This window comes from Schistocerca americana, unplaced genomic scaffold (genome assembly GCF_021461395.2).
Source record: "Schistocerca americana isolate TAMUIC-IGC-003095 unplaced genomic scaffold, iqSchAmer2.1 HiC_scaffold_23, whole genome shotgun sequence".
Taxonomy (NCBI): Eukaryota; Metazoa; Arthropoda; class Insecta; order Orthoptera; family Acrididae; genus Schistocerca; species Schistocerca americana.
Genome location: NW_025725939.1, coordinates 5,508,084 through 5,580,172, shown reverse-complemented (window position 1 = coordinate 5,580,172; position 72,089 = coordinate 5,508,084).

Genomic DNA, 72,089 nt, shown 5'->3' with positions numbered 1-72,089 from the left:
TTCATCGTCAATAAGAAGGTGCAAGGTATACAGTAAACCTGAAGTGAAGCATCGTAATCCAAAACTGGACTCACAGGAGGGGTTCAAATCATAGATAGTTAGAGTGTCAGTCCTCTTATACCTAAGTCGGCATTGTGTCGTCTGAATTTAATTCCGAAGCAGTCTCTTTGTTTCATCTTCAATAAGAAGGTGCAAGGCGTACAGTAAACCTGAAGTGAAGCATCGGAATCTATAACTGGACTCACGGAAGAGGTTCAAATCATAGAAAGAGAGGGTGTCAGTCCTCTTTTACTTAAGTCGGCATTGTGCCTTATGTAATAAATTCGGATGCAATTTCTGTATTTCATCGTCAATAGGAAGGTCCTAGGTATAGAGTAAACCTGAAGTGAAGCATCGGAATCTAAAACTGCACTCACAGGAGAAGTTCAAATCATAGAAAGGGAGAGTGTCAGTCCTCTTGTACTTAAGTCGGAATAGTGCCTTTTGCATTAAATTCGGATGCAATTTCTGTGTTGCATCGTCAATAAGAAGGTCCAAGGGATACAGTAAACCTGAATTGAAGCATCGGAATCTAAAACTGGACTCACAGGAGAGGTTCAAATCATAGAAAGCGAGAGTGTCAGTCCTCTTGTACTTAGGTCGGCATTGTGCCTTTTGTATTAAATTCGGATGCAAATTCTGTGTTTCATCGTGATCAAGAAGGTGCAAGGTATACAGTAAGCCTGACGTGAAGCATCGGAATCTAAAACTGGACTCACAGGAGAGGTTCAAATCATAGATAGTTAGAATGTCAGTCCTCTTTTACTTAAATTGGCATTGTGCCTTTTCTATTAAATTCCGATGCAATTTCTGTGTCTCATCGTCAATAAGAAGGTTTAAGGTATACAGTAAACCAGAAGTGAAGCATCGGAATCTAAAACTGGACTCACAGGAGGGGTTCAAATTGAAGAGGGTTAGAGTGTCAGTGCCCTTGTACTTACGTCGGCATTGTGCCTTTTGAATTTAATTCCGATGCAATTTCTGTGTTTCATCGTCAACAAGAAGGTGCAAGGTATACAGTATACCTGAAGTGAAGCATCGGAATCTAAAACTGGTCTCACAGGAGTGGTTAAAATCATAGATAGTTTGAGTGTCAGTCCTCTTATACTTAAGTCGGCATTATGTCGTTTGAATTTAATTCCGATGCAATTTCTGTGTTTCATCGTCAATAAGAAGGTGCACGGTGTACAGTAAACCTGAAGTGAAGCATCGGAATCTAAAACTGGACTCACAGAAGAGGTTCAAATCGTAGAAAGAGGGAGTGTCAGTCCTCTTGTACTTAAGTCGGCATTGTGATATTTGTATTAAATTCGGATGCAATTTCAGTGTTTCATCGTCAATAAGAAGGTGCAAGGTATACAGTAAACCTGAAGTGAAGCATCGGAATCCAAAACTGGACTCACAGGAGAGGTTCAACTCATAGAGAGTTAGAGTGTCAGTCCCTTTTGTACTTAAGTCGGCATTGTGTCTTTTGAATTTAATTCCGATGCAATTTCTGTGTTTCATCGTCAATAAGGAGATGCAAGGTATACAGAAAAATCTTACGTGAAGCATCGGAATCCAAAACTGGACTCACAGGAGAGGTTCAAATCATAGAGAGTTAGAGTGTCAGTCCTCTTGTACCGAAGTCGGCATTGTGCCTTTTGAATTTAATTCCGATGCAATTTCTGTGTTTCTTCGTCAATAAGAAGGTGCAAGGTATACAGTAAACCTGAAGTGAAGCATCGGAATCTAAAACTGGACTCACAGGAGAGGTTCAAATCATAGAAAGAAGTAGTGCCGTCCTCTTTTACTTAAGTCGGCATTGTGCTTTTTCAATTTAATTCCGATGCAATATCTGTGTTTCATCGTCAGTAAGACGGTGCAAGGTATACAGTAAACTTGAAGTGTAGCTCCGGAATCTAAAACTGGACTTACAGGAGAGGTTTAAATCATTTAAAGTTAGAGTGTCAGTCCTCTTGTACTTAAGTCGGCATTGTGCCTTTTGAACTTGAGTCCGATGCAATTTTTGTGTTTCATCGTCAATAAGACGGTGCAAGGTATACAGTAAACCTGACGTGAAGCATCGGAATCTAAAACTGGAATCACAGGAGAGGTTCAAATCATAGAAAGTTAGAGTGTCAGTCCTCTTGTACTTAAGTCGGCATTGTGCTTTTTGTATTAAATTCCGATGCAATTCCTGTGTTTCATCGTCAATAAGAAGGTGCAAGTTATACAGTACACCTGAAGTGAAGCATCGGAATCTAAAACTAGACTCACAGGAGAGGTTTAAATCATAGAAAGAGAGAGTGACAGTCCTCTTTTACTTAAGTCGGCATTGTGCCTCTTGTATTAAATTCCGATCATATTACTGTTTTTCATCGTCAAAAAGAAGGTCCAAGGGATACAGTAAACCTGACGTGAAGCATCGGAATCTAAAACTGGACTCACAGGAGAGGTTCAAATCGTAGATAGTTAGAGTGTCAGTCCTCTTGTACTCTAGTCGGCATTGTGTGTTTGAATTTAAATCCGATGCAATTTCTGTGTTTCATCGTCAACAAGATGGTGCAAGGTATACAGTAAACCTGAAGCGAAGCATCGGAATCCAAAACTGGACTCACAGGAGAGGTTCAAATCATAGAGAGTTAGAGTGTCAGACCTCTTGTACTTAAGTCCGCATTGTGACTTTTGAATACAATTCCGATGCAATTTCTGTGTTTCATCGTCAATAAGAAGGTGCAAGGTATACAGTAAACCTGAAGTGAAGCATCGGAATCTAAAACTGGGGTCACAGGAGAGGTTCAAATCATAGAAAGAGAGAGTGTCAATCCTCTTTTAATTAAGTCTGCATTGTGCCTTTTGTATTAAATTCGGATGCAATTTCTGTATTTCATCGTCACTAAGAAGGTCCAAGGGATACAGTACACCCGAAGTGAAGCATCGGAAACTAAAACTGGACTCACAGGAGAGGTTCAAATAATAGATAGCTAGAGTGTCAGTCCTCTTGTACTTAAGTCGGAATAGTGTCTGTTGTATTTAATTCCGATGCAATTTCTGTGTTTCATCGTCAATAATAAGGTGCAAGGTATACAGTAAACCTGAAGTAAAGCATCGGAATCCAAAACTGGACTCACAGGAGAGGTTCAAATCATAGAGGGTTAGAGTGTCAGTCCTCTTGTACTTAAGTCGGCATTGTGCCTTCTGAATTTAATTCCGATGCAATTTTTGTGTTTCATCGTCAATAAGACGGTGCAAGGTATACAGTAAACCTGAAGTGAAGCTTCGGAATCTAAAACAGGACTCACAGGAGAGGTTCAAATTGTAGAGAGTTAGAGTGCCAGTCCTCTTGTACTTAAGTCGGCATTCTGTCTCTTGATTTTTAATTCCGATGCAATTTCTGTGTCTCATCGTCAATAAGAAGGTGCAAGGTTACAGTAAACCAGAAGTAAAGCATCGGAATTCAAACCAGAACTCACAGGAGAGTTTCAAATTGTAGAGAGTTAGAGTGTCAGTCTTCTTGTACTTAAGTCTGCATTGTGTCTTTTGAATTTAATGCCGATGCAATTTCTGTGTTTCATCGTCAATAAGAAGGTGCAAGGTATACAGCAAACCTGAAGTGAAGGATCGGAATCTAAAAGTGGACTCATAGGTGAGGTTCAAATCATAGAAAGAGAGAGTATCAGTCCCCTTTACTTAAGTCGGCACCGTGCCTTTTGTATTAAATTCGGATGCAATTTGTGTATTTCATCGTCAATGAGAAGGTCCAAGGGATACAGTAAACCTGAAGTGAAGCATCGGAATCTAAAACTGGACTCACAGGAGAGGTTCAAATCATAGAAAGTGAGAGTGTCAGTCCTCTTTTACTTAAGTCGGCATTCTGCCTTTTGTATTAAATTCGGATGCAATTTCTGTGTTTCATCGTCAATAAGAATGTCCAATGGATACAGTAAACCTGAAGTGAACCATCGGAATCTAAAACTGGACACACAGGAGAGGTCAAATCATAGATAGTTAGAGTGTCAGTCCCCTTGTACTTAAGTCGGCATTGTGTCTTTTCATATTATTTCCGATGCAATTTCTGTGTTTCATCGTCAATAAGAAGGTCCTAGGGATACAGTAAACCTGAAATGAAGCATCGGAATCTAAAACTGGACTCACAGGAGAGGTTCAAATCATAGAAAGTTAGAGTGTCTGCCCTCTTGTACTTCAGTCGGCATTGTGCCTATTGTATTAAATTCGGATGCAATCTCTGTGTTTCATCGTCAATAAGAAGGTCCAAGGGATACAGTAAACCTGAAGTGAAGCACCGGAATTTAAAACTGGACTCACAGGAGAGGTTCAAATCATAGTTAGTGAGAGTGTCAGTCCTCTTTTACTTAAGTCGGCATTGTGCCTTTTGTATTAAATTCGGATGCAATTTCTGTGTTTCATCGTCAATAAGAAGGTGCAAGGTATACAGTAAACCTGAAGTGAAGCATCGGAATCTAAAAGTGGACTCACAGGAGAGGTTCAAATCGTAGAGAGTTACAGTGTCAGTCCTCTTGTACTTAAGTCGGCATTGTGCCCTTTGAATTTAATACCGATGCAATTTCTGTGTTTCATCATCAATAAGAAGGTGCAAGGTATACCGTAAACTTGAAGTGAAGCATCGGAATCTAAAACTGGACTCACAGGAGAGGTTCAAATCATAGAAAGGGAGAGCGTCAGTTCTCTTTTACTTAAGTCGGCATTGTGCATTTTGTATCAAATTCGGATGCAATTTCTGTATTTCATCGTCAATAAGAAGGTCCAAGGAATACAGTAAACCTGATGTGAAGCATCGGAATCTAAAAATGGACTCACAGGAGAGGTTCTAATCGTAGATAGTTAGAGTGTCAGTCCTCTTGTACTTAAATCGGCATTGTGTGTTTTGAATTTAATTCCGATGCAATTTCTGTGTTTCATCGTCAATTAGAAGGTGCAAGGTATACAGTAAACTTGAAGCGAAGCAGCGGAATCCAAAACTGGACTCACAGGAGAGGTTCAAATCATAGAGAGTTAGAGTGTCAGTCCTCTTGTACTTAACTCGGCATTGTGACTCATGAATTTAATTCCGATGCAATTTCTGTGTTTCATCGTCAAGAAGAGGGTGCAAGGTATTCAGTAAACCTGAAGTGTAGCATCGGAATCTAAAACTGGGGTCACAGGAGAGGTTCAAATCATAGAAAGAGAGAGTGTCAGTCCTCTTTTACTTAAGTCAGCATTGTGCCTTTTGTATTAAATTCGGATGCAATTTCTGTATTTCATCGGCAATAAGAAGGTCCAAGGGATACAGTAAACCTGAAGTGAAGCATCGGAATCTAAAACTGGACTCACAGGAGAGGTTCAAATCATAGGCAGGGAGAGTGTCAGTCCTCTTGTACTTAAGTCGGCCTTGTGCCTTTTGTACTAAATTGGGATGCAATTTCTGTGTTTCATCGTCAATAAGAAGGCGCAAAGTATACTGTAAACCTGAAGTGAAGCATCGGAATCTAAAACTGGACTCTCAGGAGAGGTCAAATCATAGATAGTTAGAGTTTCAGTCCTTTTGTACTTAAGTCGGCATTGTGCCTTTTGTATTAATTTCCGATGCAAATTCTGTGTTTCGTCGTCACTAAGAAGGTGCAAGGTATACAGTAAACCAGAAGTGAAGCTTCGGAATCTAAAACTGGACTCACAGAAGAGGTTCAAATTGTAGAGAGTTAGTGTGTCAGTCGTCTTGTACTTAAGTCGGCATTGTGCCTTTTGAATTTAATTCCGATGCAATTTCTGTGTTTCAACGTCAATAAGAAGGTCCAAGGGATACAGTAATCCTGAAGTGAAGCATTGGAATCTAAACTGGAACCACAGGAGAGGTTCAAATTGTAGAGAGTTAGAGTGTCAGTCCTCTTGTACTTAAGTCGGCATTGTGCCTTTTGAATTTAATTCCGATGCAATTTCTGTGTTTCATCGTCAATAAGAAGGTGCAAGGTATACAGTAAAGCTGAAGTGAAGCATCGGAATCTAAAACTGAACTCACAGGAGAGGTTCAATTCATAGAAAGGAGAACGTCAGTCCTCTTGTACTTCAGACGGCAATGTGCCTTTTGTTTTAAATTCGGATGCTATTTCTGTATTTCATCGTCAATAAGAAGGTCCAAGGTACACAGAAAACCTGAAGTGAAGCATCGGAATCTAAAACTGGACTCGCAGGAGAGGTTCAAGTCATAGATATTTAGAGTGTCAGTCCTCTTGTACTTATGTTGGCATAGTGTCTTTTGTATTTAATTCCGATGCAATTTCTGTGTTTCATCGTCAATAAGAAGGTCCAAGGGATACAGTAAACCTGTAGTGAAGAAACGTAATCTACAACTGGACTCACAGGAGAGGTTCAAATCATAGAAAGGGAGAGTGTCAGTCCTCTTGTACTAAAGTCGGCCTTGTGCTTTTTGTACTAAATTCGGATGCAATTTCTGTGTTTCATCGTCAATAAGAAAGTGCAAGGTATACAGTAAACCTGAAAAGAAGCATCGGAATCTAAAACTGCACTCACAGGTGAAGTTCAAATCATAGAAAGTGAGAGTGTCAATCCTCGTTTACTTAAGTCGGCATTGTGCCTATTGTATTAAATTCGGATGCAATTTCTGTGTTTCATCGTCAATAAGCAGGTCCAAGGAATACAGTAAACCTGAAATGAAGCATCGGAATCTTAAACTGGACTCTCAGGAGAGGTTCAAATAATAGATAGTTAGAGTTTCAGTCTTTTTGTACTTAAGTCGGCATTGTGCCTTTTGTATTAAATTCCGATGCAATTTCTGTGTTTCGTCGTCAATAAGAAGGTGCAAGGTATACAGTAAACCTGTAGTGAAGAAACGGAATCTAAAACTATACTCACAGGAGAGGTTCAAATCATAGAAAGGGAGAGTATCAGTCATCTTGTACTTAAGTCGGCATTGTGCCTTTTGAATTTAATTCCGATGCAATTTCTGTGGTTCATCATCAATACGAGGGTGCAAGGGATACAGTAAACCTGAAGTGAAGCATTGGAATCTAAACTGGACTCACAGGAGAGAATCCAATTGTAGAGAGAGTGTCAGTCCTCTTGTACTTAAGTCGGCATTGTGCCCTTTGAATTTAATACCGATTCAATTTCTGTGTTTCATCGTCATTAAGAAGGTGCAAGGTATACCGTAAACTTGAAGTGAAGCATCGGAATCTAAAACTGGACTCACAGGAGAGGTTCAAATCATTGAAAGAGAGAGTGTCAGTCCTCTTTTACTTAAGACGGCATTGTGCATTTTTTATTAAATTCGGATGCAATTTCTGTATTTCATTGTCAATAAGAAGGTCCAAGGGATACAGTAAACCTGACGTGAAGCATCGGAATCTATAACTGGACTCACAGGAGAGGTTCAAATCATAGATAGTTAGAGTGTCAGTCCTCTTGTACTTATGTCGGCATTGTGTGTTTTGAAATTAATTCCGATGCAATTTCCGTGTTTCATCGTCAATAAGAAGGTGCAAGGTATACAGTACACCTCAAGCGAAGCATCGGAATCCAAAACTGGACTCACAGGAGAGGTCCAAATCATAGAGAGTAAGAGTGTCAGTCCTCTCGTACTTAAGTCGGCATTGTGTCTCTTGAATTTAATTCCGATGCAATTTCTGTGTTTCATCGTCAATAAGAAGGTCCAAGGGATACAGTAAACCTGAAGTGAAGCATCGGAATATAAAACTAGGGTCACAGGAGAGGTTCAAATCATAGAAAGAGAGAGAGTCAGTCCTCTTGTACTTAAGTCGGCATTGCGCCTTTTGTATTAATTTCGGATGCAATTTCTGTATTTCATCGTCAATAAGAAGGTCCAAGGGATACAGTAAACCTGAAGTGAAGCATCGGAATCTAAAACTGGACTCACAGGAGAGGTTCAAATCATAGATAGTTAGAGTGTCATTCCTCTTGTACTTAAGTTGGCATAGTGTCTTTTGTATTTAATTCCGATGCAATTTCAGTGTTTCATCGTCAATAATAAGGTGCAAGATATACAGTAAACCTGAAGTGAAGCATCGGAATCAAAAACTGGACTCACAGGACAGGTTCAAATCATAGAGGGTTAGAGTGTCACTCCTTTTGTACTTAAGTCGGCATTATGCCCTTTGAATTTAATTCCGATGCAATTTCTGTGTTTCATCGTCAATAAGAAGGTCCAAGGGATACAGTAAACCTGAAGTGAAGCATCGGAATCTAAAACTGGACTCACAGAAGAGGTTTAAATCATAGAAAGAGAGAGTGTCAGTCCCCTTTTACTTAAGTCGGCATTATGCCTTTGTATTAAATTCGGATGCTATATCTGCATTTCATCGTCAAAAAGAAGGTCCAAGGGATACAGTAAATCTGAAGGGAAGCATCGGAATCCAAAACTGGACTCACAGGAGAGGTTCAAATCATAGATAGGGAGAGTGTCAGTCCTCTTGTACTTAAGTCGGCATTGTGCCTTTTGTATTAAATTCGGATGCAATTCCTGTGTTACATCGTCAATAAGAAGGTGCAAGTTATACAGTAAACCTGAAGTGAAGCGTCGGTATCTAAAACTGGACTCACAGGAGAGGTTCAAATCATAGAGAGAGAGAGAGTGACAGTCCTCTTTTACTTAAGTCGGCATTGTGCTTTTTGTATTAAATTCCGATGAAATTTCTGTGTTTCATCGTCAATAAGTAGGTCCAAGGGATACAGTAAACCTTAAGTGAAGCATCGGAATCTAAAACTGGACTCACAGGAGAGGTTCAAATCATTGAAAAGGGAGAGTGTCAGTCCTCTTGTACTTAAGTCGGCCTTGTGCCTTTTGTACAAATTTCGGATGCAATTTCTGTGTTTCATCGTCAATAAGAAGGTGCAAGGTATACAGTAAACCAGAAGTGAAGCATCGGAATCTAAAACTGGAATCACAGGAGAGGTTCAAATCATAGAAAGTTAGAGTGTCAGTCCTCTTGTACTTAAGTCGGCATTGTGCTTTTTGTATTAAATTCCGATGCAATTCCTGTGTTTTATCGTCAATAAGAAGGTGCAAGTTATACAGTACACCTGAAGTGAAGCATCGGAATCTAAAACTGGACTCACAGGAGAGGTTCAAATCAAAGAAGATGAGAGTGTCAATCCTCTTGTACTTAAGTCGGCATTGTGCCTTTTGTATTATATTCGAATGCAATTTCTGTGTTTCATCGTCAATACGAAGGTCCAAGGGATACAGAAAAAATGAAGTGAAGCACCGGAATCTAAAACTGGAATCACAGGACTGGTTCAGATCATAGAAAGAGGGCGTGACAGTCCTCTTTTACTTAAGTCGGCATTGTGCCTTTTGTTTTAGATTCGGATGCAATCTCTGTGTTACATCGTCAATAAGAAGGTGCAAGGTATACAGTAAACCTGACGTGAAGCATCGGAATCTAAAACTGGAATCACAGGAGAGGTTCAAATCATAGAAAATTAGAGTGTCAGTCCTCTTTTACTTAAGTCGGCATTGTGCCTTTTGTATTAAATTCGGATGCAATTTCTGTATTTCATCGTCAATAAGAAGTTCCTAGGTATAGAGTAAACCTGAAGTGAAGCATCGGAATCTAAAACTGGACTCACAGGAGAGGTTCAAATCATAGAAAGGGAGACTGTCAGTCCACTTGTACTTAAGTCGGCATTGTGCCTTTTGCATTAAATTCGGATGCAATTTCTGTATTTCATCGTCACTAAGAAGGTCCAAGGGATACAGTACACCTGAAGTGAAGCATCGGAAACTAAAACTGGACTCACAGGAGAGGTTCAAATAATAGATAGCTAGAGTGTCAGTCCTCTTGTACTTAAGTCGGCATTGTGCCTTTTGTATTAAATTCGGATGCAATTTCTGTGTTTCATCGTGAACAAGAAGGTGCAAGGTATACAGTTAGCCTGACGTGAGACATCGGAATCTAAGACTGGACTTACAGGAGAGGTTCAAATTGTAGAGGGTTAGAGTGTCAGTCCTCTTGTACTTACGTCGGCATTGTGCCTTTTGAATTTAATTCCGATGCAATTTCTGTGTTTCATCGTCAACAAGAAGGTGCAAGGTATACAGTAAACCTGAAGTGAATCATCGGAATCTAAAACTGGTCTCACAGGAGTGGTTCAAATCATAGATAGTTTGAGTGTCAGTCCTCTTATACTTAAGTCGGCATTGTGTCGTTTGAATTTAATTCCGATGCAATTTCTGTGTTTCATCGTCAATAAGAAGGTGCAAGGTATACAGTAAACCTGAAGTGAAGCATCGGAATCTAAATCTGGACTCACAGGAGAGGTTCACATCATAGAGAGATACAGTGTCAGTCCTCTTGTACTTAAGTCGGCATTGTGCCCTTTGAATTTTATACCGATGCAATTTCTGTGTTTCATCGTCAATAAGAAGGTGCAAGGTATACCGTAAACTTGAAGTGAAGCATCGGAATCTAAAACTGGACTCACAGGAGAGGTTCAAATCATAGAAAGAGAGAGTGTCAGTCCTCTTTTAATTAAGTCGGCATTGTTCATTTTGTACTAAATTCGGATGCAATTTCTGTAGTTCATCGTCAATAAGAACGTCCAAGGGATACAGTAAACCTGACGTGAAGCATCGGAATCTAAAACTGGACTCACAGGAGAGGTTCAAATCGTAGATAGTTAGAGTGTCAGTCCTCTTGTACTCTAGTCGGCATTGTGTGTTTTGAATTTAAATCCGATGCAATTTCTGTGTTTCATCGTCAACAAGATGGTGCAAGGTATACAGTAAACCTGAAGCAAAGCATCGGAATCCAAAACTGGACTCACAGGAGAGGTTCAAATCATAGAGAGTTAGAGTGTCAGTCCTCTTGTACTTAAGTCGGCATTGTGACTTTTGAAAACAATTCCGATGCAATTTCTGTGTTTCATCGTCAATAAGAAGGTGCAAGGTATACAGTAAACCTGAAGTGAAGCATCGGAATCTAAAACTGGGGTCACAGGAGAGGTTCAAATCATAGAAAGAGAGAGTGTCAGTCCTCTTTTAATTAAGTCTGCATTGTGCCTTTTGTATTAAATTCGGATGCAATTTCTGTATTTCATCGTCACTAAGAAGGTCCAAGGGATACAGTACACCTGAAGTGAAGCATCGGAAACTAAAACTGGACTCACAGGAGAGGTTCAAATAATAGATAGCTAGAGTGTCAGTCCTCTTGTACTTAAGTCGGAATAGTGTCTGTTGTATTTAATTCCGATGCAATTTCTGTGTTTCATCGTCAATAATAAGGTGCAAGGTATACAGTAAACCTGAAGTAAAGCATCGGAATCCAAAACTGGACTCACAGGAGAGGTTCAAATCATAGAGGGTTAGAGTGTCAGTCCTCTTGTACTTAAGTCGGCATTATGCCTTGTGAATTTAATTCCGATGCAATTTCTGTGTTTCATCGTCAATAAGTAGGTGCAAGGTATACAGAACACCTGAAGTGAAGCATCGGAATCTAAAACTGGAATCACAGGAGAGGTCAAGCCATAGATAGTTAGAGTGTCAGTCCCCTTGTACTTAAGTCGGCATTGTGACTTTTCATATTAATTTCGATGCAATTTCTGTGTTTCATCGTCAATAAGAAGGTGCAAGGAATACTGTAAACCTGAAGTGAAGCATCGGAATCCAAAACTGGACTCACAGGAGAGGTTCAAATCATAGAGAGTTAGAGTGCCAATCCTGTTGTACTTCAGTCGGCATTGTGCCTTTTGAATATTTCTCCGATGCAATTTCTGTGTTTCATCGTCAATAAGAAGGTGCAAGGTATACAGTAATCCTGAAGTGAAGCATCAGAATCTAAAACTGGACTCACAGGAGAGGTTCAAATCATAGAAAGTTAGAGTGTCTGCCCTCTTGTACTTCAGTCGGCATTGTGCCTTTTGTATTAAATTCGGATGCAATCTCTGTGTTTCATCGTCAATAAGAAGGTCCAAGGGATACGGTAAACCTGAAGTGAAGCACCGGAATCTAAAACTGGACTCACAGGAGAGGTTCAAATCATAGATAGTGAGAGTGTCAGTCCTCTTTTACTTAAGTCGGCATTGTGCCTTTTGTATTAAATTCGGATGCAATTTCTGTGTTTCATCGTCAATAAGAAGGTGCAAGGTATACAGTAAACCTGAAGTGAAGCATCGGAATCTAAAAGTGGACTCACAGGAGAGGTTCAAATCATAGAGAGTTACAGTGTCAGTCCTCTTGTACTTAAGTCGGCATTGTGCCCTTTGAATTTAATACCGATGCAATTTCTGTGTTTCATCATCAATAAGAAGGTGCAAGGTATACCGTAAACTTGAAGTGAAGCATCGGAATCTAAAACTGGACTCACAGGAGAGGTTCAAATCATAGAAAGGGAGAGCGTCAGTTCTCTTATACTTAAGTCGGCATTGTGCATTTTGTATCAAATTCGGATGCAATTTCTGTATTTCATCGTCAATAAGAAGGTCCAAGGAATACAGTAAACCTGAAGTGAAGCATCGGAATCTAAAACTGGACTCACAGGAGAGGTTCTAATCGTAGATAGTTAGAGTGTCAGTCCTCTTGTACTTAAATCGGCATTGTGTGTTTTGAATTTAATTCCGATGCAATTTCTGTGTTTCATCGTCAATTAGAAGGTGCAAGGTATACAGTAAACCTGAAGCGAAGCAGCGGAATCCAAAACTGGACTCACAGGAGAGGTTCAAATCATAGAGAGTTAGAGTGTCAGTCCTCTTGTACTTAACTCGGCATTGTGACTCATGAATTTAATTCCGATGCAATTTCTGTGTTTCATCGTCAAGAAGAGGGTGCAAGGTATACAGTAAACCTGAAGTGAAGCATCGGAATCTAAAACTGGGGTCACAGGAGAGGTTCAAATCATAGAAAGAGAGAGTGTCAGTCCTCTTTTACTTAAGTCAGCATTGTGCCTTTTGTATTAAATTCGGATGCAATTTTTGTATTTCATCGGCAATAAGAAGGTCCAAGGGATACAGTAAACCTGAAGTGAAGCATCGGAATCTAAAACTGGACTTACAGGAGAGGTTCAAATCATAGGAAGGGAGAGTGTCAGTCCTCTTGTACTTAAGTCGGCCTTGTGCCTTTTGTACTAAATTGGGATGCAATTTCTGTGTTTCATCGTCAATAAGAAGGTGCAAAGTATACTGTAAACCTGAAGTGAAGCATCGGAATCTAAAACTGGACTCTCAGGAGAGGTTCAAATCATAGATAGTTAGAGTTTCAGTCCTTTTGTACTTAAGTCGGCATTGTGTTTTTTGTATTAAATTCCGATGCAAATTCTGTGTTTCGTCGTCAATAAGAAGGTGCAAGGTATACAGTAAACCAGAAGTGGAGCTTCGGTATCTAAAACTGGACTCACAGGAGAGGTTCAAATTGTAGAGAGTTAGTGTGTCAGTCCTCTTGTACTTAAGTCGGCATTGTGCCTTCTGAATTTAATTCCGATGCAATTTTTGTGTTTCATCGTCAATAAGACGGTGCAAGATATACAGTAAACCTGAAGTGAAGCTTCGGAATCTAAAACAGTACTCACAGGAGAGGTTCAAATTGTAGAGAGTTAGAGTGCCAGTCCTCTTGTACTTAAGTCGGCATTCTGTCTCTTGATTTTTAATTCCGATGCAATTTCTGTGTCTCATCGTCAATAAGAAGGTGCAAGGTTACAGTAAACCAGAAGTAAAGCATCGGAATTCAGACCAGAACTCACAGGAGAGTTTCAAATTGTAGACAGTTAGAGTGTCAGTCTTCTTGTACTTAAGTCTGCATTGGGTCTTTTGAATTTAATGCCGATGCAATTTCTGTGTTTCATCGTCAATAAGAAGGTGCAAGGTATACAGTAAACCTGAAGTGAAGCATCGGAATCTAAAAGTGGACTCATAGGTGAGGTTCAAATCATAGAAAGAGAGAGTATCAGTCCCCTTGACTTAAGTCGGCACTGTGCCTTTTGTATTAAATTCGGATGCAATTTGTGTATTTCATCGTCAATGAGAAGGTCCAAGGGATACAGTAAACCTGAAGTGAAGCATCGGAATCTAAAACTGGACTCACAGGAGAGGTTCAAATCATAGAAAGTGAGAGTGTCAGTCCTCTTTTACTTAAGTCGGCATTCTGCCTTTTGTATTAAATTCGGATGCAATTTCTGTGTTTCATCGTCAATAAGAATGTCCAATGGATACAGTAAACCTGAAGTGAACCAACGGAATCTAAAACTGGACACACAGGAGAGGTCAAATCGTAGATAGTTAGAGTGTCAGTCCCCTTGTACTTAAGTCGGCATTGTGTCTTTTCATATTATTTCCGATGCGATTTCTGTGTTTCATCGTCAATAAGAAGGTCCTAGGGATACAGTAAACCTGAAATGAAGCATCGGAATCTAAAACTGGACTCACAGGAGAGGTTCAAATCATAGAAAGTTAGAGTGTCTGCCCTCTTGTACTTCAGTCGGCATTGTGCCTTTTGTATTAAATTCGGATGCAATCTCTGTGTTTCATCGTCAATAAGAAGGTCCAAGGGATACGGTAAACCTGAAGTGAAGCACCGGAATCTAAAACTGGACTCACAGGAGAGGTTCAAATCATAGATAGTGAGAGTGTCAGTCCTCTTTTACTTAAGTCGGCATTGTGCCTTTTGTATTAAATTCGGATGCAATTTCTGTGTTTCATCGTCAATAAGAAGGTGCAAGGTATACAGTAAACCTGAAGTGAAGCATCGGAATCTAAAAGTGGACTCACAGGAGAGGTTCAAATCATAGAGAGTTACAGTGTCAGTCCTCTTGTACTTAAGTCGGCATTGTGCCCTTTGAATTTAATACCGATGCAATTTCTGTGTTTCATCATCAATAAGAAGGTGCAAGGTATACCGTAAACTTGAAGTGAAGCATCGGAATCTAAAACTGGACTCACAGGAGAGGTTCAAATCATAGAAAGGGAGAGCGTCAGTTCTCTTATACTTAAGTCGGCATTGTGCATTTTGTATCAAATTGGGATGCAATTTCTGTATTTCATCGTCAATAAGAAGGTCCAAGGAATACAGTAAACCTGAAGTGAAGCATCGGAATCTAAAACTGGACTCACAGGAGAGGTTCTAATCGTAGATAGTTAGAGTGTCAGTCCTCTTGTACTTAAATCGGCATTGTGTGTTTTGAATTTAATTCCGATGCAATTTCTGTGTTTCATCGTCAATTAGAAGGTGCAAGGTATACAGTAAACCTGAAGCGAAGCAGCGGAATCCAAAACTGGACTCACAGGAGAGGTTCAAATCATAGAGAGTTAGAGTGTCAGTCCTCTTGTACTTAACTCGGCATTGTGACTCATGAATTTAATTCCGATGCAATTTCTGTGTTTCATCGTCAAGAAGAGGGTGCAAGGTATACAGTAAACCTGAAGTGAAGCATCGGAATCTAAAACTGGGGTCACAGGAGAGGTTCAAATCATAGAAAGAGAGAGTGTCAGTCCTCTTTTACTTAAGTCAGCATTGTGCCTTTTGTATTAAATTCGGATGCAATTTTTGTATTTCATCGGCAATAAGAAGGTCCAAGGGATACAGTAAACCTGAAGTGAAGCATCGGAATCTAAAACTGGACCACAGGAGAGGTTCAAATCATAGGAAGGGAGAGTGTCAGTCCTCTTGTACTTAAGTCGGCCTTGTGCCTTTTGTACTAAATTGGGATGCAATTTCTGTGTTTCATCGTCAATAAGAAGGTGTAAAGTATACTGTAAACCTGAAGTGAAGCATCGGAATCTAAAACTGGACTCTCAGGAGAGGTTCAAATCATAGATAGTTAGAGTTTCAGTCCTTTTGTACTTAAGTCGGCATTGTGTTTTTTGTATTAAATTCCGATGCAAATTCTGTGTTTCGTCGTCAATAAGAAGGTGCAAGGTATACAGTAAACCAGAAGTGAAGCTTCGGTATCTAAAACTGGACTCACAGGAGAGGTTCAAATTGTAGAGAGTTAGTGTGTCAGTCGTCTTGTACTTAAGTCGGCATTGTGCCTTTTGAATTTAATTCCGATGCAATTTCTGTGTTTCAACGTCAATAAGAAGGTCCAAGGGATACAGTAATCCTGAAGTGAAGCATTGGAATCTAAACTGGAACCACAGGAGAGGTTCAAATTGTAGAGAGTTAGAGTGTCAGTCCTCTTGTACTTAAGTCGGCATTGTGCCTTTTGAATTTAATTCCGATGCAATTTCTGTGTTTCATCGTCAATAAGAAGGTGCAAGGTATACAGTAAAGCTGAAGTGAAGCATCGGAATCTGAAACTAACCTCACAGGAGAGGTTCAAATTGTAGAGAGTTAGAGTGTCAGTCCACTTGTACTTAGTCGTCATTGTGCCTTTTGAATTTAATTCCGATGCAATTTCTGTGTTTCAACGTCAATAAGAAGGTCCAAGGGATACAGTGATCCTGAAGTGAAGCATCGGAATCTAAAACTGAACTCACAGGAGAGGTTCAATTCATAGAAAGGAGAACGTCAGTCCTCTTGTACTTAAGACGGCATTGTGCCTTTTGTTTTAAATTCGGATGCTATTTCTGTATTTCATCGTCAATAAGAAGGTCCAAGGTACACAGAAAACCTGAAGTGAAGCATCGGAATCTAAAACTGGACTCGCAGGAGAGGTTCAAGTTATAGATAGTTAGAGTGTCAGTCCTCTTGTACTTATGTTGGCATAGTGTCTTTTGTATTTAATTCCGATGCAATTTCTGTGTTTCACCGTCAATAAGAAGGTCCAAGGGATACAGTAAACCTGTAGTGAAGAAACGGAATCTACAACTGGACTCACAGGAGATGTTCAAATCATAGAAAGGGAGAGTGTCAGTCCTCTTGTACTTAAGTCGGCCTTGTGCTTTTTGTACTAAATTCGGATGCAATTTCTGTGTTTCATCGTCAATAAGAAAGTGCAAGGTATACAGTAAACCTGAAAAGAAGCATCGGAATCTAAAACTGCACTCACAGGTGAGGTTCAAATCATAGAAAGTGAGAGTGTCAATCCTCGTTTACTTAAGTCGGCATTGTGCCTATTGTATTAAATTCGGATGCAATTTCTGTGTTTCATCGTCAATAAGCAGGTCCAAGGAATACAGTAAACCTGAAATGAAGCATCGGAATCTTAAACTGGACTCTCAGGAGAGGTTCAAATAATAGATTGTTAGAGTTTCAGTCTTTTTGTACTTAAGTCGGCATTGTGCCTTTTGAATTTAATTCCGATGCAATTTCTGTGGTTCATCGTCAATACGAGGGTGCAAGGGATACGGTAAACCTGAAGTGAAGCATTGGAATCTAAACTGGACTCACAGGAGAGAATCCAATTGTAGAGAGAGTGTCAGTCCTCTTGTACTTAAGTCGGCATTGTGCCTTTTGAATTTAATTCCGATGCAATTTCTCTGTTTCATCGTCATGAAGAAGGTGCAAGGTATTCAGTAAACCTGAAGTGAAGCATCGGAATCTAAAACTGGACTTACAGGAGAGGTTCAAATCATAGAAAGAGAAAGTGTCAGTCCTATTTTACTTATGTCGGCATTGTGCCCTTTGTATTGAATTCGGATGCTATTTCTGTATTTCATCGTCAATAAGAAGGTCCAAGGGATACAGTAAACATGAAGTGAAGCATCGGAATCTAAAACTGGACTCACAGGAGAGGTTCAAATCATGGAAAGTGAGAGTGTCAGTCCTCTTTTACTTAAGTAGGCATTCTGCCTTTTGTACTAAATTCGGATGCAATTTCTGCGTTTCATCTTCAATAAGAAGGTCCAATGTTTACAGTAAACCTGAAGTGAAGCATCGGAATCTAAAACTGGACTCACAGGAGAGGTTCAAATCATAGAAAGTGAGAGTGTCAGTCCTCATGTACTTAAGTCGGCATTGTGCCTATTGTATTAAATTCGGATGCAATTTCTGTGTTTCATCGTCAATAAGAAGGTCCTAGGGATACAGTAAACCTGAAATGAAGCATCGGAAACTAAAACTGGACTCTTAGGAGAGGTTCAAATCATAGAAAATTAGAGTGCCTGCCCTCTTGTACTTCAACGGCATTGTGCCTTTTGTATTAAATTCGGATGCAAACTCTGTGTTTCATCGCCAATAAGAAGGTCCAAGGGATACAGTAAACCTGAAGTGAAGCATCGGAATCTAAAACTGGACTCACAGGAGAGGTTCAAATCATAGAAGGTGAGAGTGTCAGTCCTCTTGTACTTAAGACGGCATTGTGCCTTTTGAATTTAATTCCGATGCAATTACTGTGTTTCATCGTCAATAAGAAGGTGCAAGGAATACAGTAAACCTGAAGTGAATCTTCGGAATCCAAAACTGGACCCACAGGACAGGTTCAAATCATAGAAACTTAGAGTGTCAGTCCTCTTGTACTTAAGTCGGCATTGTGACTCTTGAATTTAATTCCGTTGCAATTTCTGTGTTTCATCGTCAATAAGAAGGTGCCAATTATACAGTAACCCTGAAGTGAAGCATCGGAATCTAAAACTGGACTCACAGGAGAGGTTCAAATCATAGAGTGTTACAGTGTCAGTCCTCTTGTACTTAAGTCGGCATTGTGCCCTTTGAATTTAATACCGATTCAATTTCTGTGTTTCATCGTCATTAAGAAGGTGCAAGGTATACCGTAAACTTGAAGTGAAGCATCGGAATCTAAAACTGGACTCACAGGAGAGGTTCAAATCATTGAAAGAGAGAGTGTCAGTCCTCTTTTACTTAAGACGGCATTGTGCATTTTTTATTGAATTCGGATGCAATTTCTGTATTTCATTGTCAATAAGAAGGTCCAAGGGATACAGTAAACCTGACGTGAAGCATCGGAATCTATAACCGGACTCACAGGAGAGGTTCAAATCATAGATAGTTAGAGTGTCAGTCCTCTTGTACTTATGTCGGCATTGTGTGTTTTGAAATTAATTCCGATGCAATTTCCGTGTTTCATCGTCAATAAGAAGGTGCAAGGTATACAGTAAACCTCAAGCGAAGCATCGGAATCCAAAACTGGACTCACAGGAGAGGTCCAAATCATAGAGAGTAAGAGTGTCAGTCCTCTCGTACTTAAGTCGGCATTGTGTCTCTTGAATTTAATTCCGATGCAATTTCTGTGTTTCATCGTCAATAAGAAGGTGCAAGGTATACAGTAAACCTGAAGTGAAGCATCGGAATATAAAACTGGGGTCACAGGAGAGGTTCAAATCATAGAAAGAGAGAGAGTCAGTCCTCTTGTACTAAAGTCGGCATTGCGCCTTTTGTATTAATTTCGGATGCAATTTCTGTATTTCATCGTCAATAAGAAGGTCCAAGGGATACAGTAAACCTGAAGTGAAGCATCGGAATCTAAAACTGGACTCACAGGAGAGGTTCAAATCATAGATAGTTAGAGTGTCAGTCCTCTTGTACATAAGTTGGCATAGTGTCTTTTGTATTTAATTCCGATGCAATTTCAATGTTTCATCGTCAATAATAAGGTGCAAGGTAAACAGTAAACCTGAAGTGAAGCATCGGAATCAAAAACTGGACTCACAGGACAGGTTCAAATCATAGAGGGTTAGAGTGTCACTCCTTTTGTACTTAAGTCGGCATTATGCCCTTTGAATTTAATTCCGATGCAATTTCTGTGTTTCATCGTCAATAAGAAGGTCCAAGGGATACAGTAAACCTGAAGTGAAGCATCGGAATCTAAAACTGGACACACAGAAGAGGTTTAAATCATAGAAAGAGAGAGTGTCAGTCCACTTTTACTTAAGTCGGCATTATGCCTTTGTATTAAATTCGGATGCTATTTCTGCATTTCATCGTCAAAAAGAAGGTCCAAGGGATACAGAAAATCTGAAGGGAAGCATCGGAATCCAAAACTGGACTCACAGGAGAGGTTCAAATCATAGATAGGCAGAGTGTCAGTCCTCTTGTACTTAAGTCGGCATTGTGCCTTTTGTATTAAATTCGGATGCAATTCCTGTGTTACATCGTCAATAAGAAGGTGCAAGTTATACAGTAAACCTGAAGTGAAGCGTCGGTATCTAAAACTGGACTCACAGGAGAGGTTCAAATCATAGAGAGAGAGAGTGACAGTCCTCTTTTACTTAAGTCGGCATTGTGCTTTTTGTATTAAATTCCGATGAAATTTCTGTGTTTCATCGTCAATAAGAAGGTCCATGGGATACAGTAAACCTTAAGTGAAGCATCGGAATCTAAAACTGGACTCACTGGAGAGGTTCAAATCATTGAAAAGGGAGAGTGTCAGTCCTCTTGTACTTAAGTCGGCCTTGTGCCTTTTGTACAAATTTCGGATGCAATTTCTGTGTTTCATCGTCAATAAGAAGGTGCAAGGTATACAGTAAACCAGAAGTGAAGCATCGGAATCCAAAACTGGACTCACAGGAGGGGTTCAAATTGTAGAGTGTTAGAGTGTCAGTCATCTTGTACTTAAGTCGGCATTGTGCCTTTTGAATTTAATTCCGATGCAACTTCTGTTCGTCATCGTCAATAAGAAGGTGCAAGGGATACAGTAAACTTGAAGTGAAGCTTTGGAATCTAAACTGGACCCACAGGAGAGGTTCAAATTGTAGAGAGTTAGAGTGTCAGTCCTCTTGTACTTGAGTCGGCATTGTGCCTTTTGAATTTAATTCCGATGCAATTTCTGTGTTTCATCGTCAATAAGAAGGTGCAAGGTATACAGTAAACCTGAAGTGAAGCATCGGAATCCAAAACCGTTGTCACAGGAGAGGTTCAGATCATAGGAAGAGAGAGAGTCAGTCCTCTTTTACTTCAGTCGGCATTGCGCCTTTTGTATTAATTTCGGATGCAATTTCTATATTTCATCGTCAATAAGAAGGTCCAAGGGATACAGTAAACCTGAAGTGAAGCATCGGAATCTAAAACTGGACTCACAGGAGAGGTTCAAATCATAGAAAGTGAGAGTGTCAATCCTCTTGTACATTAGTCGGCAATGTGCCTTTTGTATTAAATTCGGAAGCAATTTCTGTGTTTCATCGTCAACAAGAAGGTGCGAGGTGTACAGTAAACCTGAAGTGAAGCATCGGAATCTAAAACTGGACTCACAGTTGAGGTTCAAATCATAGAAAGTGAGAGTGTCAAACCTCGTTTACTTAAGTCGGCATTGTGCCTTTTGTATTAAATTCCGATGCAATTTCTGTGTTTCATCGTCAATAAGAAGGTGCAAGGTATACAGTAAACCAGAAGTGAAGCATCGGAATCCAAAACTGGACTCACAGGAGGGGTTCAAATTGTAGAGTGTTAGAGTGTCAGTCATCTTGTACTTAAGTCGGCATTGTGCCTTTTGAATTTAATTCCGATGCAACTTCTGTTCGTCATCGTCAATAAGAAGGTGCAAGGGATACAGTAAACCTGAAGTGAAGCTTTGGAATCTAAATTGGACCCACAGAAGAGGTTCAAATTGTAGAGAGTTAGAGTGTCAGTCCTCTTGTACTTGAGTCGGCATTGTGCCTTTTGAATTTAATTCCGATGCAATTTCTATGTTTCATCGTCAATAAGAAGGTGCAAGGTATACAGTAAACCTGAAGTGAAGCATCGGAATCTAAAACCGTTGTCACAGGAGAGGTTCAGATCATAGGAAGAGAGAGAGTCAGTCCTCTTTTACTTCAGTCGGCATTGCGCCTTTTGTATTAATTTCGGATGCAATTTCTATATTTCATCGTCAATAAGAAGGTGCAAGGTATACAGTAAACCTGAAGTGAAGCATCGGAATCTAAAACTGGACTCACAGAAGAGGTTTAAATCATAGAAAGAGAGAGTGTCAGTATACTTTTACTTAAGTCGGGATTGTGCCTTTTGTATTAAATTCGGATGCTATTTCTGTATTTCATCGTCAATAAGAAGGTCCAAGGGATACAGTAAACCTGAAAGGAAGCATCGGAATCGAAACCTGGACTCACAGGAGAGTTCAAATCATAGATAGTTAGAGTGTCAGTCCCCTTGTATTTAAGTCGGCATTGTGTCTTTTGAATTTAATTCCGATGCAATTTCTGTGTTTCATCGTCAATAAGAAGGTGCAAGGTATACTGTAAACCTGAAGTGAAGCATCGGAATCCAAAACTGGACTCACAGGAGAGGTTCAAATCATAGAGAGTTAGAGTGTCAATCCTCTTGTACTTAAGTCGGCATTGTGCCTTTTGAATTTAATTCCGATGCAATTTCTGTGTTTCTTCGTCAATAGGAAGGTGCAAGGTATACAGTAATCCTGAAATGAAGCATCAGAATCTAAATCTGGACTCACAGGAGAGGTTCAAATCATAGAAAGTGAGAGTGTCAATCCTCGTTTACTCAAGTCGGCATTGTGCCTTTTGTATTAAATTCCGATGCAATTTCTGTCTTTCATCGTCAATAAGAAAGTCCAAGGGATACAGTAAACCAGAAGTGAAGCATCGGAATCTAAAACTGGACTCACAGGAGAGGTTCAAATTGTAGAGAGTTAGAGTGTCAGTCCTCTTGTACTTAAGTCTGCATTGTGTCTTTTGAATTTAATTCCGATGCAATTTCTGTGTTTCATCGTCAATAAGAAGGTCCTAGGGATACAGTAAACCTGAAATGAAGCATCGGAATCGAAAACTGGACCCACAGGAGGGGTTCAAATCATGGAAAGAGAGAGAGTCAGTCCTCTTTTACTTAAGTCGGCATTGCGCCTTTTGTATTAATTTCGGATGCAATTTCTATATTTCATCGTCAATAAGAAGGTCCAAGGGATACAGTAAGCCTGAAGTGAAGCATCGGAAACCAAAACTGGACTCACAGGTGATGTTCACATCATAGAGGGTTAGAGTGTCAGTCCTCTTGTACTTAAGTCGGCATTATGCCTTTTGAATTTAATTCCGATGCAATTTCTGTGTTTCATCGTCAATAAGAAGGTGCAAGGTATACAGTAAACCTGAAGTGAAGCATCGGAATCTAAAACTGGACTCACAGAAGAGGTTTAAATCATAGAAAGAGAGAGTGTCAGTATACTTTTACTTAAGTCGGGATTGTGCCTTTTGTATTAAATTCGGATGCTATTTCTGTATTTCATCGTCAATAGGAAGGTCCAAGGGATACAGTAAACCTGAAGGGAAGCATCGGAATCTAGAACTGGAATCACAGGAGAGGTTCAAATCATAGATAGGGTGAGTGTCAGTCCTCTTGTACTTAAGTCGGCATTCTGTCTTTTGAATTTAATACCGATGCAATTTCTGTGTCCCATCGTCAATAAGAAGGTGCAAGGTATACAGTAAACCAGAAGTAAAGCATCGGAATCTAATCCTGGACTCACAGGAGAGGTTCTATTTCTAGAGAGTTTGAGTGTCAGTCCTCTTGTACTTAAGTCTGCATTGTGTCTTTTGAATTTAATTCCGACGCAATTTCTGAGTTTCATCGTCAATAAGAAGGTCCTAGGGATACAGTAAACCTGAAATGAAGCATCGGAATATAAAACTGGACTCACAGGAGGGGTTCAAATCATAGAAAGAGAGAGTGTCAGTCCTCTTTTACTTAAGTCGGCATTGTGCCTTTTGTATTAAATTCGTATGCAATTTCTGTGTTTCATCGTCAATAAAAAGGTGCAAGGTATACAGTAAACCTGAAGTGAAGCATCGGAATCTAAAACTGGACTAACAGGAGACGTTCAAATCATAGAAAGTGAGAGTGTCAGTCCTCTTGTACTTAAGTCGGCATTGTGTCTTTTGAATTACTTCCGATGCAATTTCTGTGTTTCATCGTCAATAATAAGGTGCAAGGTATACAGTAAACCTGAAGTGAAGCATCGGAATCCGAAACTGGACACACAGGAGAGGTTCAAATCATAGAGAGTTAGAGTGTCAGTCCTGTTGTACTTAAGTCGGCATTGTGCCTTTGAATTTAATTCCGATGCTATTTCTGTGTTTCATCGTCAATAAGACGGTGTAAGGTATACAGTGAACCTGAAGCGAAGCATCGGAATCTAAAATTGGACTCACAGGAGAGGTTCAAATCATAGAAAGAGAGAGTGCCAGTCCTCTTTTACTTAAGTCGGCATTGTGCCTTTTGTATTAAATTCGGATGAAATTTCTGTGTTTCATCGTCAATAAGAAGGTCCAACGTATACAGTAAACCTGAAGTGAAGCATCGGAATCTGAAACTGGACTCACAGGAGAGGATTAAATCATAGAATGGGAGAGTGTCAGTCCTCTTGTGCTTCAGTCGGCATTGTGCCACTTGTATTAAATTCGAAGGCAATTTCTGTGTTTCATCGTCAATAAGAAGGTGCAAGGTAAACAGTAACCCTGAAGTGAAGCATCGGAATATAAAACTGGACTCACAGGAGAGGTTCAAATTGTAGAGAGTTAGAGTGTCAGTCCTCTTGTACTTAAGTCTGCATTGTGTCTCTTGAATTTAATACCGATGCAATTTCTGTGTTTCATCGTCAATAAGAAGGTCCTAGGGATACAGTAAACCTGAAATGAAGCATCGGAATCTAAAACTGGACTCACAGGAGGGGTTCAAATCATAGAAAGAGAGAGTTTCGGTCCTCTTTCACTTAAGTCGGCATTGTGCCTTTTGTATTAAATTCAGATGCAATTTCTGTATCTCATAGTCAATAAGAAGGTCCAAGGGATACAGTAAACCTGAAGTGAAGCATCGGAATCTAAAACTGGACTCACTGGAGAGGTTCAAATCATAGAAGGTGAGAGTGTCAGTCCACTTGTACTGAAGTCGGCATCGTGCCTTTTGTATTTAATTCCGATGCAATTTCTGTGCTTCATCGTCAATAAGAAGGTGCAAGGTATACAGTAAACCTGAAGAGAAGCATCGGAATCTAAAACTCGACTCACAGGAAAGGTTCAAATCATAGAAAGAGAGAGTGTCAGTCCTCTTTTACTTAAGTCGGATTTTTGTATTAAATTCGGATGCAATTTCTGTGTTTCATCGTCAATAAGAAGGCCTAAGGGATACAGTAAACCTGAAGTGAAGCATCGGAATCTTGAACAGGACTCACAGGAGAGGTTCAAATCATAGAAAGGGAGAGTATCAGTCCTCTTCTACATAAGTCGGCATTGTACATTTTGTATTTAATTCGGATGCAACTTCTGTGTTTCATCGTCAAGAAGAAGGTACAAGGTATAGAGTAAACCTGAAGTGCACTATCGGAATCTAAAACTGGACTCACTGGAGAGGTTCGAATCATAGAAAGTGAGAGTGTCAGTCCTCTTGTACTTAAGTCGGCATTGTGCCTTTAGTATTAGATTGCGATGCAATTTCTGTGTTTCATCGTCAATAAGAAGGTGCAAGATATACAGTAAACCTGAAGTGAAGCAACGGAATCTAAAACTGGACTCACAGGAGAGGTTCAAATCATAGAAAGTGGGATTGACAGTCCTCTTTTACTTAAGTCGGCATTGTGCCTTTTGTATTAAATTCGTATGCAATTTCTGTGTTTCATCGTCAATAAGAAGGTGCAAGGTATACAGTAAACCTGAAGTGAAGCATCGGAATCTAAAACTGGACTAACAGGAGACGTTCAAATCATAGAAAGTGAGAGTGTCAGTCCTCTTGTACTTAAGTCGGCATTGTGTCTTTTGAATTACTTCCGATGCAATTTCTGTGTTTCATCGTCATTAATAAGGTGCAAGGTATACAGTAAACCTGAAGTGAAGCATCGGAATCCGAAACTGGACACACAGGAGAGGTTCAAATCATAGAAAGTTAGAGTGTCAGTCCTCTTGTACATAAGTCGGCATTGTGCCACTTGTATTAAATTCGAAGGCAATTTCTGTGTTTCATTGTCAATAAGAAGGTGCAAGGTAAACAGTAAACCTGAAGTCAAGCTTCGGAATATAAAACTGGACTCACAGGAGAGGTTCACATCAATGAAAGTGAGAGTGTCAGTGCTCTTGTACTTAAATCGGCATCGTGCCTTTTGTATTAAATTCGGATGCAATTTCAGTGTTTCATCGTCAATAAGAAGATCCAAGGGATACAGTAAACCTGAAGTGAAGCATCGGAAACTAAATCTGGACTCACAGGAGAGGTTCAAATCATCGACAGTTAGAGTGTCAGTCCTCTTGTCCTTAAGTCGCCATTGTGCCTTTTGAATTTAATTCCGATGCAATTTGTGTGTCTCATGGTCAATAAGAAGGTGCAAGGTATACAGTAAATCTGAAGAGAAGAATCGGAATCTAAAACTGGACTCACAGGAGAGGTTCAAATCATAGATATAGAGAGTGTCAGTAATCTTTTACTTAAGTCGGCCTTTTGTATTAAATTCGGATGCAATTTCTGTGTTTCATCGTCAATAAGAAGGCCTAAGGGATACAGTAAACCTAAAGTGAAGCATCGGAATCTAAAACGGGACTCACAGGAGAGGTTAAAATCATAGAAAGTTAGAGTGTCAGTCCTCTTGTACATAAGTCGGCATTGTGCCTTTTGTATTAAATTCGGATGCAATTTCTGTGTAAATCGTCAATAAGAAGGTGCAAGGAATACAGTAAACCTGAAGTGAAGCATCGGAATCTAAAACTGGACTCACAGGAGAGGTTCAAATCATAGAAAGAGAGAGTGTCAGTCCTCTTTTACTTAAGTCGGACTTTTGTATTAAATTCGGATGCAATTTCTGTGTTTCATCGTCAATAAGAAGGCCTAAGGGATACAGTAAACCTGAAGTGAAGCATCTGAATCTTGAACTGGACTCACAGGAGAGGTTCAAATCATTGAAAGGGAGAGTGTCAGTCCTCTTGTACATAAGTCGGCATTTTGCATTTTGTATTAAATTCGGATGCAATTTCTGTGTTTCATCGTCAATAAGAAGGGACAAGGTATACAGTAAACCTGAAGTGCACTATCCGAATCTAAAACTGGACTCACTGGAGAGGTTCAAATCATAGAAAGTGAGAATGTCAGTCCTCTTGTACTTAAGTCGGCATTGTGCCTTTAGTATTAGATTCCGATGCAGTTTCTGTGTTTCATCGTCAATAAGAAGGTGCAAGATATACAGTAAACCTGAAGTGAAGCTGCGGAATCTAAAACTGGACTCACAGGAGAGGTTCAAATCATAGAAAGAGGGAGTGAAAGTCCTCTTTTACTTAGGTCGGCATTGTGCCTTTTGTATTAAATTCGTATGAACTTTCTGTGTTTCATCGTCAATAAGAAGGTCCAAGGTATACAGTAGACCTGAAGTGAGGCATCGGAATCTGAAACTGGACTCACAGGAGATGATCAAATCATAGAATGGGAGAGTGTCTGTCCTCTTGTACTTAAGTCGGCATTGTTCCTTTTGTATTAAATTCGGATGCAATTTCTGTGTTTCATCGTCAATAAGAAGGTGCAAGGTATACAGTAAACCTGAAGTGAAGCATCGGAATCTAAAACTGGATTCACAGTAGAGGTTCAAATCATAGAGAGTTAGAGTGTCAGTTCTCTTGTACTTAAGTCGGCATTGTGCCTTCTGAATTTAATTCCGATTCAATTTCTGTGTTTCATCGTCAATAAGAAGGTGCAAGGTATACAGTAAACCTAAAGTGAGGCATCGGAATCTACAACTGGACTCACAGGAAAGGTTCAAATCATAGAAAGAGAGAGTTTCGGTCCTCTTTTACTTAAGTCGGCGTTGTGCCTTTTGTATTAAATTCAGATGCAATTTCTGTATCTCATCGTCAATAGGAAAGTCCAAGGGATACAGTAAACCTGAAGTGAAGCATCGGAATCTAAAACTGGACTCACTGGAGAGGTTCAAATCATCGAAAGTGAGAGTGTCAGTCCTCTTGTTCTTATGTCGGCATTGTGACTTTTGTATTAAATTCCGATGCAATTTCAGTGTTTCATCGTCAATAAGAAGGTGCTAGGTATACAGTAAACCTGAAGTGAAGCATCGGAACCTTGAACAGGACTCACAGGAGAGGTTCAAATCATAGAAAGGGAGAGTATCAGTCCTCTTCTACATAAGTCGGCATTGTACATTTTGTATTTAATTCGGATGCAACTTCTGTGTTTCATCGTCAATAAGAAGGTACAAGGTATAGAGTAAACCTGAAGTGCACTATCGGAATCTAAAACTGGACTCACTGGAGAGGTTCGAATCATAGAAAGTGAGAGTGTCAGTCCTCTTGTACTTAAGTCGGCATTGTGCCTTTAGTATCAGATTGCGATGCAATTTCTGCGTTTCATCGTCAATAAGAAGGTGCAAGATATACAGTAAACCTGAAGTGAAGCAACGGAATCTAAAACTGGACTCACAGGAGAGGTTCAAATCATAGAAAGAGGGATTGACAGTCCTCTTTTACTTAAGTCGGCATTGTGCCTTTTGTATTAAATTCGTATGCAATTTCTGTGTTTCATCGTCAATAAGAAGGTGCAAGGTATACAGTAAACCTGAAGTGAAGCATCGGAATCTAAAACTGGACTAACAGGAGACGTTCAAATCATAGAAAGTGAGAGTGTCAGTCCTCTTGTACTTAAGTCGGCATTGTGTCTTTTGAACTACTTCCGATGCAATTTCTGTGTTTCATCGTCATTAATAAGGTGCAAGGTATACAGTAAACCTGAAGTGAAGCATCGGAATCCGAAACTGGACACACAGGAGAGGTTCAAATCATAGAAAGTTAGAGTGTCAGTCCTCTTGTACATAAGTCGGCATTGTGCCACTTGTATTAAATTCGAAGGCAATTTCTGTGTTTCATCGTCAATAAGAAGGTGCAAGGTAAACAGTAAACCTGAAGTCAAGCTTCGGAATATAAAACTGGACTCACAGGAGAGGTTCACATCATTGAAAGTGAGAGTGTCAGTCCTCTTGTACTTAAGTCGGCATCGTGCCTTTTGTATTAAATTCGGATGCAATTTCAGTGTTTCATCGTCAATAAGAAGATCCAAGGGATACAGTAAACCTGAAGTGAAGCATCGGAAACTAAATCTGGACTCACAGGAGAGGTTCAAATCATCGACAGTTAGAGTGTCAGTCCTCTTGTCCTTAAGTCGCCATTGTGCCTTTTGAATTTAATTCCGATGCAATTTCTCTGTTTCATGGTCAATAAGAAGGTGCAAGGTATACAGTAAATCTGAAGAGAAGCATCGGAATCTAAAACTGGACTCACAGGAGAGGTTCAAATCATAGATATAGAGAGTGTCAGTAATCTTTTACTTAAGTCGGCCTTTTGTATTAAATTCGGATGCAATTTCTGTATTTCATCGTCAATAAGAAGGCCTAAGGGATACAGTAAACCTAAAGTGAAGCATCGGAATCTAAAACGGGACTCACAGGAGAGGTTAAAATCATAGAAAGTTAGAGTGTCAGTCCTCTTGTACATAAGTCGGCATTGTGCCTTTTGTATTAAATTCGGATGCAATTTCTGTGTAAATCGTCAATAAGAAGGTGCAAGGAATACAGTAAACCTGAAGTGAAGCATCGGAATCTAAAACTGGACTCACAGGAGAGGTTCAAATCATAGAAAGAGAGAGTGTCAGTCCTCTTTTACTTAAGTCGGACTTTTGTATTAAATTCGGATGCAATTTCTGTGTTTCATCGTCAATAAGAAGGCCTAAGGGATACAGTAAACCTGAAGTGAAGCATCGGAATCTTGAACTGGACTCACAGGAGAGGTTCAAATCATTGAAAGGGAGAGTGTCAGTCCACTTGTACATAAGTCGGCATTTTGCATTTTGTATTAAATTCGGATGCAATTTCTGTGTTTCATCGTCAATAAGAAGGTACAAGGTATACAGTAAACCTGAAGTGCACTATCCGAATCTAAAACTGGACTCACTGGAGAGGTTCAAATCATAGAAAGTGAGAGTGTCAGTCCTCTTGTACTTAAGTCGGCATTGTGCCTTTAGTATTAGATTCCGATGCAGTTTCTGTGTTTCATCGTCAATAAGAAGGTGCAAGATATACAGTAAACCTGAAGTGAAGCTGCGGAATCTAAAACTGGACTCACAGGAGAGGTTCAAATCATAGAAAGAGGGAGTGAAAGTCCTCTTTTACTTAGGTCGGCATTGTGCCTTTTGTATTAAATTCGTATGAACTTTCTGTGTTTCATCGTCAATAAGAAGGTCCAAGGTATACAGTAGACCTGAAGTGAGGCATCGGAATCTGAAACTGGACTCACAGGAGATGATCAAATCATAGAATGGGAGAGTGTCTGTCCTCTTGTACTTAAGTCGGCATTGTTCCTTTTGTATTAAATTCGGATGCAATTTCTGTGTTTCATCGTCAATAAGAAGGTGCAAGGTATACAGTAAACCTGAAGTGAAGCATCGGAATCTAAAACTGGATTCACAGTAGAGGTTCAAATCATAGAGAGTTAGAGTGTCAGTTCTCTTGTACTTAAGTCGGCATTGTGCCTTCTGAATTTAATTCCGATTCAATTTCTGTGTTTCATCGTCAATAAGAAGGTGCAAGGTATACAGTAAACCTGAAGTGAGGCATCGGAATCTACAACTGGACTCACAGGAAAGGTTCAAATCATAGAAAGAGAGAGTTTCGGTCCTCTTTTACTTAAGTCGGCGTTGTGCCTTTTGTATTAAATTCAGATGCAATTTCTGTATCTCATCGTCAATAGGAAAGTCCAAGGGATACAGTAAACCTGAAGTGAAGCATCGGAATCTAAAACTGGACTCACTGGAGAGGTTCAAATCATCGAAAGTGAGAGTGTCAGTCCTCTTGTTCTTATGTCGGCATTGTGACTTTTGTATTAAATTCCGATGCAATTTCAGTGTTTCATCGTCAATTAGAAGGTGCTAGGTATACAGTAAACCTGAAGTGAAGCATCGGAACCTATAACTGGACTCACAGGAGAGGTTCAAATCATAGATAGTTAGAGTGTCAGTCCTCTTGTACATAAGTTGGCATTGTGTCTGTTGAATTCAATTCCGATGCAATTTCTGTGTTTCATCGTCAATAAGAAGGTGCTAGGTACACAGTAAACCTGAAGTGAAGCATCGGAATACAAAACTAAACTCACAGGAGAGGTTCAAATCATAGAAAGAGAGAAAGTCGTTCCTCTTTTACTTAAGTCGGCATTGTGCCTTTTGTATTAAATTCGGATGCAATTTCTGTGTTTCATCGTTAATTAGAAGGTCCAAGGGATACAGTAAACCTGAAGTGAAGCATCGGAATCTAAAACTGGACTCACAGGAGAGGTTCAAAACATAGATAGTTAGAGTGTCAGTCCTCTTGTATTTAAGTCGGCATTGTGTCTTTTGAATTTAATTCCGATGCACGTTCTGTGTTTCATCGTCAATAAGAAGGTGCAAGATATACAGTAAACCTGAAGTGAAGCATCGGAATCTAAAACTGGATTCACAGGAGAGGTTCAAATCATAGAGAGTTAGAGTGTCAGTCCTCTTGTACTTAAGTCGGCATTGTGAGTTCTGAATTTAATTCCGATGCAATTTCTGTGTTTCATCGTCTATAAGAAGGTGCAAGGTATACAGTAATCCTGAAGTGAAGCATCGGAATCTAAAACTGGACTCACAGGAGAGGTTCAAATCATAGAGAGTTCGAGTGTCAGTTCTCTTGTACTTAAATCGGCATTGTGCCTTTTGTATTTAATTCCGATGCAATTTCTGTGTTTCATCGTCAATAAGAAGGTGCAAGGTATACAGTAAACCTGAACTGAAGCATCAGAATCTAAAACTGGACTCACAGGAGAGGTTCAAATCATAGAAAGTGAGAGTGTCGGTCCTCTTTTACATAAGTCGGCAATGTGCCTTTTGTATTAAATTTGGATGCAATTTCTGTATTTCATCGTCAATAAGAAGGCCAAGGGATACAGTAAACCTCAAGTGAAGCATCGGAACCTAAAACTGTACTCACAGGAGGGGTTCAAATCGTAGATAGTTAGAGTGTCAGTCCTCTTGTACTTAAGGCGGCATTGTGAATTCTGAATTTAATTCCGATGCAATTTCTGTGTTTCATCGTCAATAAGAAGGTGCAAGGTATACAGTAATCCTGAAGTGAAGCATCGGAATCTAAAACTGGACTCACAGGAGAGGTTCAAATCATAGAAAGAGGGAGTGTCGGTCCTCTTTTACTTAAGTCGGCATTGTGCCTTTTGTATTAAATTCGGATGCAATTTCTGTATTTCATCGTCAATAAGAAGGTCCAAGGGATACAGTAAACCTGAAGTAAAGCACCGGAATCTAAAACTAGACTCACAGGATAGGTTCTAATCATAGAAAGTGAGAGTGTCAGTCCTCTTTTAGCTAAGTCATCCTTTTATATTAAATTCGGATGCAATTTCTGTGTTTCATCGTCAATAAGAAGGTCTAAGGGATACAGTAAACCTGAAGTTAAGCATCGGATTCTAGAACTGGACTCACAGGAGAGGTTCAAATCATAGAAAGGGAGAGTGTCAGTCCTCTTGTACTTAAGTCGGCATTGTGCCTTTTGTATTAAATTCGGATGCAATTTCTGTGTTTCATCGTCAACAAGAAGGTGCAAGGTATACAGTAAACCTGAAGTGATGCATCGGAATCCAAAACTGGACTCACAGGAAAGGTTCAAATCATAGAGAGTTCGAGTGTCAGTTCTCTTGTACTTAAGTCGGCATTGTGCCTTTTGTATTTAATTCCGATGCAATTTCTGTGTTTCATCGTCAATAAGAAGGTGCAAGGTATACAGTAAACCTGAACTGAAGCATCGGAATCTAAAACTGGACTCACAGGAGAGGTCCAAATCATAAAAAATGAGAGTGTCGGTCCTCTTTTACATAAGTCGGCAATGTGCCTTTTGTATTAAATTCGGATGCAATTTCTGTATTTCATCATCAATAGGAAGGCCAAGGGATACAGTAAATCTGAAGTGAAGCATCGGAACCAAAAACTGGACTCACAGGAGAGGTTCAAATCGTAGATAGTTAGAGTGTCAGTCCTCTTGTACTTAAGTCGGCATTGTGCCTTCTGAATTTAATTCCGATGCATATTCTGTGTTTCATCGTCAAAAAGAAGGTGCAAGGTATACAGTAATCCTGAACTGAAGCACCGGAATCTAAAACTGGAGTCACAGGAGTTCAAATCATAGAAAGTGAGAGTGTCGGTCCTCTTTTACTTAAGTCGGCATTGTGCCTTTTGTATGAAATTCGGATGCAATTTCTGTATTTCATCGTCAATAAGAAGGTCCAAGGGATACAGTAAACCTGAAGTGAAGCATCGGAATCCGAAACTGGACACACAGGAGAGGTTCAAATCATAGAAAGTTAGAGTGTCAGTCCTCTTGTACATAAGTCGGCATTGTGCCACTTGTATTAAATTCGAAGGCAATTTCTGTGTTTCATCGTCAATAAGAAGGTGCAAGGTAAACAGTAAACCTGAAGTCAAGCTTCGGAATATAAAACTGGACTCACAGGAGAGGTTCACATCATTGAAAGTGAGAGTGTCAGTCCTCTTGTACTTAAGTCGGCATCGTGCCTTTTGTATTAAATTCGGATGCAATTTCAGTGTTTCATCGTCAATAAGAAGATCCAAGGGATACAGTAAACCTGAAGTGAAGCATCGGAAACTAAATCTGGACTCACAGGAGAGGTTCAAATCATCGACAGTTAGAGTGTCAGTCCTCTTGTCCTTAAGTCGGCATTGTGCCTTTTGAATTTAATTCCGATGCAATTTGTGTGTTTCATGGTCAATAAGAAGGTGCAAGGTATACAGTAAATCTGAAAAGAAGCATCGGAATCTAAAACTGGACTCACAGGAGAGGTTCAAATCATAGAAAGAGGGAGTGAAAGTCCTCTTTTACTTAGGTCGGCATTGTGCCTTTTGTATTAAATTCGTATGAACTTTCTGTGTTTCATCGTCAATAAGAAGGTCCAAGGTATACAGTAGACCTGAAGTGAGGCATCGGAATCTGAAACTGGACTCACAGGAGATGATCAAATCATAGAATGGGAGAGTGTCTGTCCTCTTGTACTTAAGTCGGCATTGTTCCTTTTGTATTAAATTCGGATGCAATTTCTGTGTTTCATCGTCAATAAGAAGGTGCAAGGTATACAGTAAACCTGAAGTGAAGCATCGGAATCTAAAACTGGATTCACAGTAGAGGTTCAAATCATAGAGAGTTAGAGTGTCAGTCCTCTTGTACTTAAGTCGGCATTGTGTCTTTTGAACTACTTCCGATGCAATTTCTGTGTTTCATCGTCATTAATAAGGTGCAAGGTATACAGTAAACCTGAAGTGAAGCATCGGAATCCGAAACTGGACACACAGGAGAGGTTCAAATCATAGAAAGTTAGAGTGTCAGTCCTCTTGTACATAAGTCGGCATTGTGCCACTTGTATTAAATTCGAAGGCAATTTCTGTGTTTCATCGTCAATAAGAAGGTGCAAGGTAAACAGTAAACATGAAGTCAAGCTTCGGAATATAAAACTGGACTCACAGGAGAGGTTCACATCATTGAAAGTGAGAGTGTCAGTCCTCTTGTACTTAAGTCGGCATCGTGCCTTTTGTATTAAATTCGGATGCAATTTCAGTGTTTCATCGTCAATAAGAAGATCCAAGGGATACAGTAAACCTGAAGTGAATCATCGGAAACTAAATCTGGACTCACAGGAGAGGTTCAAATCATCGACAGTTAGAGTGTCAGTCCTCTTGTCCTTAAGTCGGCATTGTGCCTTTTGAATTTAATTCCGATGCAATTTCTCTGTTTCATGGTCAATAAGAAGGTGCAAGGTATACAGTAAATCTGAAGAGAAGCATCGGAATCTAAAACTGGACTCACAGGAGAGGTTCAAATCATAGATATAGAGAGTGTCAGTAATCTTTTACTTAAGTCGGCCTTTTGTATTAAATTCGGATGCAATTTCTGTGTTTCATCGTCAATAAGAAGGCCTAAGGGATACAGTAAACCTAAAGTGAAGCATCGGAATCTAAAACGGGACTCACAGGAGAGGTTAAAATCATAGAAAGTTAGAGTGTCAGTCCTCTTGTACATAAGTCGGCATTGTGCCTTTTGTATTAAATTCGGATGCAATTTCTGTGTAAATCGTCAATAAGAAGGTGCAAGGAATACAGTAAACCTGAAGTGAAGCATCGGAATCTAAAACTGGACTCACAGGAGAGGTTCAAATCATAGAAAGAGAGAGTGTCAGTCCTCTTTTACTTAAGTCGGACTTTTGTATTAAATTCGGATGCAATTTCTGTGTTTCATCGTCAATAAGAAGGCCTAAGGTATACAGTAAACCTGAAGTGAAGCATCGGAATCTTGAACTGGACTCACAGGAGAGGTTCAAATCATTGAAAGGGAGAGTGTCAGTCCACTTGTACATAAGTCGGCATTTTGCATTTTGTATTAAATTCGGATGCAATTTCTGTGTTTCATCGTCAATAAGAAGGTACAAGGTATACAGTAAACCTGAAGTGCACTATCCGAATCTAAAACTGGACTCACTGGAGAGGTTCAAATCATAGAAAGTGAGAGTGTCAGTCCTCTTGTACTTAAGTCGGCATTGTGCCTTTAGTATTAGATTCCGATGCAGTTTCTGTGTTTCATCGTCAATAAGAAGGTGCAAGATATACAGTAAACCTGAAGTGAAGCGGCGGAATCTAAAACTGGACTCACAGGAGAGGTTCAAATCATAGAAAGAGGGAGTGAAAGTCCTCTTTTACTTAGGTCGGCATTGTGCCTTTTGTATTAAATTCGTATGAACTTTCTGTGTTTCATCGTCAATAAGAAGGTCCAAGGTATACAGTAGACCTGAAGTGAGGCATCGGAATCTGAAACTGGACTCACAGGAGATGATCAAATCATAGAATGGGAGAGTGTCTGTCCTCTTGTACTTAAGTCGGCATTGTTCCTTTGGTATTAAATTCGGATGCAATTTCTGTGTTTCATCGTCAATAAGAAGGTGCAAGGTATACAGTAAACCTGAAGTGAGGCATCGGAATCTACAACTGGACTCACAGGAAAGGTTCAAATCATAGAAAGAGAGAGTTTCGGTCCTCTTTTACTTAAGTCGGCGTTGTGCCTTTTGTATTAAATTCAGATGCAATTTCTGTATCTCATCGTCAATAGGAAAGTCCAAGGGATACAGTAAACCTGAAGTGAAGCATCGGAATCTAAAACTGGACTCACTGGAGAGGTTCAAATCATCGAAAGTGAGAGTGTCAGTCCTCTTGTTCTTATGTCGGCATTGTGACTTTTGTATTAAATTCCGATGCAATTTCAGTGTTTCATCGTCAATTAGAAGGTGCTAGGTATACAGTAAACCTGAAGTGAAGCATCGGAACCTATAACTGGACTCACAGGAGAGGTTCAAATCATAGATAGTTAGAGTGTCAGTCCTCTTGTACATAAGTTGGCATTGTGTCTGTTGAATTCAATTCCGATGCAATTTCTGTGTTTCATCGTCAATAAGAAGGTGCTAGGTACACAGTAAACCTGAAGTGAAGCATCGGAATACAAAACTAAACTCACAGGAGAGGTTCAAATCATAGAAAGGGAGAAAGTCGTTCCTCTTTTACTTAAGTCGGCATTGTGATTTTTGTATTAAATTCGGATGCAATTTCTGTGTTTCATCGTTAATTAGAAGGTCCAAGGGATACAGTAAACCTGAAGTGAAGCATCGGAATCTAAAACTGGACTCACAGGAGAGGTTCAAAACATAGATAGTTAGAGTGTCAGTCCTCTTGTATTTAAGTCGGCATTGTGTCTTTTGAATTTAATTCCGATGCACGTTCTGTGTTTCATCGTCAATAAGAAGGTGCAAGGTATACAGTAAACCTGAACTGAAGCATCAGAATCTAAAACTGGACTCACAGGAGGGGTTCAAATCATAGAAAGTGAGAGTGTCGGTCCTCTTTTACATAAGTCGGCAATGTGCCTTTTGTATTAAATTTGGATGCAATTTCTGTATTTCATCGTCAATAAGAAGGCCAAGGGATACAGTAAACCTCAAGTGAAGCATCGGAACCTAAAACTGTACTCACAGGAGAGGTTCAAATCGTAGATAGTTAGAGTGTCAGTCCTCTTGTACTTAAGTCGGCATTGTGAATTCTGAATTTAATTCCGATGCAATTTCTGTGTTTCATCGTCAATAAGAAGGTGCAAGGTATACAGTAATCCTGAAGTGAAGCATCGGAATCTAAAACTGGACTCACAGGAGAGGTTCAAATCATAGAAAGAGGGAGTGTCGGTCCTCTTTTACTTAAGTCGGCATTGTGCCTTTTGTATTAAATTCGGATGCAATTTCTGTATTTCATCGTCAATAAGAAGGTCCAAGGGATACAGTAAACCTGAAGTAAAGCACCGGAATCTAAAACTAGACTCACAGGATAGGTTCTAATCATAGAAAGTGAGAGTGTCAGTCCTCTTTTAGCTAAGTCATCCTTTTATATTAAATTCGGATGCAATTTCTGTGTTTCATCGTCAATAAGAAGGTCTAAGGGATACAGTAAACCTGAAGTTAAGCATCGGATTCTAGAACTGGACTCACAGGAGAGGTTCAAATCATAGAAAGGGAGAGTGTCAGTCCTCTTGTACTTAAGTCGGCATTGTGCCTTTTGTATTAAATTCGGATGCAATTTCTGTGTTTCATCGTCAACAAGAAGGTGCAAGGTATACAGTAAACCTGAAGTGATGCATCGGAATCCAAAACTGGACTCACAGGAAAGGTTCAAATCATAGAGAGTTCGAGTGTCAGTTCTATTGTACTTAAGTCGGCATTGTGCCTTTTGTATTTAATTCCGATGCAATTTCTGTGTTTCATCGTCAATAAGAAGGTGCAAGGTATACAGTAAACCTGAACTGAAGCATCGGAATCTAAAACTGGACTCACAGGAGAGGTCCAAATCATAGAAAGTGAGAGTGTCGGTCCTCTTTTACATAAGTCGGCAATGTGCCTTTTGTATTAAATTCGGATGCAATTTCTGTATTTCATCATCAATAGGAAGGCCAAGGGATACAGTAAATCTGAAGTAAAGCATCGGAACCAAAAACTGGACTCACAGGAGAGGTTCAAATCGTAGATAGTTAGAGTGTCAGTCCTCTTGTACTTAAGTCGGCATTGTGCCTTCTGAATTTAATTCCGATGCATATTCTGTGTTTCATCGTCAAAAAGAAGGTGCAAGGTATACAGTAAACCTGAACTGAAGCACCAGATTCTAAAACTGGAGTCACAGGAGTTCAAATCATAGAAAGTGAGAGTGTCGGTCCTCTTTTACTTAAGTCGGCATTGTGCCTTTTGTATGAAATTCGGATGCAATTTCTGTATTTCATCGTCAATAAGAAGGTCCAAGGGATACAGTAAACCTGAAGTGAAGCATCGGAATCTAAAACTGGACTCACTGGAGAGGTTCAAATCATAGAAAGTGAGAGTGTCAGTCCACTTGTACTGAAGTCGGCATCGTGCCTTTTGTATTTAATTCCGATGCAATTTCTGTGCTTCATCGTCAATAAGAAGGTGCAAGGTATACAGTAAACCTGAAGAGAAGCATCGGAATCTAAAACTCGACTCACAGGAGAGGTTCAAATCATAGAAAGAGAGAGTGTCAGTCCTCTTTTACTTAAGTCGGATTTTTGTATTAAATTCGGATGCAATTTCTGTGTTTCATCGTCAATAAGAAGGCCTAAGGGATACAGTAAACCTGAAGTGAAGCATCGGAATCTTGAACAGGACTCACAGGAGAGGTTCAAATCATAGAAAGGGAGAGTATCAGTCCTCTTCTACATAAGTCGGCATTGTACATTTTGTATTTAATTCGGATGCAACTTCTGTGTTTCATCCTCAATAAGAAGGTACAACGTATACAGTAAACCTGAAGTGCACTATCGAAATCTAAAACTGGACTCACTGGAGAGGTTCGAATCATAGAAAGTGAGAGTGTCAGTCCTCTTGTACTTAAGTCGGCATTGTGCCTTTAGTATTAGATTCCGATGCAATTTCTGTGTTTCATCGTCAATAAGAAGGTGCAAGATATACAGTAAACCTGAAGTGAAGCAACGGAATCTAAAACTGGACTCACAGGAGAGGTTCAAATCATAGAAAGAGGGATTGACAGTCCTCTTTTACTTAAGTCGGCATTGTGCCTTTTGTATTAAATTCGTATGCAATTTCTGTGTTTCATCGTCAATAAGAAGGTGCAAGGTATACAGTAAACCTGAAGTGAAGCATCGGAATCTAAAACTGGACTAACAGGAGACGTTCAAATCATAGAAAGTGAGAGTGTCAGTCCTCTTGTACTTAAGTCGGCATCGTGCCTTTTGTATTAAATTCGGATGCAATTTCAGTGTGTCATCGTCAATAAGAAGATCCAAGGGATACAGTAAACCTGAAGTGAAGCATCGGAAACTAAATCTGGACTCACAGGAGAGGTTCAAATCATCGATAGTTAGAGTGTCAGTCCTCTTGTCCTTAAGTCGGCATTGTGCCTTTTGAATTTAATTCCGATGCAATTTCTGTGTTTCATGGTCAATAAGAAGGTGCAAGGTATACAGTAAATCTGAAGAGAAGCATCGGAATCTAAAACTGGACTCACAGGAGCAGTTCAAATCATAGATATAGAGAGTGTCAGTAATCTTTTACTTAAGTCGGCCTTTTGTATTAAATTCGGATGCAATTTCTGTGTTTCATCGTCAATAAGAAGGCCTAAGGGATACAGTAAACCTGAAGTGAAGCATCGGAATCTAAAACTGGACTCACAGGAGAGGTTAAAATCATAGAAAGTTAGAGTGTCAGTCCTCTTGTACATAAGTCGGCATTGTGCCTTTTGTATTAAATTCGGATGCAATTTCTGTGTTCATCGTCAATAAGAAGGTGCAAGGTATACAGTAAACCTGAAGTGAAGCATCGGAATCTAAAACTGGACTCACAGGAGAGGTTCAAATCATAGAAAGAGAGAGTGTCAGTCCTCTTTTACTTAAGTCGGACTTTTGTATTAAATTCGGATGCAATTTCTGTGTTTCATCGTCAATAAGAAGGCCTAAGGGATACAGTAAACCTGAAGTGAAGCATCGGAATCTTGAACTGGACTCACAGGAGAGGTTCAAATCATTGAAAGGGAGAGTGTCAGTCCTCTTGTACATAAGTCGGCATTTTGCATTTTGTATTAAATTCGGATGCAATTTCTGTGTTTCATCGTCAATAAGAAGGTACAAGGTATACAGTAAACCTGAAGTGCACTATCCGAATCTAAAACTGGACTCACTGGAGAGGTTCAAATCATAGAAGGTGAGAGTGTCAGTCCTCTTGTACTTAAGTCGGCATTGTGCCTTTAGTATTAGATTCCGATGCAATTTCTATGTTTCATCGTCAATAAGAAGGTGCAAGATATACAGTAAACCTGAAGTGAAGCAGCGGAATCTAAAACTGGACTCACAGGAGAGGTTCAAATCATAGAAAGAGGGAGTGAAAGTCCTCTTTTACTTAGGTCGGCATTGTGCCTTTTGTATTAAATTCGTATGAACTTTCTGTGTTTCATCGTCAATAAGAACGTCCAAGGTATACAGTAGACCTGAAGTGAGGCATCGGAATCTGAAACTGGACTCACAGGAGATGATCAAATCGTAGAATGGGAGAGTGTCTGTCCTCTTGTACTTAAGTCGGCATTGTTCCTTTTGTATTAAATTCGGATGCAATTTCTGTGTTTCATCGTCAATACGAATGTGCAAGGTATACAGTAAACCTGAAGTGAAGCATCAGGAATCTAAAACTGGACTCACAGGAGACGTTCAAATCATAGAAAGTGAGAGTGTCAGTCCTCTTGTACTTAAGTCGGCATTGTGTCTTTTGAATTACTTCCGATGCAATTTCTGTGTTTCATCGTCAATAAGAAGGTGCAAGGTATACAGTAAACCTGAAGTGAAGCATCGGAATCTAAAACTGGATTCACAGTAGAGGTTCAAATCATAGAGAGTTAGAGTGTCAGTCCTCTTGTACTTAAGTCGGCATTGTGCCTTCTGAATTTAATTCCGATTCAATTTCTGTGTTTCATCGTCAATAAGAAGGTGCAAGGTATACAGTAAACCTGAAGTGAGGCATCGGAATCTACAACTGGACTCACAGGAAAGCTTCAAATCATAGAAAGAGAGAGTTTCGGTCCTCTTTTACTTAAGTCGGCGTTGTGCCTTTTGTATTAAATTCAGATGCAATTTCTGTATCTCATCGTCAATAGGAAAGTCCAAGGGATACAGTAAACCTGAAGTGAAGCATCGGAATCTAAAACTGGTCTCACTGGAGAGGTTCAAATCATCGAAAGTGAGAGTGTCAGTCCTCTTGTTCTTATGTCGGCATTGTGACTTTTGAATTTAATTCCGATGCACGTTCTGTGTTTCATCGTCAATAAGAAGGTGCAAGATATACATTAAACCTGAAGTGAAGCATCGGAATCTAAAACTGGATTCACAGGAGAGGTTCAAATCATAGAGAGTTAGAGTGTCAGTCCTCTTGTACTTAAGTCGGCATTGTGCCTTCTGAATTTAATTCCGATGCAATTTCTGTGTTTCATCGTCAATAAGAAGGTGCAAGGTATACAGTAAACCTGAAGTGAAACATCGGAATACAAAACTAAACTCACAGGAGAGGTTCAAATCATAGAAAGAGAGAAAGTCGTTCCTCTTTTACTTAAGTCGGCATTGTGCCTTTTGTATTAAATTCGGATGCAATTTCTGTGTTTCATCGTTAATTAGAAGGTCCAAGGGATACAGTAAACCTGAAGTGAAGCATCGGAATCTAAAACTGGACTCACAGGAGAGGTTCAAAACACAGATAGTTAGAGTGTCAGTCCTCTTGTATTTAAGTCGGCATTGTGTCTTTTGAATTTAATTCCGATACACGTTCTGTGTTTCATCGTCAATAAGAAGGTGCAAGATATACATTAAACCTGAAGTGAAGCATCGGAATCTAAAACTGGATTCACAGGAGAGGTTCAAATCATAGAGAGTTAGAGTGTCAGTCCTCTTGTACTTAAGTCGGCATTGTGCCTTCTGATTTTAATTCCGATGAAATTTCTGTGTTTCATCGTCAATAAGAAGGTGCAAGGTATACAGTAATCCTGAAGTGAAGCATCGGAATCTAAAACTGGACTCACAGGAGAGGTTCAAATCATAGAGAGTTCGAGTGTCAGTTCTCTTGTACTTAAGTCGCCATTGTGCCTTTTGTATTTAATTCCGATGCAATTTCTGTGTTTCATCGTCAATAAGAAGGTGCAAGGTATACAGTAAACCTGAACTGAAGCATCGGAATCTAAAACTGGACTCACAGGAGAGGTTCAAATCATAGAAAGTGAGAGTGTCGGTCCTCTTTTACATAAGTCGGCAATGTGCCTATTGTATTAAATTTGGATGCAATTTCTGTATTTCATCGTCAATAAGAAGGCCAAGGGATACAGTAAACCTGAAGTGAAGCATCGGAACCTAAAACTGGACTCACAGGAGAGGTTCAAATCGTAGATAGTTAGAGTGTCAGTCCTCTTGTACTTAAGTCGGCATTGTGAATTCTGAATTTAATTCCGATGCAATTTCTGTGTTTCATCGTCAATAAGAAGGTGCAAGGTATACAGTAATCCTGAAGTGAAGCCCCGGAATCTAAAACTAGACTCACAGGATAGGTTCTAATCATAGAAAGTGAGAGTGTCAGTCCTCTTTTACCTAAGTCATCCTTTTATATTAAATTCGGATGCAATTTCTGTGTTTCATCGTCAATAAGAAGGTCTAAGGGATACAGTAAACCTGAAGTTAAGCATCGGATTCTAGAACTGGACTCACAGGAGAGGTTCAAATCATAGAAAGGGAGAGTGTCAGTCCTCTTGTACTTAAGTCGGCATTGTGCCTTTTGTATTAAATTCGGATGCAATTTCTGTGTTTCATCGTCAACAAGAAGGTGCAAGGTATACAGTAAACCTGAATTGAAGCATCGGAATCTAAAACTGGACTCACAGGAGAGGTTCAAATCATGGAGAGTAAGAGTGTCAGTCCTCTTGTACTTAAGTCGGCATTGTGCCTTTAGAATTTAATCCGATGCAATTTCTGTGTTTAATCGTCAATAAGAAGGTGCAAGGTATACAGTAAACCTAAAGTGATGCATCGGAATCCAAAACTGGACTCACAGGAAAGGTTCAAATCATAGAGAGTTCGAGTGTCAGTTCTCTTGTACTTAAGTCGGCATTGTGCCTTTTGTATTTAATTCCGATGCAATTTCTGTGTTTCATCGTCAATAAGAAGGTGCAAGGTATACAGTAAACCTGAACTGAAGCATCGGAATCTAAAACTGGACTCACAGGAGAGGTTCAAATCATAGAAAGTGAGAGTGTCGGTCCTCTTTTACATAAGTCGGCAATGTGCCTTTTGTATTAATTTCGGATGCAATTTCTGTATTTCATCGTCAATAAGAAGGCCAAGGGATACAGTAAATCTGAAGTGAAGCATCGGAACCAAAAAGTGAACTCACAGGAGAGGTTCAAATCGTAGATAGTTAGAGTGTCAGTCCTCTTGTACTTAAGTCGGCATTGTGCCTTCTGAATTTAATTCCGATGCATATTCTGTGTTTCATCGTCAATAAGAAGGTGCAAGGTATACAGTAAACCTGAACTGAAGCATCGGAATCTAAAACTGGAGTCACTGGAGTTCAAATCATAGAAAGTGAGAGTGTCGGTCCTCTTTTACTTAAGTCGGCATTGTGCCTTTTGTATGAAATTCGGATGCAATTTCTGTGTTTCATCGTCAATAAGAAGGTGCAAGGTATACAGTAAACCTGAACTGAAGCATCGGAATCTAAAACTGGAGTCACTGGAGTTCAAATCATAGAAAGTGAGAGTGTCGGTCCTCTTTTACTTAAGTCGGCATTGTGCCTTTTCTTTTAAATTCGGATGCAATTTCTGTATTTCATCGTCAATAAGAAGCTCCGAGGGATACAGTAAACCTGAAGTGCAGCATCGAAATCTAAAACTGGACTCACAGGAGAGGTTCAAATCATATAAAGTGAGACTGTCAGTCCTCTTGTACTTAAGTCGGCATTGTGCTTTTTGTATTAAATTCCAATGCATTTTCTGTGTTTCATCGTCAATAAGAAGGTGCAAGGTGTACAGTAAACCTGAAGTGAAGCATCGGAATCTAAAACTGGACTCACAGGAGTGGTTCAAATAGTAGAAAGAGAGAGTGTCAGTCCTCTTTTACTTACGTCGGCCTTTTGTATTAAATTCGGATGTAATTTCTGTGTTTCATCGTCAATAAGAAGGTCTAACGGATTTAGTAAACCTGAAGTGAAGCATCGGAATCTAGAACTGGACTCACAGGAGAGGTTCAAACCATAGAAAGGGAGAGTGTCAGTCCTCTTGTACTTAAGTCGGCATTGTGCCTTTTGTATTAAATTCGGATGCAATTTCTGTGTTTCATCGTCAATAAGAAGGTACAAGGTATACAGTAAACCTGAAGTGAAGCATCGGAATGTAAAACTGGACTCACAGGAGAGGTTGAAATCATAGAAAGAGAGAGTGTCGGTCCGCTTTTACTTAAGTCGGCATTGTGCCTTTTATATTAAATTCGGATGCAGTTTCTGTAATTCATCGTCAGTAAGAAGGTCCAAGGGATACATTAAACCTGATGTAGAGCATCGGAATCTAAAACTGGACTCACAGGAGTGGTTGAAATCGTAGAAAGAGAGAGTGTCAGTCCTTTTTTTACTTACGTCGGCCTTTTGTATTAAATTCGGATGTAATTTCTGTGTTTCATCGTCAATAAGAAGGTCTAACGGATTTAGTAAACCTGAAGTGAAGCATCGGAATCTAGAACTGGACTCACAGGAGAGGTTCAAATCATAGAAAGGGAGAGTGTCAGTCCTCTTGTACTTAAGTCGGCATTGTGCCTTTTGTATTAAATTGGAATTCAATGTCTGTGTTTCATCGTCAAATAGATGGACCAAGGGATACAGTAAACCTGAAGTGAAGCATCGGAATCTGAAACTGGACTCACAGGAGAGGTTGAAATCATAGAAAGCGAGAGTGTCGGTCCCCTTTTACTTAAGTCTGCATTGTGCCTTTTGTATTAAATTCGGATGCAGTTTCTGTAATTCATCGTCAGTAAGAAGGTCCAAGGGATACATTAAACCTGATGTAGAGCATCGGAATCTAAAACTGGACTCACAGGAGTGGTTGAAATCGTAGAAAGAGAGAGTGTCAGTCCTTTTTTTACTTACGTCGGCCTTTTGTATTAAATTCGGATGTAATTTCTGTGTTTCATCGTCAATAAGAAGGTCTAACGGATTTAGTAAACCTGAAGTGAAGCATCGGAATCTAGAACTGGACTCACAGGAGAGGTTCAAATCATAGAAAGAGAGAGTGTCAGTCCTCTTTTACTTAAGTCGGCCTTTTGTATTTAATTAGGGATGCAATTTCTATGTTTCATCGTCAATAAGAAGGCCTAAGGGACACAGTAAACCTGAAGTGAAGCATCGGAATCTAAAACTGGTCTCACAGGAGAGGTTCAAATCATAGAAAGTGAGAGTGTCAGTCCTCTTGTACGTAAGTCGGCATTGTGCCTTTTGTATTAACTTCCGATGCAGTTTCTGTAATTCATCGTCAGTAAGAAGGTCCAAGGTATACATTAAACCTGATGTGGAGCATCGGAATCTAAAACTGGACTCACAGGAGAGGTTCAAATCATAGAAACTGAGAGTGTCAGTCCTCTTTTACGTAAGTCGGCATTGTGCCTTTTGTATTAAATTCCGATGCAATTTCTGTGTTTCATCGTCAATAAGAAGATGCAAGGTATACTGTAAACCTGAAGTGAAACATCGGAATCAAAAACTGGACTCACAGGAGAGGTTCAAATAATAGAAAGAGAGAGTGTCAGTCCTCTTTTACTTAAGTCGGCCTATTGTATTAAATTCGGATGCAATTTCTGTGTTTCATCGTCAATAAGAAGGTGTAAGGGATACAGTAAACCTGAAGTGAAGCATCTTAATCTAGAACTGGACTCACAGGAGAGGTTCAAATCATAGAAAGGGAGAGTGTCAGTCCTCTTGTACTTAAGTCGGCATTGTGCCTTTTGAATTAAATTCGGATGCAATTTCTGTGTTTCATCGTCAATATGAAGGTGCAAGGTATACAGTAAACCTGAAGTGAAGCATTGGAATCTAAAACTAGACTCACAGGAGAGGTTCAAATCATAGAGAGTAAGGGTGTCAGTTCTCTTGTACTTAAGTCAGCATTGTGCCTTTTGAATTTAATTCCGATGCAATTCTCGTGTTACATCGTCAATAAGATAGTGCAAGGTATACTGTAAACCTGAACTGAAGCATCGGAATCTAAAACTGGACTCACAGGGGAGGTTCAAATCATAGAAAGAGAGATTGACAGTCCTCTTTTACATAAGTCGGCATTGTGCCTTTGTATTTAATTCGGTTGCAATTCCTGTGTTTCATCGTCAATAAGAAGGTCCAAGGGATACAGTAAACCTGTAGTGAAGCATCGGAACGCAAAACTGGACTCTCAGGAGAGGTTCAAATCGTAGATAGTTAGAGTGTCAGTCCCCTTGTACTTAAGTCAGCATTGTGTCTTTTGAATTTAATTCCGATGCATTTTCTGTGTTTCATCGTCAATAAGAAGGTGCTAGGTATACAGTAAACCTGAAGTGAAGCATCGGAATCTAAAACTGGATTCACAGGAGAGATTCAAATCATAGAGAGTTAGAGTGTCAGTCCTCTGGTACTTAAATCGGCATTGTGCCTTCTGAATTTAATTCCGATGCAAATTCTGTGTTTCATCGTCAATAAGAAGGTGCAAGGTATACAGTAAACCTGATGTGAAGCATCGGAATCTAAAACAGGACTCTCAAGAGAGGTTCAAATCATAGAAAGAGAGAGTGTCGGTCCTCAGTTACTTAAGTCGGCATTGTGCCTTTTGTATTAAATTCGGATGCAATTTCTGTATTTCATCGTCAATAAGAAGGGCCAAGGGATACAGTAATCCTGAAGTGCAGCATCAGAATCTAAAACTGGACTCACAGGAGAGGTTCAAATTATAGAAAGTGAGACTGTCCGTCCTCTTGTACTTAAGTCGGCATTGTGCTTTTTGTATTAAATTCCGATGCAAATTCTGTGTTTCATCGTCAATAAGAAGGTGCAAGGTATAAAGTAAACCTGAAGTGAAGCATCGGAATCTAAAACTGAACTCACAGGAGAGGTTCAAATCGTCGAAAGAGAGAGTGTCAGTCCTCTTTTACTTATGTCGCCATTTTGTATTAAATTCGGATGCAATTTCTGTTTTTCATCGTCTATAAGTAGGTCTAAGGGGTTTAGTAAACCTGAAGTGAAGCATCGGAATCTAGAACAGGACTCAAAGGAGAGGTTCTAATCATTGAAAGGGAGAGTGTCTGTCCTCCTGTACTTAAGTCGGCATTGTGCCTTCGGTATTAAATTCGGATGCAATTTCTGTGTTTCATCGTCAATAAGAAGGTACAAGGTATACAGATAACCTGAAGTGAACAATCGGAATCTAAAACTGGACTCACAGGAGAGGTTCAAATCATGGAAAGTGAGAGTGTCAGTCCTATTGTACTTAAGTCGGCATTGTGCCTTTTGTATTAAATTGAGATGCAATTTCTGTGTTTCATCGTCAATTAGAAGGTCCAAGGGATACAGTAAACCTGAAGTAAAGCATCGGAATCTAAAACTGGACTCACAGGAGAGGTTCAAATCATAGATAGTTATATTGTCAGACCTCTTGTACTTAAGTCGGCATTGTGTCTTTTGAATTTAATTCCGATGCAATTTCTGTGTTTCATCGTCACTAAGAAGGTGCAAGGTATACAGTAAACCTGAAGTGAAGCATCGGAACCTAAAACTGGATTTACAGGAGAGGTTCAAATCATAGAGAGTTAGAGTGTCAGTCCTCTTGTACTTAAGTCGGCGTTGTGCCTTCTGAATTTAATTACGATGCAATTTCTGTGTTTCATCGTCATTAAGAAGGTGCAAGGTATACAGTAAACCTGAAGTGAAGCATCGGAATCTAAAACTGGACTCACAGGAGAGGTGCAAATCATAGAAAGAGAGAGTGTCGGTCCTCTTTTACTTAAGTCGGCATTGTGCCTTTTGTATTAAATTCGAATGCAGCTTCTGTATTTCAACGTCAATAAGAAGGTCCAAGGGATACAGTAAACCTGAAGTGAAGCATCGGATTCTAGAACTGGACTCACAGGAGAAGTTCAAATCATAGAAAGTGAGAGCGTCAGTCCTCTTGTACTTAAGTCGGCATTGTGCCTTTTGTATTAAATTCGGATGCAATTTCTGTGTTTCATCGTCAACAAGAAGGTGCAAGGTATACAGTTAACCTGAAGCGAAGCATCGGAATCTAAAACTGGACTCACAGGAGAGGTTCAAACAATGGAGAGTAAGAGTGTCAGTCCTCTTGTACTGAAGTTGGCATTGTGCCTTTTGAATTTACTTCGGATGCAATTTCTGTGTTTAATCGTCAATAAGAAGGTGCAAGGTATACAGTAAACCTAAAGTGATGCATCGGAATCCAAAACTGGACTCACAGGAGAGGTTCAAATCATAGAGAGTTAGAGTGTCAGTTCTCTCTGTACTTAAGTCGGCATTGTGCCTTTTGTATTTAGTTCCGATGCAATTTCTGTGTTTCATCGTCAATAAGAAGGTGCAAGGTATACAGTAAACCTGAACTGAAGCATCGGAATCTAAAACTGGACTCACAGGAGTGGTTCACATCGTAGATAGTTAGAAAGTCAGTCCTCTTGTACTTAAGTCGGCATTGTGCCTTCTGAATTTAATTCCGATGCATATTCTGTGTTTCATCGTCAATAAGAAGGTGCAAGGTATACAGTAAACCTGAACTGAAGCATCGGAATCTAAAACTGGACTCACAGGAGGGGTTCATATCATAGAAAGTGAGAGTTTCGGTCGTCTTTTACTTATGTCGGCATTGTGCCTTTTGTATTAAATTCGGATGCAATTTCTGTATTTCATCGTCAATTAGAAGGTCCAAGGGATACAGTAAACCTGATGTGAAGCATCGGAATCTAAAACTGGACTCACAGGAGAGGTTCAAATCATAGAAAGAGAGAGTATCAGTCCTCTTTTACTTAAGTCGGCCTTTTGTACTAAATTCGGATGCAATTTCTGTGTTTCATCGTCGATAAGAAGGTCCAAGGGATAAAGTAAACCTGAAGTGAACTATCCGAATCTAAAACTGGACTCACAGGAGAGGTTCAAATCGTAGAAGGTGAGAGTGTCAGTCCTATTGTACTGAAGTCGGCATTGTGCCTTTTGTATTACATTCGGATGCAATTTCAGTGTTTCATCGTCAATAAGAAGGTGCAAGGTATACCGTAAACCTGAAGTGAAGCATCGGAATCCAAAACTGGACTCACAGGAGAGGTTCAAATCATAGAATGTGAGAGTGTCAGTCCTATTGTACTCAAGTCGGCATTGTGCCTTTTGTATTACATTCGGATGCAATTTCTGTGTTTCATCGTCAATTAGAAGGTCCAAGGGATACAGTAAACCTGATGTGAAGCATCGGAATTTAAAACTGGACTCACAGGAGTGGTTCAAATCATAGACAGTTAGAGGGTCAGTCCTCTTGTACTTAAATCGGCATTGTGCCTTTTGAATTTAATTCCGATGCAATATCTGCGTTTCATCGTCAATAATAAGGTGCAAGGTATACAGTGAACCTGAAGTGAAGCATCGGAATCTAAAACTAAACTCACAGGAGAGGTTCAAATCACAGAGAGTTAGAGTGTCAGTCCTCTTGGACTTAAGTCGGCATTCTGCCTTCTGAATTAAATTCCGATGCTATTTCTGTGTTCCATCGTCAATAAGAATGTGCAAGGTATACAGTAAACCTGAAGTGAAGCATCGGAATCCAAAACTGGACTCACAGGAGAGGTTCAAATCATCGAAAGAGAGAGTGTCAGTCCTCTTTTACTTTAGTCGGCATTGTGCCTTTTGAATTAAATTCGGATGCAATTTCTGTATTTCATCGTCAATAAGAAGGTCCAAGGGATACAGTAAACCTGAAGTGAAGCATCGGAATCCAAAACTGGACTTACAGGAGAGGTTCAAATCATAGAAAGTGAGAGTGTCAGTCCTCTTGTACTTAAGTCGGCATTGTGCCTTTAGTATTAAATTCCGATGCAATTTCTGTGGTTCATCGTCAATAAGAAGGTGCAAGGTATACAGTAAACATGAAGTGAAGCATCGGAATCCAAAACTGGACACACAGGAGCGGTTCAAATCATAGAGAGTTTGGGTGTCAGTCAACTTGTACTTAAGTCGGCATTGTGCTTTTTGAGAATAATACCGATGCAATTCTTGTGTTTCATCGTCAATAAGACGGTGTAAGGTATACAGTGAACCTGAAGTGAAGCATCGGAATCTAAAATTGGACTCACAGGAGAAGTTCAAATCATAGAAAGAGAGAGTGACAGTCCTCTTTTACTTAAGTCGGCATTGTGCCTTTTGTATTACATTCGGATGACATTTCTGTGTTTCATCGTCAATAAGAAGGTCTAACGTATACAGTAAACCTGAAGTAAAGCATCGGAATCTGAAACTGGACTCACAGGAGAGGATCAAATCATAGAATGGGAGAGTGTCAGTCCTCTTGTACTTCAGTCGGAATTGTGCCTCTTGTATTAAATTCGAATGCAATTTCTGTGTTTCATCGTCAATAAGAAGATCCAAGGGATACAGTAAACCTGAAGTGAAGCATCGGAAACTAAATCTGGACTCACAGGAGAGGTTCAAATCATAGAAAGAGAGAGTGTCAGTCCTCTTTTACTTAAGTCGGCCTTTTGTATTTAATTCGGATGCAATTTCTGTGTTTCATCGTCAATAAGAAGGCCTAAGGGACACAGTAAACCTGAAGTGAAGCATCGGAATCTAAAACTGGTCTCACAGGAGAGGTTAAAATCATAGAAAGTTAGAGTGTCAGTCCTCTTGTACATAAGTCGGCATTGTGCCTTTTGTATCAAATTCGGATGCAATTTCTGTGTTTCATCGTCAATAAGAAGGTGCAAGGTATACAGTAAACCTGAAGTGAAGCATCGGAATCTAAAACTGGACTCACAGGAGAGGTTCAAATCATAGAAAGTGAGAGTGTCAGTCCTCTTTTACTTAAGTCGGACTTTTGTATTAAATTTGGATGCAATTTCTGTGTTTCATCGGCAATAAGAAGGCCTAAGGGATACAGTAAAGCGGAAGTGAAGCATCGGAATCTTAAACTGAACTCACATTAGAGGTTCAAATCATTGAAAGGGAGAATATCAGTCCTCTTGTACATAAGGCGGCTTTGTGCATTTTGTATTAAATTCGGATGCAATTTCTGTGTTTAATCGTCAATAAGAAGGTACAAGTTATACAGTAAACCTGAAGTGCACTATCGGAATCTAAAACTGGACTCACTGGAGAGGTTCAAATCATAGAAAGTGAGAGTGTCAGTCCTCTTGTACTTAAGTCGGCATTGTGCCTTTAGTATTAGATTCCGATGCAATTTCTGTGTTTCATCGTCAATACGAAGGTGCAAGGTATACAGTAAACCTGAAGTGAAGCAACGGAATCTAAAACTGGACTCACAGGAGAGGTTCAACTCATAGAAAGAGGGAGTGACAGTCCTCTTTTACTTAAGTCGGCATTGTGCCTTTTGTATTAAATTCGTATGAAATTTCTGTGTTTCATCGTCAATAAGTAGGTCCAAGGTATACAGTAGACCAGAAGTGAGGCATCGGAATCTGAAACTGGACTCACAGGAGATGTTCAAATCATAGAATGGGAGAGCGTCAGTCCTCTTGTACTTAAGTCGGCATTGTGATTTTTGTATTAAATTCGGATGCAATTTCTGTGTTTCATCGTCAATACGAAGGTGCAAGGTATTCAGTAAACCTGAAGTGAAGCATCGGAATCCAAAACTGGACTCACAGGAGAGGTTCAAATCATAGAATGTGAGAGTGTCAGTCCTATTGTACTCAAGTCGGCATTGTGCCTTTTGTATTACATTCGGATGCAATTTCTGTGTTTCATCGTCAATTAGAAGGTCCAAGGGATACAGTAAACCTGATGTGAAGCATCGGAATTTAAAACTGGACTCACAGGAGTGGTTCAAATCATAGACAGTTAGAGGGTCAGTCCTCTTGTACTTAAATCGGCATTGTGCCTTTTGAATTTAATTCCGATGCAATATCTGCGTTTCATCGTCAATAATAAGGTGCAAGGTATACAGTGAACCTGAAGTGAAGCATCGGAATCTAAAACTAAACTCACAGGAGAGGTTCAAATCACAGAGAGTTAGAGTGTCAGTCCTCTTGGACTTAAGTCGGCATTCTGCCTTCTGAATTAAATTCCGATGCTATTTCTGTGTTCCATCGTCAATAAGAATGTGCAAGGTATACAGTAAACCTGAAGTGAAGCATCGGAATCCAAAACTGGACTCACAGGAGAGGTTCAAATCATCGAAAGAGAGAGTGTCAGTCCTCTTTTACTTTAGTCGGCATTGTGCCTTTTGAATTAAATTCGGATGCAATTTCTGTATTTCATCGTCAATAAGAAGGTCCAAGGGATACAGTAAACCTGAAGTGAAGCATCGGAATCCAAAACTGGACTTACAGGAGAGGTTCAAATAATAGAAAGTGAGAGTGTCAGTCCTCTTGTACTTAAGTCGGCATTGTGCCTTTAGTATTAAATTCCGATGCAATTTCTGTGGTTCATCGTCAATAAGAAGGTGCAAGGTATACAGTAAACCTGAAGTGAAGCATCGGAATCTACAACTGGACTCACAGGAGAGGTTCAAATCATAGAAAGAGAGTGTTTCGGTCCTCTTTTACTTAAGTCGGCATTGTGCCTTTTGTATTAAATTCAGATGCAATTTCTGTATCTCATCGTTAATAAGAAGGTCCAAGGGATACAGTAAACCTGAAGTGAAGCATAGGAATCTAAAACTGGACTCACTGGAGAGGTTCAAATCATAGGAAGTGAGAGTGTCAGTCCTCTTGTACTTAAGTCGGCATTGTGCCTTTAGTATTAAATTCCGATGCAATTTCTGTGTTTCATCGTCAATAAGAAGGTGCAAGGTATACAGTAAACCTGAAGTGAAGCATCGGAATCCAAAACTGGACACACAGGAGAGGTTCAAATCATCGAGAGTTAGAGTGTCAGTCCTCTTGTACTTAAGACAGCATTGTGCCTTTTGAATATAATTCCGATGCAATTCTTGCGTTTCATCGTCAATAAGACGGTGTAAAGTATACAGTGAACCTGAAGTGAAGCATCGGAATATAAAACTGGACTCACAGGAGAGGTTCAAAACATAGAGAGTTAGAGTGTCAGTCCTCTTGTACTTAAGTCGGCATTGTGCCTTTTGAATTTAATTCCGATCCAATTTCTGTGTTTCTTCGTCAATAACAAGGTGCAAGGTATACAGTAAACCTGAAGTGAAGCATCGGAATCCGAAACTGGACCCACAGGAGAGGTTCAAATCATAGAAAGTGAGAGTGTCAGTCCTATTGTACTCAAGTCGGCATTGTGCCTTTTGTATTACATTCGAATGCAATTTCTGTGTTTCATCGTCAATTAGAAGGTCCAAGGGATACAGTAAACCTGATGTGAAGCATCGGAATTTAAAACTGGACTCACAGGAGTGGTTCAAATCATAGACAGTTAGAGGGTCAGTCCTCTTGTACTTAAATCGGCATTGTGCCTTTTGAATTTAATTCCGATGCAATATCTGCGTTTCATCGTCAATAATAAGGTGCAAGGTAAACCGTGAACCTGAAGTGAAGCATCGGAATCTAAAACTAAACTCACAGGAGAGGTTCAAATCACAGAGAGTTAGAGTGTCAGTCCTCTTGTACTTAAGTCGGCATTCTGCCTTCTGAACTAAATTCCGATGCTATTTCTGTGATCCATCGTCAATAAGAATGTGCAAGGTATACAGTAAACCTGAAGTGAAGCATCGGAATCCAAAACTGGACTCACAGGAGAGGTTCAAATCATAGAAAGAGAGAGTGTCCGTCCTCTTTTACTTTAGTCGGCATTGTGCCTTTTGAATTAAATTCGGATGCAATTTCTGTATTTCATCGTCAATAAGAAGGTCCAAGGGATACAGTAAACCTGAAGTGAAGCATCGGAATCCAAAACTGGACTTACAGGAGAGGTTCAAATCATAGAAAGTGAGAGTGTCAGTCCTCTTGTACTTAAGTCGGCATTGTGCCTTTAGTATTAAATTCCGATGCAATTTCTGTGTTTCATCGTCAATAAGAAGGTGCAAGGTATACAGTAAACCTGAAGTGAAGCATCGGAATCCAAAACTGGACACACAGGAGCGGTTCAAATAATAGAGAGTTTAAGTGTCAGTCCTCTTGTACTTAAGTCGGCATTGTGCATTTTGAGAATAATACCGATGCAATTCTTGTGTTTCATCGTCAATAAGACGGTGTAAGGTATACAGTGAACCTGAAGTGAAGCATCGGAATCTAAAATTGGACTCACAGGAGAGGTTCAAATCATAGAAAGAGAGAGTGACAGTCCTCTTTTACTTAAGTCGGCATTGTGCCTTTTGTATTAAATTCGGATGAAATTTCTGTGTTTCATCGTCAATAAGAAGGTCCAACGTATACAGTAAACATGAAGTAAAGCATCGGAATCTGAAACTGGACTCACAGGGTAGGATCAAATCATAGAATGGGAGAGTGTCAGTCCTCTTGTACTTCAGTCGGAATTGTGCCTCTTGTATTAAATTCGAATGCAATTTCTGTGCTTCATCGTCAATAAGAAGATCCAAGGGATACAGTAAACCTGAAGTGAAGCATCGGAAACTAAATCTGGACTCACAGGAGAGGTTCAAATCATAGAAAGAGAGAGTGTCAGTCCTCTTTTACTTAAGTCGGCCTTCTGTATTTAATTCGGATGCAATTTCTGTGTTTCATCGTCAATAAGAAGGCCTAAGGGACACAGTAAACCTGAAGTGAAGCATCGGAATCTAAAACTGGTCTCACAGGAGAGGTTAAAATCATAGAAAGTTAGTGTGTCAGTCCTCTTGTACATAAGTCGGCATTGTGCCTTTTGTATCAAATTCGGATGCAATTTCTGTGTTTCATCGTCAATAAGAAGGTGCAAGGTATACAGTAAACCTGAAGTGAAGCATCGGAATCTAAAACTGGACTCACAGGAGAGGTTCAAATCATAGAAAGTGAGAGTGTCAGTCCTCTTTTACTTAAGCCGGACTTTTGTATTAAATTCGGATGCAATTTCTGTGTTTCATCGTCAATAAGAAGGCCTAAGGGATACAGTAAAGCTGAAGTGAAGCATCGGAATCTTGAACTGAACTCACATTAGAGGTTCAAATCATAGAAAGGGAGAATATCAGTCCTCTTGTACATAAGTCGGCTTTGTGCATTTTGTATTAAATTCGGATGCAATTTTTGTGTTTCATCGTCAATAAGAAGGTACAAGTTATACAGTAAACCTGAAGTGCACTATCGGAATCTAAAACTGGACTCACTGGAGAGGTTCAAATCATAGAAAGTGAGAGTGTCAGTCCTCTTGTACTTAAGTCGGCATTGTGCCTTTAGTATTAAATTCGGATGCAATTTCTGTGTTTCATCGTCAATACGAAGGTGCAAGGTATACAGTAAACCTGAAGTGAAGCATCGGAATCTAAAACTGAACTCACAGGAGACGTTCAAATCATAGAAAGTGAGAGTGTCAGTCCACTTGTACTTAAGTCGGCATTGTGTCTTTTGAATTACTTCCGATGCAATTTCTGTGTTTCATCGTCAATAAGAAGGTGCAAGGTATACAGTAAACCTGACGTGAAGCATCGGAATCTAAACCTGGATTCACAGTAGAGGTTCAAATCATAGAGAGTTAGAGTGTCAGTCCTCTTGTACTTAAGTCGGCATTGTGCCTTCTGAATTTAATGCCGATGCAATTTCTGTGTTCCATCGTCAATACGAAGGTGCAAGGTATACAGTAAACCTGAAGTGAAGCATCGGAATCTACAACTGGACTCACAGGAGAGGTTCAAATCATAGAAAGAGAGTGTTTCGGTCCTCTTTTACTTAAGTCGGCATTGTGCCTTTTGTATTAAATTCAGATGCAATTTCTGTATCTCATCGTTAATAAGAAGGTCCAAGGGATACAGAAAACCTGAAGTGAAGCATAGGAATCTAAAACTGGACTCACTGGAGAGGTTCAAATCATAGAAAGTGAGAGTGTCAGTCCTCTTGTACTTAAGTCGGCATTGTGCCTTTAGTATTAAATTCCGATGCAATTTCTGTGTTTCATCGTCAATAAGAAGGTGCAAGGTATACAGTAAACCTGAAGTGAAGCATCGGAATATAAAACTGGACTCACAGGAGAGGTTCAAAACATAGAGAGTTAGAGTGTCAGTCCTCTTGTACTTAAGTCGGCATTGTGCCTTTTGAATTTAATTCCGATCCAATTTCTGTGTTTCATCGTCAATAAGAAGGTGCAAGGTATACAGTAAACCTGAAGTGAAGCATCGGAATCCGAAACTGGACCCACAGGAGAGGTTCAAATCATAGAAAGTGAGAGTGTCAGTCCTATTATACTCAAGTCGGCATTGTGCCTTTTGTATTACATTCGGATGCAATTTCTGTGTTTCATCGTCAATTAGAAGGTCCAAGGGATACAGTAAACCTGATGTGAAGCATCGGAATTTAAAACTGGACTCACAGGAGTGGTTCAAATCATAGACAGTTAGAGGGTCAGTCCTCTAGTACTTAAATCGGCATTCTGCCTTCTGAATTAAATTCCGACGCTAAATCTGTGTTCCATCGTCAATAAGAATGTGCAAGGTATACAGTAAACCTGAAGTGAAGCATCGGAATCCAAAACTGGACTCACAGGAGAGGTTCAAATCATCGAAAGAGAGAGTGTCCGTCCTCTTTTACTTTAGTCGGCATTGTGCCTTTTGAATTAAATTCGGATGCAATTTCTGTATTTCATCGTCAATAAGAAGGTCCAAGGGATACAGTAAACCTGAAGTGAAGCATCGGAATCCAAAACTGGACTTACAGGAGAGGTTCAAATCATAGAAAGTGAGAGTGTCAGTCCTCTTGTACTTAAGTCGGCATGGTGCCTTTAGTATTAAATTCCGATGCAATTTCTGTGTTTCATCGTCAATAAGAAGGTGCAAGGTATACAGTAAACCTGAAGTGAAGCATCGGAATCCAAAACTGGACACACAGGAGCGGTTCAAATCATAGAGAGTTTGGGTGTCAGTCCACTTGTACTTAAGTCGGCATTGTGCTTTTTGAGAATAATACCGATGCAATTCTTGTGTTTCATCGTCAATAAGACGGTGTAAGGTATACAGTGAACCTGAAGTGAAGCATCGGAATCTAAAATTGGACTCACAGGAGAGGTTCAAATCATAGAAAGAGAGAGTGACAGTCCTCTTTTACTTAAGTCAGCATTGTGCCTTTTGTATTACATTCGGATGACATTTCTGTGTTTCATCGTCAATAAGAAGGTCCAACGTATACAGTAAACCTGAAGTAAAGCATCGGAATCTGAAACTGGACTCACAGGAGAGGATCAAATCATAGAATGGGAGAGTGTCAGTCCTCTTGTACTTCAGTCGGAAATGTGCCTCTTGTATTAAATTCGAATGCAATTTCTGTGTTTCATCGTCAATAAGAAGATCCAAGGGAAACAGTAAACCTGAAGTGAAGCATCGGAATCTAAAACTGGACTCACAGGAGAGGTTCAAATCATAGAAAGTGAGAGTGTCAGTCCTCTTTTACTTAAGTCGGACTTTTGTATTAAATTTGGATGCAATTTCTGTGTTTCATCGGCAATAAGAAGGCCTAAGGGATACAGTAAAGCGGAAGTGAAGCATCGGAATCTTAAACTGAACTCACATTAGAGGTTCAAATCATAGAAAGGGAGAATATCAGTCCTCTTGTACATAAGGCGGCTTTGTGCATTTTGTATTAAATTCGGATGCAATTTCTGTGTTTCATCGTCAATAACAAGGTACAAGTTATACAGTAAACCTGAAGTGCACTATCGGAATCTAAAACTGGACTCACTGGAGAGGTTCAAATCATAGAAAGTGGGAGTGTCAGTCCTCTTGTACTTAAGTCGGCATTGTGCCTTTAGTATTAGATTCCGATGCAATTTCTGTGTTTCATCGACAATACGAAGGTGCAAGGTATACAGTAAACCTGAAGTGAAGCAACGGAATCTAAAACTGGACTCACAGGAGAGGTTCAACTCATAGAAAGAGGGAGTGACAGACCTCTTTTACTTAAGTCGGCATTGTGCCTTTTGTATTAAATTCGTATGAAATTTCTGTGTTTCATCGTCAATAAGTAGGTCCAAGGTATACAGTAGACCAGAAGTGAGGCATCGGAATCTGAAACTGGACTCACAGGAGATGTTCAAATCATAGAATGGGAGAGTGTCAGTCCTCTTGTACTTAAGTCGGCATTGTGCCTTTTGTATTAAATTCGGATGCAATTTCTGTGTTTCATCGTCAATACGAAGGTGCAAGGTATACAGTAAACCTGAAGTGAAGCATCGGAATCTAAAACTGAACTCACAGGAGACGTTCAAATCATAGCAAGTGAGAGTGTCAGTCCTCTTGTACTTAAGTCGGCATTGTGTCATTTGAATTACTTCCGATGCAATTTCTGTGTTTCATCGTCAATAAGAAGGTGCAAGGTATACAGTAAACCTGACGTGAAGCATCGGAATCTATAACTGGATTCACAGTAGAGGTTCAAATCATAGAGAGTTAGAGTGTCAGTCCTCTTGTACTTAAGTCGGCATTGTGCCTTCTGAATTTAATGCCGATGCAATTTCTGTGTTCCATCGTCAATACGAAGGTGCAAGGTATACAGTAAACCTGAAGTGAAGCATCGGAATCTACAACTGGACTCACAGGAGAGGTTCAAATCATAGAAAGAGAGTGTTTCGGTCCTCTTTTACTTAAGTCGGCATTGTGCCTTTTGTATTAAATTCAGATGCAATTTCTGTATCTCATCGTTAATAAGAAGGTCCAAGGGATACAGTAAACCTGAAGTGAAGCATAGGAATCTAAAACTGGACTCACTGGAGAGGTTCAAATCATAGAAAGTGAGAGTGTCAGTCCTCTTGTACTTAAGTCGGCATTGTGCCTTTAGTATTAAATTCCGATGCAATTTCTGTGTTTCATCGTCAATAAGAAGGTGCAAGGTATACAGTAAACCTGAAGTGAAGCATCGGAATCCAAAACTGGACACACAGGAGAGGTTCAAATCATAGAGAGTTAGAGTGTCAGTCCTCTTGTACTTAAGTCAGCATTGTGCCTTTTGAATATAATTCCGATGCAATTCTTGCGTTTCATCGTCAATAAGACGGTGTAAGGTATACAGTGAACCTGAAGTGAAGCATCGGAATATAAAACTGGACTCACAGGAGAGGTTCAAAACATAGAGAGTTAGAGTGTCAGTCCTCTTGTACTTAAGTCGGCATTGTGCCTTTTGAATTTAATTCCGATCCAATTTCTGTGTTTCTTCGTCAATAACAAGGTGCAAGGTATACAGTAAACCTGAAGTGAAGCATCGGAATCCGAAACTGGACCCACAGGAGAGGTTCAAATCATAGAAAGTGAGAGTGTCAGTCCTATTGTACTCAAGTCGGCATTGTGCCTTTTGTATTACATTCGAATGCAATTTGTGTGTTTCATCGTCAATTAGAAGGTCCAAGGGATACAGTAAACCTGATGTGAAGCATCGGAATTTAAAACTGGACTCACAGGAGTGGTTCAAATAATAGACAGTTAGAGGGTCAGTCCTCTTGTACTTAAATCGCATTGTGCCTTTTGAATTTAATTCCGATGCAATATCTGCGTTTCATCGTCAATAATAAGGTGCAAGGTAAACCGTGAACCTGAAGTGAAGCATCGGAATCTAAAACTAAACTCACAGGAGAGGTTCAAATCACAGAGAGTTAGAGTGTCAGTCCTCTTGTACTTAAGTCGGCATTCTGCCTTCTGAACTAAATTCCGATGCTATTTTTGTGATCCATCGTTAATAAGAATGTGCAAGGTATACAGTAAACCTGAAGTGAAGATTCGGAATCCAAAACTGGACTCACAGGAGAGGTTCAAATCATAGAAAGAGAGAGTGTCCGTCCTCTTTTACTTTAGTCGGCATTGTGCCTTTTGAATTAAATTCGGATGCGATTTCTGTATTTCATCGTCAATAAGAAGGTCCAAGGGATACAGTAAACCTGAAGTGAAGCATCGGAATCCAAAACTGGACTTACAGGAGAGGTTCAAATCATAGAAAGTGAGAGTGTCAGTCCTCTTGTACTTAAGTCGGCATTGTGCCTTTAGTATTAAATTCCGATGCAATTTCTGTGTTTCATCGTCAATAAGAAGGTGCAAGGTATAGAGTAAACCTGAAGTGAAACATCGGAATCCAAAACTGGACACACAGGAGCGGTTCAAATAATAGAGAGTTTAAGTGTCAGTCCTCTTGTACTTAAGTCGGCATTGTGCATTTTGAGAATAATACCGATGCAATTCTTGTGTTTCATCGTCAATAAGACGGTGTAAGGTATACAGTGAACCTGAAGTGAAGCATCGGAATCTAAAATTGGACTCACAGGAGAGGTTCAAATCATAGAAAGAGAGAGTGACAGTCCTCTTTTACTTAAGTCAGCATTGTGCCTTTTGTATTACATTCGGATGACATTTCTGTGTTTCATCGTCAATAAGAAGGTCCAACGTATACAGTAAACCTGAAGTAAAGCATCGGAATCTGAAACTGGACTCACAGGAGAGGATCAAATCATAGAATGGGAGAGTGTCAGTCCTCTTGTACTTCAGTCGGAAATGTGCCTCTTGTATTAAATTCGAATGCAATTTCTGTGTTTCATCGTCAATAAGAAGATCCAAGGGAAACAGTAAACCTGAAGTGAAGCATCGGAATCTAAAACTGGACTCACAGGAGAGGTTCAAATCATAGAAAGTGAGAGTGTCAGTCCTCTTTTACTTAAGTCGGACTTTTGTATTAAATTTGGATGCAATTTCTGTGTTTCATCGGCAATAAGAAGGCCTAAGGGATACAGTAAAGCGGAAGTGAAGCATCGGAATCTTAAACTGAACTCACATTAGAGGTTCAAATCATAGAAAGGGAGAATATCAGTCCTCTTGTACATAAGGCGGCTTTGTGCATTTTGTATTAAATTCGGATGCAATTTCTGTGTTTCATCGTCAATAAGAAGGTACAAGTTATACAGTAAACCTGAAGTGCACTATCGGAATCTAAAACTGGACTCACTGGAGAGGTTCAAATCATAGAAAGTGGGAGTGTCAGTCCTCTTGTACTTAAGTCGGCATTGTGCCTTTAGTATTAGATTCCGATGCAATTTCTGTGTTTCATCGACAATACGAAGGTGCAAGGTATACAGTAAACCTGAAGTGAAGCAACGGAATCTAAAACTGGACTCACAGGAGAGGTTCAACTCATAGAAAGAGGGAGTGACAGACCTCTTTTACTTAAGTCGGCATTGTGCCTTTTGTATTAAATTCGTATGAAATTTCTGTGTTTCATCGTCAATAAGTAGGTCCAAGGTATACAGTAGACCAGAAGTGAGGCATCGGAATCTGAAACTGGACTCACAGGAGATGTTCAAATCATAGAATGGGAGAGTGTCAGTCCTCTTGTACTTAAGTCGGCATTGTGCCTTTTGTATTAAATTCGGATGCAATTTCTGTGTTTCATCGTCAATACGAAGGTGCAAGGTATACAGTAAACCTGAAGTGAAGCATCGGAATCTAAAACTGAACTCACAGGAGACGTTCAAATCATAGCAAGTGAGAGTGTCAGTCCTCTTGTACTTAAGTCGGCATTGTGTCATTTGAATTACTTCCGATGCAATTTCTGTGTTTCATCGTCAATAAGAAGGTGCAAGGTATACAGTAAACCTGACGTGAAGCATCGGAATCTATAACTGGATTCACAGTAGAGGTTCAAATCATAGAGAGTTAGAGTGTCAGTCCTCTTGTACTTAAGTCGGCATTGTGCCTTCTGAATTTAATGCCGATGCAATTTCTGTGTTCCATCGTCAATACGAAGGTGCAAGGTATACAGTAAACCTGAAGTGAAGCATCGGAATCTACAACTGGACTCACAGGAGAGGTTCAAATCATAGAAAGAGAGTGTTTCGGTCCTCTTTTACTTAAGTCGGCATTGTGCCTTTTGTATTAAATTCAGATGCAATTTCTGTATCTCATCGTTAATAAGAAGGTCCAAGGGATACAGTAAACCTGAAGTGAAGCATAGGAATCTAAAACTGGACTCACTGGAGAGGTTCAAATCATAGAAAGTGAGAGTGTCAGTCCTCTTGTACTTAAGTCGGCATTGTGCCTTTAGTATTAAATTCCGATGCAATTTCTGTGTTTCATCGTCAATAAGAAGGTGCAAGGTATACAGTAAACCTGAAGTGAAGCATCGGAATCCAAAACTGGACACACAGGAGAGGTTCAAATCATAGAGAGTTAGAGTGTCAGTCCTCTTGTACTTAAGTCAGCATTGTGCCTTTTGAATATAATTCCGATGCAATTCTTGCGTTTCATCGTCAATAAGACGGTGTAAGGTATACAGTGAACCTGAAGTGAAGCATCGGAATATAAAACTGGACTCACAGGAGAGGTTCAAAACATAGAGAGTTAGAGTGTCAGTCCTCTTGTACTTAAGTCGGCATTGTGCCTTTTGAATTTAATTCCGATCCAATTTCTGTGTTTCTTCGTCAATAACAAGGTGCAAGGTATACAGTAAACCTGAAGTGAAGCATCGGAATCCGAAACTGGACCCACAGGAGAGGTTCAAATCATAGAAAGTGAGAGTGTCAGTCCTATTGTACTCAAGTCGGCATTGTGCCTTTTGTATTACATTCGAATGCAATTTGTGTGTTTCATCGTCAATTAGAAGGTCCAAGGGATACAGTAAACCTGATGTGAAGCATCGGAATTTAAAACTGGACTCACAGGAGTGGTTCAAATAATAGACAGTTAGAGGGTCAGTCCTCTTGTACTTAAATCGCATTGTGCCTTTTGAATTTAATTCCGATGCAATATCTGCGTTTCATCGTCAATAATAAGGTGCAAGGTAAACCGTGAACCTGAAGTGAAGCATCGGAATCTAAAACTAAACTCACAGGAGAGGTTCAAATCACAGAGAGTTAGAGTGTCAGTCCTCTTGTACTTAAGTCGGCATTCTGCCTTCTGAACTAAATTCCGATGCTATTTTTGTGATCCATCGTTAATAAGAATGTGCAAGGTATACAGTAAACCTGAAGTGAAGATTCGGAATCCAAAACTGGACTCACAGGAGAGGTTCAAATCATAGAAAGAGAGAGTGTCCGTCCTCTTTTACTTTAGTCGGCATTGTGCCTTTTGAATTAAATTCGGATGCGATTTCTGTATTTCATCGTCAATAAGAAGGTCCAAGGGATACAGTAAACCTGAAGTGAAGCATCGGAATCCAAAACTGGACTTACAGGAGAGGTTCAAATCATAGAAAGTGAGAGTGTCAGTCCTCTTGTACTTAAGTCGGCATTGTGCCTTTAGTATTAAATTCCGATGCAATTTCTGTGTTTCATCGTCAATAAGAAGGTGCAAGGTATAGAGTAAACCTGAAGTGAAACATCGGAATCCAAAACTGGACACACAGGAGCGGTTCAAATAATAGAGAGTTTAAGTGTCAGTCCTCTTGTACTTAAGTCGGCATTGTGCATTTTGAGAATAATACCGATGCAATTCTTGTGTTTCATCGTCAATAAGACGGTGTAAGGTATACAGTGAACCTGAAGTGAAGCATCGGAATCTAAAATTGGACTCACAGGAGAGGTTCAAATCATAGAAAGAGAGAGTGACAGTCCTCTTTTACTTAAGTCAGCATTGTGCCTTTTGTATTACATTCGGATGACATTTCTGTGTTTCATCGTCAATAAGAAGGTCCAACGTATACAGTAAACCTGAAGTAAAGCATCGGAATCTGAAACTGGACTCACAGGAGAGGATCAAATCATAGAATGGGAGAGTGTCAGTCCTCTTGTACTTCAGTCGGAAATGTGCCTCTTGTATTAAATTCGAATGCAATTTCTGTGTTTCATCGTCAATAAGAAGATCCAAGGGAAACAGTAAACCTGAAGTGAAGCATCGGAATCTAAAACTGGACTCACAGGAGAGGTTCAAATCATAGAAAGTGAGAGTGTCAGTCCTCTTTTACTTAAGTCGGACTTTTGTATTAAATTTGGATGCAATTTCTGTGTTTCATCGGCAATAAGAAGGCCTAAGGGATACAGTAAAGCGGAAGTGAAGCATCGGAATCTTAAACTGAACTCACATTAGAGGTTCAAATCATAGAAAGGGAGAATATCAGTCCTCTTGTACATAAGGCGGCTTTGTGCATTTTGTATTAAATTCGGATGCAATTTCTGTGTTTCATCGTCAATAAGAAGGTACAAGTTATACAGTAAACCTGAAGTGCACTATCGGAATCTAAAACTGGACTCACTGGAGAGGTTCAAATCATAGAAAGTGGGAGTGTCAGTCCTATTGTACTTAAGTCGGCATTGTGCCTTTAGTATTAGATTCCGATGCAATTTCTGTGTTTCATCGACAATACGAAGGTGCAAGGTATACAGTAAACCTGAAGTGAAGCAACGGAATCTAAAACTGGACTCACAGGAGAGGTTCAACTCATAGAAAGAGGGAGTGACAGACCTCTTTTACTTAAGTCGGCATTGTGCCTTTTGTATTAAATTCGTATGAAATTTCTGTGTTTCATCGTCAATAAGTAGGTCCAAGGTATACAGTAGACCAGAAGTGAGGCATCGGAATCTGAAACTGGACTCACAGGAGATGTTCAAATCATAGAATGGGAGAGTGTCAGTCCTCTTGTACTTAAGTCGGCATTGTGCCTTTTGTATTAAATTCGGATGCAATTTCTGTGTTTCATCGTCAATACGAAGGTGCAAGGTATACAGTAAACCTGAAGTGAAGCATCGGAATCTAAAACTGAACTCACAGGAGACGTTCAAATCATAGCAAGTGAGAGTGTCAGTCCTCTTGTACTTAAGTCGGCATTGTGTCTTTTGAATTACTTCCGATGCAATTTCTGTGTTTCATCGTCAATAAGAAGGTGCAAGGTATACAGTAAACCTGACGTGAAGCATCGGAATCTATAACTGGATTCACAGTAGAGGTTCAAATCATAGAGAGTTAGAGTGTCAGTCCTCTTGTACTTAAGTCGGCATTGTGCCTTCTGAATTTAATGCCGATGCAATTTCTGTGTTCCATCGTCAATACGAAGGTGCAAGGTATACAGTAAACCTGAAGTGAAGCATCGGAATCTACAACTGGACTCACAGGAGAGGTTCAAATCATAGAAAGAGAGTGTTTCGGTCCTCTTTTACTTAAGTCGGCATTGTGCCTTTTGTATTAAATTCAGATGCAATTTCTGTATCTCATCGTTAATAAGAAGGTCCAAGGGATACAGTAAACCTGAAGTGAAGCATAGGAATCTAAAACTGGACTCACTGGAGAGGTTCAAATCATAGAAAGTGAGAGTGTCAGTCCTCTTGTACTTAAGTCGGCATTGTGCCTTTAGTATTAAATTCCGATGCAATTTCTGTGTTTCATCGTCATTAAGAAGGTGCAAGGTATACAGTAAACCTGAAGTGAAGCATCGGAATCCAAAACTGGACACACAGGAGAGGTTCAAATCATAGAGAGTTAGAGTGTCAGTCCTCTTGTACTTAAGTCAGCATTGTGCCTTTTGAATATAATTCCGATGCAATTCTTGCGTTTCATCGTCAATAAGACGGTGTAAGGTATACAGTGAACCTGATGTGAAGCATCGGAATATAAAACTGGACTCACAGGAGAGGTTCAAAACATAGAGAGTTAGAGTGTCAGTCCTCTTGTACTTAAGTCGGCATTGTGCCTTTTGAATTTAATTCCGATCCAATTTCTGTGTTTCTTCGTCAATAACAAGGTGCAAGGTATACAGTAAACCTGAAGTGAAGCATCGGAATCCGAAACTGGACCCACAGGAGAGGTTCAAATCATAGAAAGTGAGAGTGTCAGTCCTATTGTACTCAAGTCGGCATTGTGCCTTTTGTATTACATTCGAATGCAATTTCTGTGTTTCATCGTCAATTAGAAGGTCCAAGGGATACAGTAAACCTGATGTGAAGCATCGGAATTTAAAACTGGACTCACAGGAGTGGTTCAAATCATAGACAGTTAGAGGGTCAGTCCTCTTGTACTTAAATCGCATTGTGCCTTTTGAATTTAATTCCGATGCAATATCTGCGTTTCATCGTCAATAATAAGGTGCAAGGTAAACCGTGAACCTGAAGTGAAGCATCGGAATCTAAAACTAAACTCACAGGAGAGGTTCAAATCACAGAGAGTTAGAGTGTCAGTCCTCTTGTACTTAAGTCGGCATTCTGCCTTCTGAACTAAATTCCGATGCTATTTTTGTGATCCATCGTTAATAAGAATGTGCAAGGTATACAGTAAACCTGAAGTGAAGATTCGGAATCCAAAACTGGACTCACAGGAGAGGTTCAAATCATAGAAAGAGAGAGTGTCCGTCCTCTTTTACTTTAGTCGGCATTGTGCCTTTTGAATTAAATTCGGATGCGATTTCTGTATTTCATCGTCAATAAGAAGGTCCAAGGGATACAGTAAACCTGAAGTGAAGCATCGGAATCCAAAACTGGACTTACAGGAGAGGTTCAAATCATAGAAAGTGAGAGTGTCAGTCCTCTTGTACTTAAGTCGGCATTGTGCCTTTAGTATTAAATTCCGATGCAATTTCTGTGTTTCATCGTCAATAAGAAGGTGCAAGGTATAGAGCAAACCTGAAGTGAAACATCGGAATCCAAAACTGGACACACAGGAGCGGTTCAAATAATAGAGAGTTTAAGTGTCAGTCCTCTTGTACTTAAGTCGGCATTGTGCATTTTGAGAATAATACCGATGCAATTCTTGTGTTTCATCGTCAATAAGACGGTGTAAGGTATACAGTGAACCTGAAGTGAAGCATCGGAATCTAAAATTGGACTCACAGGAGAGGTTCAAATCATAGAAAGAGAGAGTGACAGTCCTCTTTTACTTAAGTCGGCATTGTGCCTTTTGTATTAAATTCGGATGAAATTTCTGTGTTTCATCGTCAATAAGAAGGTCCAACGTATACAGTAAACATGAAGTAAAGCATCGGAATCTGAAACTGGACTCACAGGAGAGGATCAAATCATAGAATGGGAGAGTTTCAGTCCTCTTGTACTTCAGTCGGAATTGTGCCTCTTGTATTAAATTCGAATGCAATTTCTGTGTTTCATCGTCAATAAGAAGGTGCAAGGTATACAGTAAACCTGAAGTGAAGCATCGGAATCTAAAACTGGACTCACAGGAGAGGTTCAAATCATAGAAAGTGAGAGTGTCAGTCCTCTTTTACTTAAGTCGGACTTTTGTATTAAATTCGGATGCAGTTTCTGTGTTTCATTGTCAATAAGAAGGCCTAAGGGATACAGTAAAGCTGAAGTGAAGCATCGGAATCTTGAACTGAACTCACATTAGAGGTTCAAATCATAGAAAGGGAGAATATCAGTCCTCTTGTACATAAGTCGGCTTTGTGCATTTTGTATTAAATTCGGATGCAATTTCTGTGTTTCATCGTAAATAAGAAGGTGCAAGTTATACAGTAAACCTGAAGTGCACTATCGGAATCTAAAACTGGACTCACTGGAGAGGTTCAAATCATAGAAAGTGAGAGTGTCAGTCCTCTTGTACTTAAGTCGGCATTGTGCCTTTAGTATTAAATTCGGATGCAATTTCTGTGTTTCATCGTCAATACGAAGGTGCAAGGTATACAGTAAACCTGAAGTGAAGCATCGGAATCTAAAACTGAACTCACAGGAGACGTTCAAATCATAGAAAGTGAGAGTGTCAGTCCACTTGTACTTAAGTCGGCATTGTGTCTTTTGAATTACTTCCGATGCAATTTCTGTGTTTCATCGTCAATAAGAAGGTGCAAGGTATACAGTAAACCTGACGTGAAGCATCGGAATCTAAAACTGGATTCACAGTAGAGGTTCAAATCATAGAGAGTTAGAGTGTCAGTCCTCTTGTACTTAAGTCGGCATTGTGCCTTCTGAATTTAATGCCGATGCAATTTCTGTGTTCCATCGTCAATACGAAGGTGCAAGGTATACAGTAAACCTGAAGTGAAGCATCGGAATCTACAACTGGACTCACAGGAGAGGTTCAAATCATAGAAAGAGAGTGTTTCGGTCCTCTTTTACTTAAGTCGGCATTGTGCCTTTTGTATTAAATTCAGATGCAATTTCTGTATCTCATCGTTAATAAGAAGGTCCAAGGGATACAGAAAACCTGAAGTGAAGCATAGGAATCTAAAACTGGACTCACTGGAGAGGTTCAAATCATAGAAAGTGAGAGTGTCAGTCCTCTTGTACTTAAGTCGGCATTGTGCCTTTAGTATTAAATTCCGATGCAATTTCTGTGTTTCATCGTCAATAAGAAGGTGCAAGGTATACAGTAAACCTGAAGTGAAGCATCGGAATCCAAAACTGGACACACAGGAGAGGTTCAAATCATAGAGAGTTAGAGTGTCAGTCCTCTTGTACTTAAGTCGGCATTGTGCCTTTTGAATATAATTCCGATGCAATTCTTGCGTTTCATCGTCAATGAGACGGTGTAAGGTATACAGTGAACCTGAAGTGAAGCATCGGAATATAAAACTGGACTCACAGGAGAGGTTCAAATCATAGAGAGTTAGAGTGTCAGTCCTCTTGTACTTAAGTCGGCATTGTGCCTTTTGAATTCAATTCCGATCCAATTTCTGTGTTTCATCGTCAATAAGAAGATGCAAGGTATACAGTAAACCTGAAGTGAAGCATCGGAATCCGAAACTGGACCCACAGGAGAGGTTCAAATCATAGAAAGTGAGAGTGTCAGTCCTATTATACTCAAGTCGGCATTGTGCCTTTTGTATTACATTTGGATGCAATTTCTGTGTTTCATCGTCAATTAGAAGGTCCAAGGGATACAGTAAACCTGATGTGAAGCATCGGAATTTAAAACTGGACTCACAGGAGTGGTTCAAATCATAGACAGTTAGAGGGTCAGTCCTCTTGTACTTAAATCGGCATTGTGCCTTTTGAATTTAATTCCGATGCAATATCTGCGTTTCATCGTCAATAATAAGGTGCAAGGTATACAGTGAACCTGAAGTGAAGCATCGGAATCTAAAACTAAACTCACAGGAGAGGTTCAAATCACAGAGAGTTAGAGTGTCAGTCCTCTTGTACTTAAGTCGGCATTCTGCCTTCTGAACTAAATTCCGATGCTATTTCTGTGATCCATCGTCAATAAGAATGTGCTAGGTATACAATAAACCTGAAGTGAAGCATCGGAATCCAAAACTGGACTCACAGGAGAGGTTCAAATCATAGAAAGAGAGAGTGACAGTCCTCTTTTACTTAAGTCGGCATTGTGCCTTTTGTATTAAATTCGGATGAAATTTCTGTGTTTCATCGTCAATAAGAAGGTCCAACGTATACAGTAAACATGAAGTAAAGCATCGGAATCTGAAACTGGACTCACAGGAGAGGATCAAATCATAGAATGGGAGAGTGTCAGTCCTCTCGTACTTCAGTCGGAATTGTGTCTCTTGTATTAAATTCGAATGCAATTTCTGTGTTTCATCGTCAATAAGAAGATCCAAGGGATACAGTAAACCTGAAGTGAAGCATCGGAAACTAAATCTGGACTCACAGGAGAGGTTCAAATCATAGAAAGAGAGAGTGTCAGTCCTCTTTTACTTAAGTCGGCCTTTTGTATTTAATTAGGGATGCAATTTCTATGTTTCATCGTCAATAAGAAGGCCTAAGGGACACAGTAAACCTGAAGTGAAGCATCGGAATCTAAAACTGGTCTCACAGGAGAGGTTAAAATCGTAGAAAGTTAGAGGGTCAGTCCTCTTGTACATAAGTCGGCATTGTGCCTTTTGTATCAAATTCGGATGCAATTTCTGTGTTTCATCGTAAATAAGAAGGTGCAAGTTATACAGTAAACCTGAAGTGAAGCATCGGAATCTAAAACTGGACTCACAGGAGAGGTTCAAATCATAGAAAGTGAGAGTGTCAGTCCTCTTTCACTTAAGTCGGACTTTTGTATTAAATTCGGATGCAATTTCTGTGTTTCATCGTCAATAAGAAGGCCTAAGGGATACAGTAAAGCTGAAGTGAAGCATCGGAATCTTGAACTGAACTCACATTAGAGGTTCAAATCATAGAAAGGGAGAATATCAGTCCTCTTGTACATAAGTCGGCTTTGTGCATTTTGTATTAAATTCGGATGCAATTTTTGTGTTTCATCGTCAATAAGAAGGTACAAGTTATACAGTAAACCTGAAGTGCACTATCGGAATCTAAAACTGGATTCACAGTAGAGGTTCAAATCATAGAGAGTTAGAGTGTCAGTCCTCTTGTACTTAAGTCGGCATTGTGCCTTCTGAATTTAATGCCGATGCAATTTCTGTGTTTCATCGTCAATAAGAAGGTGTAAGGTATACAGTGAACCTGAAGTGAAGCATCGGAATATAAAACTGGACTCACAGGAGAGGTTCAAATCATAGAAAGTGAGAGTGTCAGTCCTGTTGTACTTAAGTCGGCATCGTGCCTTTTGTATTAAATTTGGATGCAATTTCTGTGTTTCATCGTCAATAAGAAGATCCAAGGGATACAGTAAACCTGAAGTGAAGCATCGGAAACTAAATCTGGACTCACAGGAGAGGTTCAAATCATAGATAGTTAGAGTGTCAGTCCTCTTGTCCTTATGTCAGCATTGTGCCTTTTGAATTTAATTCCGATGCAATTTCTGTGTTTCATAGTCAATAAGAAGGTGCAAGGTATACAGTAAACCTGAAGAGAAGCTCCGGAATCTAAAACTGGACTCACAGGAGAGGTTCAAATCATAGAAAGAGAGAGTGTCAGTCCTCTTTTACTTAAGTCGGACTTTTGTATTAAATTCGGATGCAATTTCTGTGTTTCATCGTAAATAAGAAGGCCTAAGGGATACAGTAAACCTGAAGTGAAGCATCGGAATCTTGAACAGGACTCACAGGAGAGGTTCAAATCATAGATAGGGAGAGTATCAGTCCTCTTGTACATAAGTCGGCATTGTGCCTTTAGTATTAGATTCCGATGCAATTTCTGTGTTTCATCGTCAATAAGAAGGTGCAAGATATACAGTAAACCTGAAGTGAAGCAACGGAATCTAAAACTGGACACACAGGAGAGGTTCAAATCATAGAGAGTTAGAGTGTCAGTCCTCTTGTACTTAAGTCGGCATTGTGCCTTTTGAATTTATTTCCGATGCAATTTCTGTGTTTCATCGTCAATAAGACGGTGTAAGGTATACAGTGAAGCTGAAGTGCAGCATCGGAATCCAAAATTGGACTCACAGGAGAGGTTCAAATCATAGAAAGAGAGAGTGACAGTCGTCTTTTACTTAAGTCGGCATTGTGCCTTTAGTATTAAATTCCGATGCAATTTCTGTGTTTCATCGTCAATAAGAAGGTGCAAGGTATACAGTAAACCTGAAGTGAAGCATCGGAATCCAAAACTGGACACACAGGAGAGGTTCAAATCATAGAGAGTTAGAGTGTCAGTCCTCTTGTACTTAAGTCGGCATTGTGCCTTTTGAATATAATTCCGATGCAATTCTTGCGTTTCATCGTCAATGAGACGGTGTAAGGTATACAGTGAACCTGAAGTGAAGCATCGGAATATAAAACTGGACTCACAGGAGAGGTTCAAATCATAGAGAGTTAGAGTGTCAGTCCTCTTGTACTTAAGTCGGCATTGTGCCTTTTGAATTTAATTCCGATCCAATTTCTGTGTTTCATCGTCAATAAGAAGATGCAAGGTATACAGTAAACCTGAAGTGAAGCATCGGAATCCGAAACTGGACCCACAGGAGAGGTTCAAATCATAGAAAGTGAGAGTGTCAGTCCTATTATACTCAAGTCGGCATTGTGCCTTTTGTATTACATTTGGATGCAATTTCTGTGTTTCATCGTCAATTAGAAGGTCCAAGGGAT